This window comes from Cupressus sempervirens, chromosome 1, assembly GCF_028749045.1.
Source record: "Cupressus sempervirens isolate cs-2001-9-10 chromosome 1, ASM2874904v1, whole genome shotgun sequence".
Lineage (NCBI taxonomy): Eukaryota > Viridiplantae > Streptophyta > Pinopsida > Cupressales > Cupressaceae > Cupressus > Cupressus sempervirens.
Genome location: NC_143118.1, coordinates 380,844,553 through 380,916,641, shown reverse-complemented (window position 1 = coordinate 380,916,641; position 72,089 = coordinate 380,844,553). Strand labels below are relative to the sequence as shown.

Sequence of the window (72,089 nt, the reverse complement as noted above, 5' to 3'; positions counted from 1 at the left end):
AGATTTTGAGACTTCACATTAGGAAAATCAACCTAAAGCTATTGTTGCTCCCTTTTCTCTATAAAATGGAATTTAGGGTCATTGGCTTACAAGAATTGTACCATATTAGCTAAATATTGCAAATGAAAACCATTAATAATTATTAATTGTGGAATTGAATCTATGATTCTATCTAATTTTCATGTTTTCCAATTCAATGTATGTTGAATAAATGAATAAAATAGAAAACAAAATTTCATTCAGGAATTTCAAATTCAAATATGAATGATCATTGATGACATGATATAAACTACACTCTACAGTAATAATACTCTTTGTTCTCAAATTTTAATGATGAAACATAATACATTCTAATTTCTTGCTTTTCTAAAATGAACATTGAATGATAGGATATCATATAGTAGTTAATAAGTTCAAAAAATACCTATTGGTTGCCACTGCTAATTTAGCAAAAATTTCCTAAATTTTCCAATTCATCTCTATGTCGTCATCATCATTCAATTCTAGTAGTCCAATTGCTTCATTTTTCTCTTCATTTTTGTTTGTGTCTTCTTCAACTTCAAGTTCACTCTAACCTCCACTTCTATGACTCGGACTCCCAATCCCATGGCTAGTGCCACTGCCAACTGTACTTGTCTCGCTTGGAGTCTCTGTAGGAGATTAGTTAATGGTGTTGCCCAGTCCCACCCTTCTTCTTTTTCATCTTTTCTTCCAGATTTGCATTTCTTTTTTAAAAGGAAAAGTATTGACATTATACCTAGATGTGTATACCCTCAAGCATGATTCCAAATTCTTGTCTAGTTTTTTTCTTAGCTTTGATTTTAGGAAGCCCAAAGCACTAAAAACTCTCTCATCCTCCATTGAACCCAATATTATCATGGTTTGACATAGATCAACAAGCTTGAAGTACTCTAAAATTTCTTCACGCAACAATGTGCTCTATTTTAGTTATATCCTAAGCTTTGTTGTCGAACCCTCTTTATGTGGTTTATGCATTAATTGATATTGATGCTTCATGGTCCTTGCAAAAGGGGCCTGATTGTTATCTAAGAAGACCCTCCTCTAATATTCTATTGATAGTCACTCCATTGAATTCTATAGATTTGCAAAATTCCTTTATCAAAATCAATAGCCTTCTACGATAATCTTCCTTATTGTTGAAGGACCAATATTGAGGAAACACAATTGCCATGGCCTCAAGCAGTTGATCATATGGGAATCCTGATATTATTTCAGAGGAAACTCTATAGGCTATATCCCTTTCAGTAGATGCTATAGACTCGACGATCTTGGTAAACTCTTCCCTTGTAACTCTTGTAGCTCGCTTCTTTGGGGCACTGTAGTACATTGGTATCTGAAATCCCCTTACATAAACACATAAATCTCCATTTTTAGCGATCTTTAAATAATTATTAGGATCATCCAAATTTGTTAGTTTCTACCAGTGATTAAATCTATCATCAGATAAATTTAAGTTAGTATGATAGAGACTATCGAGGGCTCGGCATGACATTTTACACAACTGAGCATATTCTACAATATATATGGCTCTTTGCTGGGCTTTTTTCATAATTAACCTCATTTCTTCTAGCATGGGAAGAAGAGATGCCAAAGTCTAAAGTGTATCTTTATTGCTTAACCTCCGAAGCAGGTCGCCACATCTCTAATTTTCTACATTGTCCCAATTTTCGTACATCAGTCCAATCAAAGATTGATATTTGGAAAATACTCGATGCACTGGTCCATCCAAAGAGATCCATCTGGTATCAACATCTTTTAGAAGCTTTTTTCCATGGTTAATTCCATCAACAAAGTGTTGAAATTCCCTAAAACTTTTGGGACTTTGACAAAAATATGCATACAACTCTCTTACTAAATCTTCAACCTTGTTTACTGAAGGAAACTTCTTCACAACTCTAAAAGCAAGATTCATCCTATGGGCCATATAGTGAATGGCAACAACATATGGTGAACAAGAAGCCTGCATCTTTGTGCAAAGACCATTCCTTTGACCTTGCATTACTGAAGCTCCATCCGCTCCAACACATACCAGCTTCTTCGCTATTTTTGATTCATCCATAGCTCCATATTCTATTAAATCTCTCTTTACTAAGTGAAATAAAGTTTCTGTTGTCGCATTGTCACTCAATTTAGCAACAGATAGTAGATGTGGTTGGTGGACATTATTCTATATAGTATGAACATGCATGCATACCCATGACGTATTATCTATCGCTGTAACTTTGTCTAAGGACAATGCAATACAGCTTGACTCTTTTATTTTTCTTTGTAGATCCTCTATTTCAACCTGCGCAATACAACTTGCCCATTCCCATCCACTGCTTATTGACCAATGACTGACAGGATAGTTAGAAACTTTCAAAAAGTGTAAAAAATCACTCATTTCTAGATAGTCTTTCATTGGACGCCCTCTGCTCAAAATATAGAAAACATTACTTAATTGAACAGCTTTTCCATATTCTTCTACTTCACTTGCTTTTGGAAAAATAGCATTAATAGAACCTTGAACTTCACCAGGCTTCGTCTGAAATTTCTGAAACATATAATATTCTTCAGCATTCCTTTTATGTTGGCATTGCTCCTTTATTTTATATATTTCCACTTTTATTTCCTTACCATCTACAGTTGAGGTTTCATAAATCTTACCAGCATGTTTCTCTATGGTGTCTAGGTTAAGCTGCAACTGCTTTTCCTTTTTATACTTCCAACTACAAATTGCACATCTGCATTCTACTAGTGGCTCACCTATAATTGGATTGTCCATGGGCTCAATGAATGGATACTTTTATGCCCAATCAAATTTAAATCTCCTGGTCATCTCCCACTGATGATCAATTTTTTCTTTTGATTTTCCTCTCCCTTTAGTGTCATTATTACTATTAATTGCACCATCATCATCACCAAATTTGATTGATTCATCCTGGTACTAGTTATTTTCTGGATATTCTTCTTCAAGGTCATCTTCATTGGAGATATTAGGTTCTGCAACTCCATCACCAGATTTATTAGGCTCCCCAATTTGTTGAATGGACTCCTATTTAGGTTGAGATTGTACAGGCTCCTCTGATGATGTACCTTCCTTACTTTGACCAACATTATTTCATCTACCCCCGCCAAAGTATGAAGATATATTTTTGCATTTCGTTGGCCTCTCTTGGAAATCTCCACCTACATTAGTCCTACTCGTCTTCTGACTGTGACATCTCCATCAAATTAAGGCTACAATAAAATACTATGGACTCATAGTCATAGTCATTTTGGTTCTCTACTGATCACAATACTATAAAAAAGGCTCCTTCTTTCGGCATGTTTCAATAATGAAACTCATGTCTTAAATAGACAACTACAAATAAACTATTTTCATTTTGGCAAATGGGTTGACTGTTACATAAGATAAGAACTAATATTTGGCGAAGCTCGCGTAATTTCAAGTAATTGAGTGGTCGAATAGAGCAGGAATTTGGGACCCCATTGTGTGCGATGCATGGCGAATTGGGTCCTAGGACAAATAAAAATTTCACATAGGAAAATGAGAATTTGGCGAATGATGATTGTCAAAAGAGACACTCAATTAATTTTGTGGCGAATAAGAGTAAACATTAAAGAGAGATATGGGAAAAGAACCCGACTACCAAACTGAAATTATGTAATAATAGTGGTGAACGTTCTGACCACTATATAAGTATTTTATAAAATCTGGGCGAACCGGTCAACTAGTATACAATGTTTTTTTTGCCAATTTCTATAGCCCGATTGGGACATATTCACCAATTGGTGACTAATCACCACTAAAAAAATCCTTGACTGCCAAGCCATTGCCTCAAATAAAATGGCTTCTCCAAAAAGGACAATATCATCTACAAACTGCTCATAAGTTGTGGGAGGAATATTAGAGACAAATTTAACACCATGAATAAAGATGGAGATCTTGAGTCTATTCAAGTTCCTACTTAGGACATCCACCACAATTATGAATAGATGGGAAGAGAGAGAGAGGGTTTCCTTTCCTAAGGCCAATTCCGATAGTAAAGACCCCAAAGGAGCTCCATTGAAAAGAACAACATAACTCATAGAGGTTACATAATTCATAATCATCTTGTGGAACATTCTAAAAAAACCAAATTTAGTTAGCACTTTTTCATGGAAGGACCATTTCACCCTATCATAGGATTTAGAAATGTTGGGCTTGAGAACCATGACCATTTTATCATTATCATTCATAAAATGTAATATCTCATAAGTTTAAATAACCACATCCATAATATTCCTCCCACCAACAAAGACTTTTTTATTTATTGAGATGATTTTCTCTAGGATTAGCTTCATTATGTTCACTAAGACCTTGGCTATAATTTTGTAAATAGTATTGTAGATACTGATAGGACAAAATTATTCCATACAAATGTGGTTTTTTTTTTTTCGGAATGAACACAATGTAGGTTTGTTTTATCTTATTCGCAATGATTCCTATTTTGAAGAAGTGACAAACTACTTTGAAAACATCATCTCCCACAATATCCCAATATTCTTGGAAGAACAATGGAGGGAACCCATCAGGACCTAGAGATTTGAAACCCTAGGAGGAGAAGGAAACACGTCTAACTTCATATCTAACAACCTTTTTAGAAATAACAATATTGTCCTTTGGGGGGGTAAGCTTAGGAATGCAACCTAACAAGTAAAAAGTGTCATCAGCTCCATCATCGATTGCTTCCCTTTGATGAAAATAGTTGATAGCTTCAGTGTTAATGTCATCTTCCTCTAAAACCATAATATCATTGACAACTTTAAGAGATATAAATTTTTTTGTACTCTTGGCCCAAGATAGTGTTTCAGAGTAGTAAGATGGAAGAATTTAGTATTCCTCTCACTGTGTCTGAGATATTGGATCTTAGATTTTTGTTTCCAAAAGGTTTCTTCCTAAGAAGAGATGGTTAGCCATTGGTCCCTATAAGATCTTAATAATTTTTGAGAGTCCATATGATTTGGATTATCTTCAAGTTTCTTTTGAGAATCCACTAGTTTACCTTCTAAATCCTTTTTCTTATCAAAGATGTTACCAAAGGACACTTTGTTTCATTTCTTAACCTTGTCTCTAATCACTCCTAGGTTAAAGTTTAAATTGATCAAAGGATAAGACTTAGCTAGAGTTTTCCACCATTCATATATCAAGTCTCTTAATTTTATATTGGATTTCTACATAATTTCAAATCTAAAAGGGCTAGAAATTATTTTTCCTAATTTCCATTCAAGGAGGATAGAACTATGGTTTGACCTTGTTCGAGGTTTAGCTTCCAAGTTGAAGTCATCAATATTACTCTAGTTAGAAGAAAGACAAAACCTATCCAATATAACTTGGATAAGGCTTTTTCCTTGTCTCCTATTGGACCAAGTAAACCTTACCCCTTTAAAGTCCAAATCTATCAACCCAGTAGACTAGAAGAAATCTCCAAAGTACACCATACTATCAGAGATTTTTTTAGAGCCGCCCAATTTCTTTGAATGATGTAGAGGAGTGCTAAAATCTCCAGCTAGCATCCATCTAATGTTCTAACTATTACTCATCATATTTTCAAGGAATCCCATTGTTTCTATCTGTTCCATCTTGAGTTCAAAGCACAGATGTTTAGCACATTCCACTACCATATAGTAATAATATCACAACAATCTAAAATGATGGAGTTCTCATTAGAGTGTAAAAGAGTACCTATTATTTTGTTCACATTACACACAATCACCACCCTACTAGAAGCACCATTGGATTCGTGTGAGATCAAAGAGGAACTGAGCCAAGCGTGGGATATTTCCTTGTCCAAGTTATCTTTACTCATCTTTATTTCTTGAATGTGAACCATATCAACTTTAGATTCAAGTAAAGAACACTTTAGCATATGTTACTTAAGGTGGCTATTCAATCCTCTAACATTTCAATAAAGGATTCTAACCATAGAAAACTAAGGGGATGCCACTCTAGTTTCAGACACACCAAAACCCATAAATAAGAAAACCAAATTAAAACCCTAGGGGGGGGGGGGGGGGGAGGGTGCATTTCTTTAGTTCCTCCTAAAACCCCAAGGAGACTACCCATTTTTCTATCTCTACCAAAATTTATTTTATTCTTTTTCTCTTTTTTCTTGTCTACCAATGTCCATTCTACCTCTTTGATCATATTTGAATAATAATCCCCTTTTAAACCCAATCCTATCTTTGGGGAAGCAAGTTTACTAGAAGCCATTTTTTAGGGGTTAGGTCCCCTAGTGGATCCACCAAAAGAGCAAGTTGGCCAAGGATAACCACTAAAATATATATTTTTTCTCTAATAGTCTGGTTTGGGGATGAGTGCTTAATAATCCCTATAATCTAGAAGAAGAAGCTTGTGAAGCCCTCATTGAATTTTCAAGGATTTTTTTTTGCGTTGGGGTCATTGGAGGACCATTAACCCTCTTAGCAATCTTTAGAGTACCAAGACCCTTAGGCTCAAAATTTGAATAATTTGAAGGCCTTTCAGAAGGAAGGACAACCTCTTGAACCTTGGAAGCTAGGCCATGGGAGTTATCCATCCCCAATTCCACTAAAGGACCACTAGAATGGATTTTCTTTTGATTAAAAGGGATTAGTTCTTGATTTCTAGCCCTATTTTCTATGAACTTAGGTGGACCCCCAAACTTAGTCGGTTGGGTAGCATAGGCCACAATATAAATGCCCAAACCATTTACATCTTATGTACAATTTTTTTAATTTTTAATAGTACAAGGGTTAGACCTACGATCCCAAATTGGATTCAATAGTAACCACCAATGGAAGAACTTAATTCAATGTCACACTTACACAAATCCTAAGAAACATGATGTGGGATTTTGTTTATGTGACCTTATCAACTACCAACAACAATCCAAAGGAGTGAGCAATACCTTTAAAGACCTCATTATTTTAGAACTCTAGAGGTGGCCCTAGCAATCTAACCCATATAGGAGCATGAGCTCCCAAGTCAATAGCCAAATCTAGCTTAGGTGTCCACTTACAAATAATAAGTACATTATTCAAGTTCAGACCCAATGACCAAGGTCTATTCATAAGAACATTGGAGAGATACTCATGGAAGGAAAATGAGAACAAAAACAAGTCATTAACTAGGGCATTGATTTTAATTCTACTTTTTAAGGACTAGGTTAAAGCCACCCATTTCCTAAGATGTTTGACCAAAGGTCCAAATAGTGGGAATTTTCCCAGAAGATTGAGCCCTAAATCATTTACTATTTCATCAATGATCTCATCAAGAACAAGGATCATATGACTCGAGATCAAGCATGAGCTTTTAAACTTGGGAGGAGGGAGTGAGGAAATTCCCATAAATTTATCTTCAAATGGGCCACCTGAAGTGGTGGAAACAATGGTATTAGCTCCACAAGGTTGAGGAGCCAAGCCAAGAAAGACATGGCCCCTTGGGTTTACAAAAAATAATGGGGAACTTGGAAAACTACCGTTACCAACTTTGGATGAGCATAAATATTATTCTTCATATGGAAGTAATATTTAGTTCTTATGAAGGTGTATCATTTTAATTTATCCTTAATATGATAACCCTATAGCATATATAGATCGGATGCAAGCAATGTTTAGTGATGTGGATTACATCAAAGATCTAAAGTGTTTGTAAATATGATAATAACATAATTTAGATTTAAGTAGACTTATTTTATATTAACATGATGAGAGTAGGCCTACAAGTTCCACATGTTTTGGAGGCATAGCTACCTTTATCACTACTAGGGAATAGTGTAAAAAGTTGTCCTTCCTCCATGTTCAGTTCTAGAGCTGGATGCTTACATGGTTCTCCATATCTTCCATAGTATGTTTCCATGTGATTTATGTTATTTTAGTTCATACAGATAGTTTATTTATGCACATTTATGTTCATTGTGATGTTTCTTTCCACATGATTACATTAGATTCTTGGATTAGATTTTATGGTTGAGATGTTAGTTTTATGCGATCCTCCTTATGCCTTCAATTGTTTACTCTTCAATTATTGTTGATCTGATACTCCTTGGTGTGGAAGTTCTAACTCTTTTTCCCTTTTAATTGTTTCTCAAGCTATTTATTTGTAATCCTAGGCAACAAAAGTTCAACATTGGGTGATACTCAAAAATTATTGTATGCCTTAGAAAGAAATATTGTGCGATACTAGAAAGTATTGATCAATAGTAATAAATTCTATCATGTGACACTAGTAAATTATTGCATGGTAGTAGTAAGGTATATCATGCAAAACTAGAAAGTATGGCACAATAGTTATAAGAAGTATTGCACAATACTACAAAAGTATCACCTAGTACTATTATATAGTTGTGTATGATACTGGAAAAATATAGCTTGAATTTTATGCAAAAACCTACTTGGAGAAACAACAAGTATTTCCAAACTTGTTGGTTGAGATTCAAAGGGTGTTTTGGATACCCTATTGGATTGTGCCCCTTCCTAATTTTTGATAGGCCAAATTTTATTGGCTCCTTTGCTTGCATAAACTTTCATAATTGGTTTTGGATGCATTGTAAGCAATGATGCTTTGGAGATTTTTTGGGTTTCTGGATTGTTTGGTTAAGTCTTCCATTGTGATCTTTCGATTGATTGCATGTTGATGTTATTTGAATCCATGCTTATTACTTTAAAAAAAATGTATTGGCTTTTATTTATCCTTGTTCCAAGGATTTTTGGGCATGGAAATATATCTAGTATCAGAGCACATGTTGCAACATTAGGATCTTATGTTATGCTCCCACTATGATATTGTTTCTATTACATGTTATAGTATCTTATTTTAGCTTATGCTTGTGATATGTATGGTTGTTGTGTACAACTATGACCCTTATCTTGTTGCTCCTATAGTGATGCCTCCTACACGTAGGCTTGGTGGTCAAAGGAATAACCAATAGAATAATGAGGAAGAAGACCACCATAAGGAAGAACATCAAGAAGTTTGGGAAGGACAAGATGATAAAAATTGGGGTGATGTCAGGGCATTGTTACCTATGTTATAGGAAATTATAGCTTAGTTGGGATCTCAAATTGAGGAGAATCAACAAGACCGTGGTTGGGAAGAGGAATCTCGCCATTGAAACTCCCATGTGTTAGAGCATGGAAATGAATGTGAGCATTCTTGCACACCACTTGGTGGTGAAGGTAACCTTAAGAGAGGCCATGGTCAGGATGATGGAGGTTCCATCTGAATGGACATGATGAGAGACCTTCAGAGGTCTAAACCACCACTATTTGATGGCCTAAGAGGAGGTCTCAGAGCTAGGACACGGTTACTAGATATGGGATGTTCCTTCTCCTTGTATCCATATGAATGTAATGTGAAGGCCCATTGTGTCATTACACAGCTGAGAGAACATGGGTCCATGTATTCGGATATGGAGAGTGAGATGCTCTAGATCAATATAGTGGATCTCACCAAGGAGATCTTTGAGGAGAGATTTAGGGAGAAAATTATATCTCCATAATACCGAGAGGTTCATGCTGATGAGTCCATAAAGCTCACAAAGAAACATGATAGTGGATCGGTACGAGATTCAATTCTTTAGGTTGAGATAGAACTCTAGTTATCATTACAATGAGGTACTCCTCAAACAACATTTTTTAGGGATCTTAAAGACTCTATCATTGGGGATGCTCATCTTCATTGGCCTACGACACTTGCACTCACCACTTATAAGGAAAGGATTACTAAGAGAAATGTGGATAGGGGGCTTAGTGTTAGATTAGACTCTTAGAGCTATAGTACATGATCCATAGGATAGAGTATACCACCCCCTCAGACACAGGTCATAGGGCAAGGTCAAGCCTAGTCAGCACCCTCACCAAGTGGTCATAGTCTTTAGGATCAATGACACCAACGTTATCTATAGAAAGGTGGATAGATTTTAGGTACCATAGGAAGGAAGGGTAGTGACTAGAGTCAAAGTTAGTAGTCCCAATACAACTATCCATCTTAGGGTGATCAACATAACTCTAGAAGAGGGAGTGCACCATATTCTAGCACTTGCCAGGGTGGGCATGGATCTGGTTCCAATTTTGAAGGAGCATGTTTTTCTTGTGGCAAGCTCAGCCATAGATTGGTGGAGTGTCCTATAAAGACATCTTTAGGACCTAGTAGAGGTGCAACCATGTTTGAACATACCATGGGTGACATAGGAAAATCCCACAAATTTTTGCGGTGGTGGAAATTTGTCAAGCTAAGAATAGGGTATTGTAGTCAAGGCTATAGGTACATTATATGGTAATTATTTTATAGTATTAGTGGATTCTAGTGCATCAGATTCTTTTATTTCACCATCCCTTGTTTGATAGTATGGGCTAGTGGCTACACAATAGGTTGATAGGTCGTAGGTTGAGTTAGCTATAGGTTCCAAGGTGACTGTGGATTCCATAGTTAGTGGTCATGTATTGGACTTGGCTACCTTCACCACCACAGTTGATCTTCGTATGCTATCCTTAGGGTCTTATGACATTCTATTGGGTATGACCTTAGATAGTTGTACTTTTGGGTAGGGATGAGGTGTGATGTTGCTGATTTTGTAGCTCAATGTCTTGAGTGCTAGAGAGTGAAGGAAAAGCATCAACACCTGATGGGCCTTTTTCAGCTACATGCCATTCTAGATTGGGAGTGGGACACTATATCCATTAATTTTATCACAAGGTTTCCTATGTCATCACGATAACATGATTGTATCATGGTTACAATGGACAAATTGTCCGAGGTAGCACATTTTTCTCCCATGAGAGCATCCTACACAACTTCTTTTGTAGTGCATGTTTTCTTAGAGGATATTATTTTCTTGCATGGATTCCTTGACAGATTATATCAGATAGACATTTAGTATTTTCTTCATCACTTTGGACATCTCTCTAGGATGCTTTGTGTGCACAAATCAATTTCAGTTCAACTTACCACCCAAAGTCTCATGGTTAGATAGAGAGAATGAACTAGGTTCTAGAAGACATGCTTCGTATGTATGTGATGGATAGGTAGATGAAGTGGGAAGACTATCTGTACCTTGGCAAGTTTGCTTATAATAATGGGTAATATAGTTCTCTTGGCATGTCATTTTTTTAGGCCGTGTATTGTAGACCGTGTCATACCCCTTTGAGTTGAGATCATTCAGAGGACCAAGTGATTTTAGGTCCAGAGATGCTTCAAGATATTGAGTAGAAAATTGTTTGTATTAGACAACATTTGGTTACTGCTCAAAATAGGCAAAAGAAGTATGTAGATTCTCATAGGTTGAATCATCACTTTTTAGTTGGTGACTAGGATTTTTTGAGAGTGCATCCGAGGAAGAGCCCCATCTATTTTAGGAAAGGCTTTAAGTTGGCACCACATTTTTTCAAACCATTTGAGATCCTTGAGAGGATTGTTCTTGTTGTTTATCAACTAGTGTTTCCACCTAGCATATCATGCATCCATGATGTTTTCCATGTTTTTGTTTTGAGGCAGTATATTCCAAATGTGACCCATGTACTTGATTGGGATGCTTTGTAGGTGGAGTATGGACAACTTTCTTTGGAGCTCATTTGTATCCTTTAGCATCAGAGGCTGACCCTCAGAGATTGAGACATAAAGAAGGTAAGGGTCCACTAGGACCCAAGTGATGAGACTTCTACTTCTTGGGAAGATGCTACATGACCTAGGGTCAAATAGATATCCCTACGGATATTTTGGATCAATGTCCAACTATACTGCCAAGAAAACTTGAGAAAGTTCAGTGGTGCACAAATCAAGGCAAAAACCAAAAAATGGACAAAAACCTTGAAATTAAAACCCATTATGTCATTGGGTACAAAAGTGGATTATAATACTAGGAAATTAACTGGCCCACTAAACCAACCCTTTCTAAACCCATAAAAAATTGGGTGATTTCGATTAAATGGAATTCAGCTACAAAAAAGTTGTCAATAATTAAAATAATTCAATTAAATATAAAATTCCCAAAACTATTAAATCATAATATTCTGTAATAACTTTTGCAACAAATGTGAACCTCTAAATGCATAGAGACACTCACTCATCTAATCACATAATGCAAACGAGTCTAGATTTATTAAATCACTGGAGGGTTTAATTAATCAATTAAATTGGATACATAAACCATATAAGGATGACATTGGCTAGATAAGAACAATCGAATAACTAACTCCATGTGTCACTGCTAGGGATATAGATCCTACACACTACACAATAGGATCAAGTGCAATTGAATATAATAATATGGCCAAAGTGATAAATTTATTAAATCAAATTAATAACTATTTATTTAATCACATTAAAATAGTCTATTTAAATCAATCACTACATCATAAAACACCCAAAAGCAAGAATGAAGTAAATAACCATAGCATCAAATCAAAGTATACATAATCATGTCACATTAATAAGTATCATCTTGTAGATATGATCAAACTAAACAAAATACCATCTAACATCTATGATATTGGTAAATAAAAATATAGTATTTGACCATCATGTCATCTCGAATGTCCTCAAACATGAGCATCAAAGTATCTCTTGAAACCAAAATATAACAAGGTAAAACATGCAAACATGGGAGGAAATATAAGATATGTGTACCTCAAGCGAAACTTGATGTCGCCCTATGTCTCATCATCATAATAACATCAACTCTCTTGAGCAAGGAAAAATTGTATGTATTTATTGATTTTTCTTGTAATCTTTTGAGCTCTAGTCTGTCACTCTTTTGTAGGCATACTACATGTCTCACTATCCTCAAATATTCTTGAATTTCCCTCACTCAAGGAAGATAAATCTGATAGATACCTATTTGGTGGTAGCTATAGCCCATCAAATAAGAGATATAGTTGAAGGAGAAAAATATTTTTCTATAAAATGAGGCTAATATTAATAAAGTTTTCCTAAAGTTAATGCTGAAGGAAAAGAGAAAGCAAACCTGTAATAAACTTATACCTATTTATCCATGTCACTGTGTACGATCCTCATCAAAGGGGTATAATTTCCTACATATGTAAATCATTTGTCTTAAGCTAGTTACAAATTACATGCTAATTATGCTACAAATTACATAGAATATAACATGAACAATATGCATACATTATAATCATTAGATACTATTTAATTCTTTACCTCTACAAAAAAACATATTATAAGTAATCAACACCAAGAATTATGCATCATAACAAATATTTCAACCTAATCATCACCTAATACATTTCCATTGATCATGTCACTGATCATCTTCTTTTTCCATCTCATCATCATGAATATCATCATCAGAATGACCATCATCATCATCATGATCATCACTATGACCATCGTCATCATAGTCGTTGTTGTCATCATCATCACCATCACCATAACCATCACCATCACCATCACCATCATCACCACCATCATCATTGTCACCACCATCATCTACTTCATCTTCTACTTCTTTGGTATCTTCTTTTCCAATCACATTATATTTTACCGATCTTCCTCTTGGATCGTGTCTACTGACAAATGACCAACACGGTTTATGTGGAACACCAAAGTAAAACACTTTCTCACATTGTCTTGGAAGAACATAGGGATCCTTTCAAACTAGCTCAAATGACCTTATATTAATCATTGCAAATCCATTATCATATTCAATAATAGTTCTATTAGGATTTTTTTGATTCAGTTGTAGCCTATACCATTTGACAACAAATACAACTAGTTTGAAGGAATTAAAGTCACACTCAATTATATCATCCAAAATTTTGTAGTATCTATTTTCATATTGTTGAGGATGCATGTCATTTCTAGACAAAATATTACTAACGTCAAAGGCTGCAATTATCCTAGAATCACAAGTTCTCTTAGTATCGTTCACCTTTTTTATGCAAAATTTACAACCATTGTAGGGCATGGCTTTATGGTGCAAAATTTATAGAAATTTACTTATACATACCTTTCCACCTCTTAAACCATTTTCTAGATCAATTACCATTGGCGTAACATTGGGATCTCCATTAGGATGAGCTTCTTTAACCAATGAAGCAACACCTTCCCATGTTAATGAGTGACCATTTTATTGAGTTTCAATCCATATCATCATCCAATCAAGATTGTTTGAAGTGCACCCCACTCACGAGAAAATTTATAAAATAAATAGATCTATTAGAAATAACTTATATTGATTATGGATAAAAATTAATTAACTACAATAACATCTTAAATAATTATCTCTCACTTTCCTCAATCTACCTTTCCCCATCAAGTACTCTTCCTTTGAATCTGTTAATAGAGTTGGGATCCCAAATGTGATCTACATGGATCTTTGATGCATACTTGGGAAGACATTCACTAATGTACACCATGGTCTAGTATACCATATATCCCTTGATCATGGAACACTTAGGACGTGCTCTTTGTCAAACCAAGCCCTTCAAAAATTTCAAGTGCCTCTCAACCATCCATATTGACCTAGTTGGTATAGGTCCACACAATTCAATCTCATCAACTAGATGTATGAGGCAGTGTTCTTGTGCATTGAAAAAAGTGGAAGGTAGACACTTTTCCATCTCACACAAAAGCTGAGAATTTTTTCTCTTCCAATGCTTTATGTCTTTTCTATCAGTTTATTTAGATGAAAACCACCAATAAGATTTTCGTCACACAAAAAAATATTAATGAGACTGAAAAAAAATTTACAATATATTATAGAAAAAATAAGAGAAAGACAGAATAATATCTATACAAAAAATCTAAAAAATAACACTTCTAACCTCATGTATTTCCCAAGATCATATATAACTCGTTTGAAACTCATGTTGTCAAAGTTGTGTGGGAGAGATAGAGGTTGAACATACTACAATAATAATAAAATGATCATTTCAATATATTATAAAATATAACAAAAAAAAGTACATGATGTTTTACAAACTTATTGTAAATAGAGAAGAACATGACCTATCTTGATGAAGGTATGCCAATCATGCATTTTCAACCCTGGCCCAAAATTATCTTTCTTTGATATGAGACTACTTATGTTTGCAAAAAATCCTATGGGAAATTTAGTTTTTTTTTTTATGGCTTCAAATATGGAATCAATTTGTTGTTGTGTTAATAACCAAGTAATGACACTCACATTAATCTAGTTTCCATTGCTATTTGATTAAAGGAAAAAATTCAATGTATGATTGGATTCATCAATGTCATTAAAAATTTTGACCATTTTTTCTTTTTCACACCTTCCATCCAATATTTTTCGTAATGTCTCCATTACATTCTTTCCACTATTCATAGCATCAAACAAACACACAATTGGGAGGTTCTCATAGTACGACAACCTACTAAATTGTCTAGGATAGATTTTAATTCCTTTTGGAAGTTTCTCATCAATGCCTTGATGACCTTCAGGAACATCAATTACATCATTTCTAAATAAAATACAATATCCAATTTTCAATTTTATACAAAAACCTGGATTAGATGGAATGACATTACCTCGATGACTCATTCTATCGTATTCCAGCTTCCACATCTGAGGTATCATTCTTCTTGGATTTGATGCCATCTCTTCTTTCCTATTGAAAAGATGTTTTTGGGTAATTTAACACTTAAGATTATTGTGGAGAAAGTGTCCATGCTCATCGAACACCTGGTTTCCTAAAAAGTTTAAACAACAAGATTTCATCATTGGACCACAAAATGGAGATACAAATTTTTCCTTTGTTTGAAGACCTACAAGATCGTGTATGATTGGATGACATGTGTACTAAAATATTTATATTTACAATTATCACATGTAACTTAAACATACAATGAAAATGTGTTAGCACTATTACTTACCAAAATCATGCATTAACAGTTTTACATACCATAGAAATGTGTTATCCAGGGGCATCATGTATTGTCCATACAAGAATTGCACAAAATTGAAATTTTCTTTCACTAATCGATCTAGAGATGTCATACATAGTGACCCAATTTCATAACTCCAACAACTCATCAATCAATGGCTCAATATATACATTCATATTTTTAACTTGGTACTTACCTAGTAGAATGAACATAAAAAAAAAACATAATTATTATGGTCATTTTGATACTATGTTTATAAATAAATTTAGATGACTATTAAATGGAAAAATACCTAGTACAATAATTACCAACATTATGTGCTCCCTCTTTACAGACGTCCAAATAGGAATGTTTTTGTTAATAACAAAAATAGGTCAAACCAAGTAAACAAATCTCATCTCCCCAAATGGATTGACATCATTTGCTACCAATGAAAGCTTCAAATTATGAGGTTCTTCTTTATTTAATGGCCACCTATCTTCTATGTCCTTAAATGAAAAATCATCCATAGGAATTCACGTAATGTCACATTGACTTCTATTGTGTGCATGGTAATCCATAAATTTTGCCAAGCTAGTGCACCTGAATAATTGTTGTAGATGTGCAATGGTGGGAATGTACCAAAGAACCTTGTGAGTCACCTTTTTGGTCATTTGATCTAATTGATATCTAGTAATGTGATAATTAGGTCATTGTGTTGAAAATTTATTTTTTTAATAATATATAATATGATCATTAGGACATGCATGTATTGTTTGATACTAGATTCTAATATCTTTCATAATGGCTGATAATTCTCGGTAAGAGCGAGGTGGAATTTTTGATGGTGGTAACAAAAAATCACCTATCAACCTATGGAAAATTTGTTAATATAAAGAAAATTAATGGTACACTAACATAGAAGATGACAAAAATAACACTATACCTTAGCATATGTAAGATTTCTACATTGGATATACCATTCATAACCTTGAAGTTTACTAGAAACAATACAATGGAGAGAAGAATTTTTTGGGAGACTTTTTATAGGGGCTCGTATACCTTTTCAATTAAAGGTATATCAAGGTTTTTTTTGTCATCATCATTAGATGTGCTACTATTATCCTCTTCATCATCTTCATCAGTTGCACCAGTAATATCTTCTTCAATCCTGTTCATTGGCACATTATCAGTTACATCAATACCAACATCTTCAATTGTGTTCTCTACCTCAAGATCATCTTCTTCCATGGGAGCATTACCTTCTACTTTGATATTCACACCTCCATGTTCCACCAGTTTGAAATCCACATTCATCAAAAGACGAAAATCCTTTCCCCCTTCAATGTGGCCATGTTGCCTACAATGTCTCTGAGTCGTTGTGATTAGAACTATTTGATTCTATAAGCCCTTGCATTTTTTGTAAGGATAGTTACATTTTCCATCACCTTTTCTTTTGAACTGAGACCGTGGTCTAGCAATTGCCACCTTATTTTGTTCTCAGTTCATATTGTTAGATGTGAACTTTCTTCATAAGAAAATATTTAGGCTATAAAATTATATCAAATATAAAAATACAAGCAATAGTCTAGTGTATTTTATACAATAAAAAATAATTAAATATTACTATCTTTTCAGTAAGGGTGTCATCTAAAAACATTAAATGAATTATACAATATAAATATATATAATACTAAGAAAATATTTCATTAAAAAAATATCACTATACAGATGTAGATATTCCACTTTACATAACAACATGTACGTTGTGTCTTCATGGAAAATCATTGGTGCACATAGACTTCATATGTTTTCTTTATAGTAAATACCATTAGATGTGAGTCTTTATTATGTCTAGACTAGGTGTTATTCTCATTATTACATATTGAGATCTATGTGTACCGAGCTAAAAACAATCTATGGATGGATCTTCATATTATCTGTGATGCATATTTTCCTAACTAATACATGAATTTTATGGGACAACCAATGGGGAATAGAGATTATAGACTCAAAGCAACATTATTTTTTTGCAAATTCAATAACTAGAAAACAAAGTTGTTCTATTCATCATGTTTGGAATGCACAAATAATTGATGGTGCCTGAAAAGATATGATCCCTTTTGTTTTTACCTTTGATTAAGAATATATGGAAAGTAATCCATAACGAACCTACAACTAGTTTGATTTAATCCATAAGAAATGAACATACCATAGTAACATGTGAAATTCTTGTACATACAAATGAGAATGAAATAGATATCTACAAAGGCAACAATCACTAAACATTCAATAGAGTCCATAGATAGCGAATAGCTCTTAATCACAAGTACATTGTGCTAAGGATACAATTAAAGCCTTTGACATTCACAATTGTGTTACCTTTGTAGGCTGAATATTTAGATCGATTGTACAATATCATTAAGAATGTCTTTAGATGATGGAAATATGCATCTAAACTTTCTTATTATATGCATGTTTTCTTGAAAACTTTCTTAATATATGCTTCTCTTGTTTGATTAAGAGAACATAAATGGCTTTTATTGAAATGTGTTTAAACTTTAAAGAACACATTAATATACCAAGAATGTTAACTACAAATGAAGGAGAATGAAAGTAGAATTCAATAGTTATGATGTCTCAATGGAGTATACAAACATTTTTGTGTGTAGTTGGACACTTGAAGTCTAATTAAAAAAATTTAGCAAGGATGTGAGGACTTGAAAGTGGAGGAAAAATCCAGAGCATTATATTTTTTATTGTAAAGATATGCATTAAACTTTTTAATTGTAAAAACAAAGCCAAATAGTGTGCTTAACATTTGATCTTAACAAAGGTGAGCTTGTCATCTTAATCAATTGAAGAGCCACCTTTGAAATCAAATGTTACTAGCATAAGATTGGTCCAAACTATGTTTAATGCATCTAAATTGAAATAACAAAAATAGAATTACAATTTTTATTATCAACTCTTTTAACCTAGAAAGTGGACCTAATTTACCTGAAATAATAATTGAGTGAATAGAAAGTGGAAATATTTTGGTGTAGTGAAGCATATATTTGTAGACAAGTAAGATCTTGTTCTAAATGATTACTCTTATGATCCTACAATGATTATTCCATTTTGGTAGCCATTTGCTAGATGATATTATTTTTTTTTTGCTAGTTTCCCATAACTAGCTGAGTTCCAAAACTAGTGCACTTACCTTTACATAATTTTTTTTTAAGTTGTTGTTATTATCTTACATTTGGTCTTGAGGGCATATTTTTGTGTGGCAAGTATATTACTAGTCATGTATACTTATGTTTTGATAGTGCAACATCTATAGTTGATGCATAGCATGCTCTCCATGGTAGATGGTTTGTTGGCAAAATGATTATGACAACATTCATGGTATGTTATTTGAGTTTTACAAAGCTGCAATTTTTTTTGTAAGCTAATTTATTATACCACGATTTAATTATTTGATTTGTGATATTTCCCGTGCAACCTCCCTATAACTATGAGGAAAAATTTCGTGATAGAAAATGATTGGGGTGGATCAAATATTCAAAATTATAAAGCATTTTGGTTTAGTTTTCAATGATGTGAAAGGTGATTTGAAATCATCTTCCCATGATTACACAAGGCATTGACCATGATATTACTTGATTTGGAAGAAAACAAACAAGAAACAAGAAACATTGTTTGAAAGAAAGCCCTAGAGCTTTAATATATGTAAATCATGCACCTATACTAAACTAGCCTCGTGCTTCTCCCATTGGGCCTAAATGTGTAGGTTGTATGTAAGCTACCTATATTACATTGTATATACAAAACCCTTTCCTTTCCTTTTGATTTTTTACCTTCTTCATTCAAAAAGTCACAACAAATATAAGGTCGATAAGAAGGGGAGGATCAGTACCACGTTATAACATAATCAATAAAAATTTAATGAATTTTAGTTATCTTCAAAAAAATTAAGAAGTGGTTCTTCTTCAACCCTCCCACGCCGCTGCACTTTGCCACATGAAAATAAAATGAAGTTTCACTTTTATTTTTCTCTTTATATCCTAACAATGTCAAAATTTTGACAAAAGTACTTATATATTGTCAAATTTTCAAGAGAAACTTAAATCTCGTCGAAATTTTGACACGATACTTAAGAATTGTCAAATTTCAATTTTTTCGTGATCATATTAAAAAAAAGAGAAATTGATCAACCAAATTGGCATTTCATCAAAAATTTAGGTCAAAAGTGGGACTCAAATGTACTAGTGCTAGATCTACTTTATTTGTATTTGTGGTACTTAGATATCCTTGAATTTACATATAGAATGCATTTCATATATTCACATTGTGAAAATACAAAAAAGTATAATTGCATCTAGTCATTCCATTTCCTTTTAAGGAGATTTTTTAATCTTTATTTCCCAATGTTTTTTAGATATTTTATTTGATGCATATGATGATGATTTTATGTATTACTTCATTGAGGCTCATCTTTTTAAAGATGATGTTAATCAACATTTAGTGATTCATGATGTTCCTAACCTTGATAATGGAACTATTTGAGATGAACCTTTAGATGATAATATTGATTACTCCTTTCCTCATGAAAATATGGCATGGTTAATACCTTTTCTTTTCAACATGACCTCTATTTTAGGTATATTTTTCCTCCTAGTAGAGATGAAGCATTAATGAACATTCAAAATCCTTATCGTCTCTCTTCTAGCCATAACCTTATGAACAATCAAGAGCTTTATCAAATTAACATTGTTCATATTAATCAACATTTTAATAAATCTTTCATGATTATTAAGGGTTGTCCTCAAATAAATATTAAGGGAAAATCTAGTGATCCATTGGATTATCCTTTAGTGCCTCACACCTATCATACACAGCATAATTCTCAACCTACTACCTCTCTTCCACCTTCTCAATATTTTCTTCCTCCTCCACCTCATCTTCCTTGTTGGATTATGACTTGGTCTCAGAGATGCGTAATGCCCCTGCCAAGATTTCTCTTTGGGAAATTCTTCAAACATATCTTTTGTATCATGAAGCTTTGAGAACAACTTTACCCAATCTCTCAATTCTACCTCCTAATTAAGATAACATCAATGCCTTTTGTACAATAGATGAATACCACTCTTGTCCCACCTAAAATTGTGTTTACTCATGAGTATTTTCCCTCTAAATAGCTTCAATATTTTCACAACCTTATTATGGTATTTTTTTCTATTAATAAATCTATTGTACGATGAACTCTGATTAATAATTGATTGGGTTTGAATATTTATAGTGTGGATATGCTAAAGTCTATGGATGTTGATCTTTTTATCATTCAACTTGATAACATTCCTATTCATGGATTTGATAACATTGATAAAAACACTTTGGGTATTATAATTCTATCTATGAAAGTTGACTTGGTGACATTGGATACTCCTATAAATGTTATGCCTAGATCTCTCAATTATAACATTCTCTTAGGAAGACCTTTGTTGCATTCTATGCATGTTGTTCTTTCTACTCTTCATCACAAGGTTAAGTTTGTTTATAAAAACTTTATGTATACCCTCCATTTCTATGATGTACCTAATATGTGTTTAAATATACAATATGCTATGGTTTCTCCTCCTACATAGGAAGTGAAGAAACCCAAACCTAAATATAACCCTTCTTCTTCTACTCTTTCTAAAGATGATTGGGGTACATTATATTTTAATGCTACTTTTATTGGAGAGTATAGAGTTAATGATCTTTCATTGATGAGAAATCAAGTGCCTCCTCTCTTTACAAATGTTAATTCTACTTGCAGTCATAAGTTATCTATCAAACCTACTCTGTCTTTAGGCAATGGTTGGAAAAAAAAAATTTCTTTCAACACCATTTTTTCTCATACATTAGGATATGTGCAACAAAGTAGTTCTCTGTCTACAACCTCTCCTTTATCATCTTCAACTAATAAAGAACATTTTTTTCCTATGCTTTGTCATGCTAGGGTGATTTCTAGACCTAAACATAGTCAACAACTCGTGAATCTTTCATTTTGCATGTATGATCATTATCATGATCGCTCTACTATTGATTGTAAAGCTTTAAAATAAAAGATTCAACAACTTATTGATAATACATATTTATTTTCATATCTTCTTATGGTGAGATCTATGTTTATCTACATTTTTGTAAATAATATCTAGGTCCCTATCATGTATCTCCACACCTTGTAAAATTGTCAGGTTCTCTCTTAGGGGTTCATTAGCCTTCATGGTTCACTCTGTGAGCAGAATAATAGGCCATATTTTCCCTTTTTTCCTATACTTGGGGAGAAGCTAACTATATCCATAATCCTCATTCTTTCAAGGATTCACTATTTCCTTTGGTTAGGTGTTATTCATTCACCATATCACATCTAATCTTATATTATTAGCGAGTGCAATTTCATGGTAGATAGATCACTTGCCTTGGAGACTCATAATAGTGTGTTGTCCTTTTCACGGACTTACTTTTTCACTTCATGCATGTTGTCTTATTTTACTCTACCCTTCCATGGCCTCATAGGAGTTGTGACCTCTTTGGTTTAGACTAGGTGTTGCTAATGGATACTATCTTGACGTCGAAACTACTTTATCCTTCTTCATCACTTCCTTAAGATAAAAACATAAGAAATTATTTTCCCATTTTGGGGGGTGGTAGGGTGGGGGGTGTGTACATGGTCCCCTTATTTTCATGTCTTGGATCTGGTTTAGTAACATGATGCACACACTTGCTAGACCATTTGACCTATCCTTGCAAATTCTCAAATAATTCTCATCAAGTAAATTATGAATTTTGAGTATGGCTTAGGGTATTTTGGTTAAATTAATTAGATATTTTCTAATTAACTCTAGTCTACTTAAGCTACACTTTAGGCATATAATATTTAATTCTTTCATTAATTATTATTATGATACCTAGGTTAGTTACCTGTTAGGGTTTTGATCTCATTTATAAGGATGACCTCTCTTTGTAATTATACATTCATTCACTTTTGATAATAGATATCTCTTTTTTCTCATTAAGAATTTTTCATCTATGGATCTGGGAATTCCAGCCTCCATAGCTTTTTCTTCTCTCTTTTTGTGACAAGTGTTTGCATGCAGGTGATTCTTGGGAGTTGCAGGGTTGATCTTTCATCAACTTTAACAACTTTTTCCTTGGATGCTTTGTATACTTCTTAAGTTAGCCTCAAATATATGCATTGATACTTCATCCCTCCTTTATGAACATCTTTTCTCTTTATGGAATAAGCATAGTCATAAAGAATGGATTCCTTGTGGGAAGAAAATATCCTTGACATTGGCTCTCTCTCTCTCTCTCTCTCTCTCTCTCTCTCTCTCTCTCTCTCTCTCTCTCCAACTCTCCCCCCTTTGCACATACATGCTAGATCTTATATATGGGTAACACATTCAAGAACAATATGCTAAATCCCATACACGAGTAACACATTTTTATAATTTTATATGATTCAAAATGAGAAGCACATTTATCATTGGAGAATTAACTACACCCCTTATCTCTCTTCTTTCAATCAATGATTTATTATAATCTTGAGGTTAACAAAGACTAAATCTCTAGTGGGCTTGATGGATTATTTGTCTCCTTAATTGTGATAATATTATCATATGTATTGTGCTCTACTTTACCAAGAGTTTGGATTGAGTCAATAGCCAGTAAAGTTGGGGGCTAAATGTACTATCTTAAATTGAAGGAAATACAATTTAATGCTCATTGAGCACCTATTTTAATGTGAGATCACCATTTCCTTGTATTTATCTTCCTTTCTTCCCATTTCTTCTCCTTCTCCTAGGTGTAATTGGTGTACGATCTAATTGATTCTCTTGAAAGATCATATTTTCATGGTCTAAAGATTGATGTAGGACCTAACCACTTAGGTCCACCCTTTTCCTCATACAATCACTTAGAATCTATCTTCCACAAAAAAATGGATTTTTTTCAATAATTGTACCCAATTTATGAGAATTAAGACCTATTTTGGGATCCCACAAGAATTCTAGAGATTGTGGGTCATGTTTGACAGGGATGTAAGCTAAATGATGTAATGTATCCGTAATTTGGTCCTAGTTTGGGTCTTTTCTTGGGTTCTAATTTTGAGGTTATTTTAGGGTACAAATCTCTAGGAAAGCCAAACTATCGGAGAAATCTTTTCTGAGCCCTTTATAAACCCCTCCTCTTTCTCCATTTATCATCTCATCTCATATTAAGCATTGACAAGATCAAGTACTCATTTTAAAGTTTTCAAGCATTCAAATCATCAAGCATCCCTCAAGAAATTCATTCATTGAAGATCAAGGATTCAAGAATCAGTCCATTGAAGGAGTTTATCTAGAAAGATCCATTTTTTCATCTTCTACATCCATTCATCTTCATATTCTTGATCTAAATCAATTGGTGAAGTAAGCACACTACATGTGATTTGAGATCCTACTATTGTAAGGTGAATCTACACATTTACTTTACATTTCTTCAATTCAATTATTTTAATTCAAAGTTATGTCCTAAATTGGGGGTTGAATAAGGAAAACCCCCCATCAACAACAAAAATTCTTATTTTATTTTAGGTTGAAGATCTCATATTGGTAAATAGGTTATAGATTTAGATACCCTTTTTAGCTTTTTTTGGAATTGTGAAATTAGAAATAGTCTCACACTCATTCTAGTAAGGTCATCTGGGTCACCCTTGATGCCTAAGCTTGATCGATTCACCCCTAATCATCTAGTTCAACTCTGATAGATCGCCGAACAATTTCTAAGTTTCATCTATCTCTCTATTTTCTTTCTAAGTAACAAGAATAAACCCTTTTGGAGGTCATTTAACAACCTATTTCTTTCACTTTTACTCTTAAACTGAAGATCTACTTAATTTCTCTTCATATCTCTTTCTACATTAGGGCTTTAAGGATATATATGTACTCTTTCTCCAACTCTATAACAATTAAATATTTGTTTGCATTAGTGCTCCTTTATCACTTGGTTGACACTAATCTTCCTAGATCTAGTTACCTTAGAATCTAAATGATTAGTCTCATAAAGTTCCATCAACCATCCCTTGAAGTGTGAAGTAGTTGAGACATATTCCAGTTACTTCACATTTCACCTTTATACACATCCCAACTCTAACAAGTCATTCTAACTAGAGCAGAGGAAAGTAAGTCATTTAGAGCTAGAAATAGTTCATTCCTTTGAGAGGCACTTGAGATCCTTATTCAATTAATCAACATCGTCATTCTTTGGTCCCTTCTAATTTTTCTCATCCTATTCCCCCATCTTGAAAATTTTCATCATTCTACTATTTCTTGTAGGCACTCTAAACAGAGCTTCAAAATTAAGCTATTTATCAACATATATAAAGAAAATATAGAATCATTGAATTTATTTTATAAATAGTATGAGGGATTAAATATAATAAAATCTATTTTGGAGATCCTTAACCTAATTCATCATATTATTATCCTTTTCACACTCTATATTGTGAGCCATGGACCATTTTTCCATAAATACTTCCTCTTGAATAACAAGGAATGCACTATCCAAGTTCAACATCTCTTCAACATTCTATAAATTAGCAATGATGTCCAAGGATTTCTCTTCTTTGGTATCTCATTCTCCTCATCATAGTCTTCATCATTTGAGGTATCTATGTCTTCACTCCTTCAGGTTCAAACTCCTAGTTAGTTTGAGAGATCACTTCCTCCATCATTTTCTCTTTAATATCTTTGTTGTTCCTCAACCTAGTAGATATAAAATCCAAATAGATGATATCAAACACTTTATCTCTTGATCTATTTAATTTGTGGCCTTCTTGAGTCAATTTATTCTTTTTCAAAATCCTATGATAGTTGAGGAAGAAGTTTCACAAAGGATAATTGGAATTCTATGATACCCTTTTTTTTCCAAGGTTTCCTCCATGTTCAACCCTTCCAATTGCCTTTATTTGTAATAATTCCATGGAGATTAGGCAGGGGAAATTGTACAATTTGGGATTATTTTATTTGTCTTTACATATAAAATATATGACCAATCATCGTCTCTAACTCCATGCAATAGATTTGAAATTGAGAATTGAAGCTTGTACCATGCTTATCAAAGCACTCCATTTGATGACCTTATCAATCCATTAGTAGCTAATTTCCTTAACATACTTTGAGGTCTATTCTTGTGTTTGTTTGAAATTGGGTGCTTTGAAAATATTTTCTAGCTTTCTAAATAAGAACTATTATCTAACATTTTTTTGATAATCTGCACTTCAATCTTCAGAGCACTTTTGAGAAGGATCTTTAAAGTCTTGATCTCTTATGAGAATCACATGCTCACTCCACAATTCTTCTTAGAATATAGAATTTTGTTTTGTAAATTACAATAAAAAGATGAAATAAAAAATAAAATAAAAATTCTATAAAATTATACTTCTTGGATCCCTAAGGAGGATTAGAAACTACGCCTTATGTATATTTTATTTTTAAAACCATTTTAAATAATAATAATAAAAAGCAATATCTGATTTTATTATTTCAAATAAATAAAATAACACTACTTTTAGATACATATATTAATTTGATGATATGAAGGTTTGTCACATGAAATTATTATTAATATGGCATTTAGAAGACAAAGAAAGTTCAAACAAATTCTGATTTCAGAGTATGTGGAATGCCAGCAATGATATTTATTATATTTATCAAATAGAAAATTCTGGTAGAGTGAAACATTAGTCTACTGATTTTTAGAAGGTCCAAGACCCAAATGAAGATCCAAACTAAGCTCAGCTTCCTGCATTTGCGAACCTACATTATTATTACCATTACTGTTACTAGTATTCTCTTTGTGTTTTTGTTCTGCATCTGCAACGACTTCCTGCTGTTGAATCTCGAGCAAGTTACTTAGGTATATTGGTTGGAAGGGCAAGGGCAGTGCTGAGAAGCTTCCTAAATCATTTGATGGAGACTCCAAAAAGTACTTGTTTGGAGAAGATGACGTGATTGAGGAAAACCCAGAGCCAAATTCTTTGCATTGTGGAGTGGCATAACTCAATGGATTGCTAGCAGGAAGGCTGGTTGCAGAGCTTTTATTAATCGCACAAGATGGGTATTCTACATTGTAGCCAAAAACATCAGGAATGGGTTGAATAATGGGAATAACTGTGTTAGAAGGCCAGGGACTATGAAGATCGGAGCCAGGAAAAGGTTGCAGGCCATATAAATTAGGTTTACTGCCGTAAAAGTCAGGGTTACTCCAAGACAAATACGTGTTACTGCCATATAAATTAGGGTTATTACCACATCTCCTGCTGCTTCTGCTGGCCTTAATGAGAGCTCTCTTTGCCTTCCGTCTCTCCTCCTTATGAGCTTTCTGGTGCCCTCCCAAGGCCTGTGAATTCACAAACTCTCTGCAACAGTATTGGCATTCGTACTTTCGGCTCTCTGTAGTCAATCCATAGGAGTTGCCGCCAATAGAAGCCTTCATAAAGTCCTTACTTTTCTTACTATGATCCATGGATGTCTCTTTCTCTGCACCGCATTTACAGATGTTCTTCAATTCATAGCCAAACAGTTTGAGAGGAGGCTTAAACTTAGGCCCAAAGGCTGATCTCAACCCTTCATTCACCCTGTTGCTTCTCTGATCTAATTTCTTGACCCTTGATTCTCCATGCTCAGCTATCTCCTTCCCCATGGAGGTTTTTTTTTATACTATTCAATATTGTTGCTTTTTACTAGTATCACGATATACGAATTTCCTCTCACACATTGAAATGATTGCCAAGGGAAGTATACTAGTATTTGTACTGGTCATTCATTCGCTGCCCTTGTTTTGCAGTGATTCTTCTTTGCATGCAGTACAGAAACTAAAATCCATAATAAAATGTATTTATCAAAGAAGAGTGGTGGACTGACTGCATGCTGCTTGGATGGTAGGCCATATAAACCCGAGTTGGGTAAGCGTTCTGCAATCTTCACCACGCATCTTCTCAAACATTAAATTCTCGAACCTCATCTCGCCTTGCTTAATAATGCTTGCATTTCAGACACAAATACAATGACATGCACTGGTTTGGTCAAAGATATTTCTGGCGTGCTTTGACTGCAGTGTCATTGGAAAAGAATTCAATTGCCTGACGGGGCACTAAAAATAATAAGAGTTAAATGCTCAATGACATGCATCTGGTTTGGTCAAAGATATTTCTGGCGTGCTTTGACTGCAGTGTGATTGGAAAAAAATCAATTGCCTGACGGGGCACTAAAAATAATAAGAGTTAAATGCTCAATGACATGCATCTAGTTTGGTCAAAGATATTTCTGGCGTGCTTTGACTGCAGTGTGATTGGAAAAAAATTCAATTGCCTAACGGGGCACTAAAAATAATAAGAGTTAAATGCTCTTTAGATTCGTTCTACGTTTTTCCAAAGTTAACGAAGAGTTAAATGCTCTTTAGATTCATTCTACGTTTTTCCAAAGTTAACAAAGAGTTAAATGCTCTTTAGATTCGTTCTACGTTTTTCCAAAGTTAACGAGGGGTTCACTTAGAAGAAGCTAAATTCTAGGTCATCGGACAGAAGCCTTTATTTTAAAAAATAAATTCAATTTTCATATGACATATGATTTATACTTCTCCGTGTTCTGAACTCTTAATTTCGTATCCATGATTGTGAATAATACTTCTTAATCATTCTGAAAATGTTTGCTTTTATTTCAGTGTTCTCCTTTTGTTCATAATTGTGACTCTGACAGTCTTGTTGTTTAACGCTGCATGTTCAGTCATTTGGGAGCGGTTTTGCAGCCGATGGGTTTTGTCCGGAAAGACAAGTTTAATGGTATATGTTAATTAAATCTAATAACAAATGTTTTATGGTTTTTTATTTTTTATTTTAAATAAAAATTGGACGAGGTCATTGAAAGTTAATAATAATAATTAGTTTGATAACACTATACAGAAAGAGCTAGTAAGAAAATCCTATTTCCTTGTTACAAATAGAGATTATAAGATTAGTCAGATATGAAAGAGGAACAACTAGGCATCATTGTTGATTACTACCAATAACCAAAAAGCATCTCAAAATATACTATAATTTGTCAATACTATGAGTTGGCAAACTACCCTCTTGCCCCACTTCAAGGCCCAAACACATACTTGAATCATCCATGTGATCACTATTAATAATCCCTCCCAATAGCTTGTTGAATGCATCATGCTTGTATGAGTTGATAATTATATAGTTTTTAATTGAATTTACTAATCAAAATAGAATATTATTGGAATTTCAACTTGATAAATGAAATTATCGAAATAGTGACTGAAAGATTTTTATTATACCAAAAATCCTTAGAACGTTGGTAATAAAAGTGAATCTAATGATGTCAATGAAGTACAAAATACTCAAATGCAGTGAAAGGATATTTCTAATCATTAAGACTATTGAATCACTCATGATTAAGATACATTAAATGAACGTGCTTTATACTTCGCCATGATTTATACTTCTCCATGGATGATAAACTTCTAACTATCTGAGATAATACTAAAAGAGATGGAAACAATGAATCTCAAGGCCCGAAACTCTATGATAGTAAAAGAGAGATTGAACAAATGAAATCAAGAAATTACTAATAAAAATTTAAAACTTTACATATGTAGTATATATGTATATGTTATATGTATGTACATGGATACATATATATTTATTTATGTGAATAAATGTTTTTATTAATTTTAAAAAGTTTTACATAATTATTAATTAATTTTTTTAAAATATAGTAGATATACATTTAAAGTAAATAATTCAATGAGTGCTAAACTTAGGTTCAATGAGTGCTAAGTGTGTCATTCATTCTTATGAGAGATGGGTTCATATGAAACACTACTCATGAAACATAGGTCAGTGAGGTTGACTAAAAAACTACACAGTCAAATCTCGATAGCAATATTACAAAATAATTCAAAATTAATATTTCTTAAGTTTTTAGATAAATTTATTTAAGATATCTACAATATCGATAAGTTGTTTAATATTTTATCTAAAAATTCAAATATACCTAAAATACATAACTATTTAAAATTGATATTTATTTTAAATTTAAATATTTAACAATTATTAGAACCTAGTTAGAAATTTGCCAAAGATGCGAATGGTAAACTAGTTAAAGGGGAGTGGGACCTATTTATGTTGTTTCATCTATTAAGTTGATTTGGAGGTGTGTTCTTACTACTGTAATGGAATATACTTGGCTTGACAACGGATATGATAGAGCTCATACCAATCACTTTGTGCTTCTTAATCACTTTAGATACATAAAAAAATGAGTGTTTTCCCTTCTATCTGTTGTGTTCAATGTCTCATAGTATTAATGCTTTAAGATTCAATCCCAACAAACCCATCTTGCATAAGGATTTGATGAGGATGATCCATAGTTATGTGAAAAAAAAAATTCCTGGCCTTATTCTGAGGAAGATTGAGAAACATAGTGGTAAAATGGCTAGTTCAAGAGAAAAGGTGGGTAAAGGTATTTAAGGATTTTAGGGTAATTAGGTATGGGTTCCACTGGTTTAACTAAAAGAAAGAAGAATAAGGTCAATTATTCATATCTTGTGTTAGAATCTAAAGAAGAAAGTAAATATGAAGAGAACAAAGAAGCAATGGAAAGGAAGGACAAAGAGGAGACAGACACGCAAAATTTAAGGGAAGTTGAAAATTGTGAATTAGTGGAAATATTGTTTGGGGGTTTTAATTTCATGGCTTCCCCTCCTTTGTGTTCAGGTCAAAATGAAATGAGTTCTCATGTGGTAGTAAAGGAATAATGAATTCAAGCTAATCATGATGATATGATCTCTCCTATTGTGGTCAAAGAAAAAGAAATTTAGATCTACCATCATAGTGTTGAGGATGAGGAGCCAAGACAAGTCATTAGGCTTTTTGACTTTGAAAAGTCAATTAGGCATGACTTGTTCATCTCTCTAAAAGATGTTGAAGGTATCGATACTGAAGGTATGTCTCATGGCCTAAAACAAAATGATAAAAGGGACAAGTCTTTCTAGGAGGAAAAAGAGAAGAGACAAGTGAGGATTCCAATGCTACAAGTGGTTGATGGGGAGTTCAATGCCAAGCTAATAAAGGAAGACATAAATTATTTGGTCATTGATCCTTGTCATGGTGTTTTACAAACTGCTAAAGTTTTTTCCCTCTGCTCATTTAGTCTAGATAAATGGGCATTTCATTCCCTCAAAATATTGAATTTAAAATGTAGAGATCTTGAAGGGAAAATTTAGGAGATTCAACATAAAGAGGAAGAACATGGGAAAAAGGAGGAAGTAGAGAAGAAGGGGAAATAGGGGATGATCAATGAAACAAAGAGTAAAATTGAAATAATGCAAAACTTGACAAGAGATGCACTAGCTAGATGTCAAGGTTTGCTAGAAGCTATTGTAGAGTGCATGAATAGGGTGTTGGGTATCTTGGAGTAGGATAAGAAGGTGAAGCTATTTCTTGACCTAGAGGAAGCTAAGAGGGAAGATGTGAATGATGGTCTTGGAAAATGTACCTAATCCAACACCAAGAACAAGCAAAATAAAGAGACTCAAATTTACAAAAAAGACATCAAAGAGGTCACAAAGAAGATCAAAAGTGTTCACTAAGAGCTGAAAGATAACATGGAAGAATTAGTCTACCTTCTTCTACTTTAATGTTGTCTCTTTCTTTTCTTTTTTTTCTCTAGTTAGACTATTTTTCCTCTATATGTATTGGTTTAAGTGCTTACTATAGCCAAGTTTTGTTGTAAGTGGATGTGGGTGTGTTTGTTGGTCAAAACACCATTTCATTTTAGTACTTTTCAAATTAAATTATTTTGTTACAATATAGTTGGGGTTTCGGGTCCCATGTAAAAAATCTATTTTATCCTTAAGAAAAAAATTATTATTATAACCCTTCCATTTAAACATATTAGTAAATTAGGATATGTATCTTAAGTATGTCTTTCTACCAAATTATTAGAGATATTGATATAGGATCCGATTTTCCTTATTATTTATTATACCTACATTTTTTACTTTTATTAATTTTTATAACACACTTATTTTAATTTTAAATGGGACTTTTTTAAGTTTATCTTGGTGGATAAGTCAGTTGAAAGAAATGATCTAGAGTCCAACATAAATATAGCATATTTCATAGGACACTAAAATCCAACCCATGTGCTAGGGTATTTCCTCAAGAATGTCAATATTCCAATAGAACTTCCCAACCATAATAGTGAAGACCTTAGGTATGAGAAAAATGAAATCAATCTATGTTATTTTTATAATGAAGAAATGGATGTTGAATTAGAAATCATAGAGCTCAAATGCATCACTTAGTTGGCATAAAAATACATGAACTTGTCATATAAAGAAAGAAGGGTGGTAGAAAATCAATAACTATAAATGGACTAAAATAAAATTACAAATCATTTAATATTTAATAAATTTAAATGAAGGGGAAAAATCTCTTGCAAAAGAATTAGGATCACTATATAGAAGAAATGCATGATCAAACACCAGCTCTAGATACTTTTTCCCCAAAATTCCTCCTAGTAGCTTTCCTTCTAGGTCTAGAGGGCCATTTTTCTTTCTCAATTATTAGTGGACTAAGAATTGTCATGTCTTTCCTTACCAAGGGTAGCCAAGGGTTTTTTTTCTCTATATTTTACTCCACCTACTACTTGTTAGAAACAATAGTCCACCAAGATAATTGAGAGGGGGGAGGGGGGTGGGGGGTGAATTGGTTAAATTTTTTATCAAACTTAATTAATCTTAGCTATTAAATCAAAGTAAACATCAACCATAATAAGATGCACATACACAATTACACCAAATTTGTTAACTAGGGAAACCTTTCATCAAAAGGAAAACCCTGGTGGGAATGATTCCCACAAAGATATATTGACATAAATATTCCTTGTTAGAGGATGGACCCTGTTAGGAGTTTATAAACACATTCAGTACATAAGAGTCCTTGTTAGGAGAATTTGAATCCTTGTTAGGAGATTCCAACCCCATTAGGAATTTTCCAACCTTTTTAGGAGTTGTAGAAGATAGAAGGACCCACTATCCAAATAGCTTCTAGGGCAAGACCACTAAAAGCATTGTCCAACTAATCTCTCAACTATTCCTTGTAGAATAGTTTTTCATATTGTGCTTTAACCTCTTTCTTCTATCCTATCAACTAGACCAATCACTGTCAGACTTTTTAGACAAGGTCACAAACCTCAGATCTAAATATCAAACCTTAGACCTCATAATCAAACCTTGGCAACAAAGTTCTCTCCAACTTCATTCTATTCTTCTTATCCTCACATATCAACTTGTTTCTCTTCTATTTCGCTCTTTGTGCTTCTTGAAATTATTTATACATTCATACATAACAAAGGAAAATTTCCTTCCTTTATAACAAATCAATAAAACAATTCCCTAAGTTGGATATTACACCTTCCCAATTAATTACTATAGGACCTCATTAAGAACATGTTATACTTAGCGATAACATTAATCTATTGCCTTGTAACTTGAATAACTTTTTGTATGTGTAATATTATGATGATAAAAATTAGCCACGTCATAAAGAACATGTCTTCTACATTCTTTTAACCTTGCTTCTTAGAATAAAAACTCTGCTAAGAGATATAACATGTTTACCAGAGCATACTTCTATAACCTCTATCCCAAAATAGTCTTCACCAAAACTTGCATAACTTCTTCAAAATTAATATCTTATAATTTTGAGATTAGATTAATATACTAGAGACTTATTAGTATCTATCTTAAACCTCACTTAGTGAAAATTCTCACCAATCTATTAGTACCTACTTGATCTTTATCGTTGTTCTTCTGTTAGATACCACAAAAAACTACTACGTTTCAACATCAATGACAAATACAATCATAAATGTAACATATCATCATGATAGTGATCTAATCATGTTTTTATAATACTTCCCCATAGAATTATCATTAAAATTCACGTTTCCAATGATTCGCCCTTTGGCATTAATGGCAACATACATGAAAAACATCTAGTTCCAAGAATATCAACATTAAAGACTATTATTCTTTCTTTTCAAATCCTCTTCACTAGTCATTCTCACCCATTAACATCAATGTCAAAGGTTTCAACAACCCTCTATCTTTGCAACAACTATCTCTGACTTACTCAAGTGTCCAAAGTCACTATTCAAAACAATATCTATCAAGAGTCCTAGATGACTCTATCCATCACAGATACCCCCCCGTATAGGAATCATCAATATTCAGTCCAAAAAAGCAATAGTGCTCTAGATCACTAGACTGATGCACTCTTGCATCATCTACTCTTATGTAGGTAGGGGCATAACTTCTAGCATACACCACAAATACGCAAAATTCTCTTTGGGAAGAGGCTTGGTGGAAATATCTACAATATGCTCTTTGGTGCTTACATACTCCAATCTGACTTCCTTTTCTACAACTTTCTCTCTCAACATGTGATATTTGATAGAAATGTACTTAGTTTTAGAATGAAACACTGGATTTTTAGATATATTCACTATGCTTGTGTTATCACAATGTATGACAATAGGTTCACTGAACTCTATCCTTATATCCTTCAATATTTGCTTCATCCAAACAACTTGATTACAATTGTTTGTTGCTGCAACATATTCTATCTCTGATGTATTCTATGAGGTAGAGTCCTACCTCTTTCTTAATCAAGAAACCAATCTTCCTCCAAGAAAGAAAGCTCCACCACTAGTGCTCTTTCTATCATCCATATTTCCTGCCCAATCAACATCAATATAAGCATATAAAGTGAAATCATTAGATTTTTCATACCAAAATCAAAACTTTGATGTTCCCTTCAGATATCTAAATAATGTGCTTCTCTTGGATCAAGTTAAAATCTTCCAAAAATTCTAGTTGTATTTTCTATATTCGGCCTTTCGTGAGTCAGATATTACAATCATCTAATCATAGATCTATACTTCTTCTACTCAACATTAGGTGTCTCATCTTTTGTAGATAACTTATGTCTAGTTACCATAGGTGTTCCAACTGGTTTACATGTTTCCAAACCAAACCTCTTCAATAGATCTTTCAAATACTTAGTCTAAGAAATAAAGATTCCTTCTTTATCGTACACAATCTATAATCCTAGGAAGTATTTCATCTCTCCTATTATACTCATTTCAAATTCCTTCTTCATTTCTTCTGTAAACTTATCACTCTCATTATCATCTCCTCCAAATATGATATCATCAACAAATATTACCTAAATCATCAATCCATTATCTATTTCTTTCTAGTATATATTATTTTTTGCCATACCTTTGCCAAATCCAAGTTTTGTCAAATTCTTGTCCAAGCTTGCATACCAAGTTCTGGGTGCTTGTTTAAGCCATACAATACTTTCTTTAATCTGTATACCATGTCCTTGTCATCTGTTAAAGGAAGAACTTCATGTTGTTCTATGTATACCTCTTCTTCAAGTTCTCCATTAAGAAATGTTAACTTGACATCCATCTTATACTCTTTGAATTTCTTATGTGCTGCATAGGCTAAGAATAACCTCACTACTTCTATTTGTGACACAAGAACATAGGTTTCATCATAGTCTATTCATTCTTTCTATGAGTAACCTTTACATATCAATCTTTCGTTGTTCCTTACAACTTCACCTTGTTCATTCATCTTATTCTTGAATACCCATTTTGTTTCTATCACATTCTTGTCTACTAGTCTGGGGACCAATTCCCATGCCTCACTATATGATCCAATTCTTCTTTCATAGCTTGCTTCCAATAGTCATATTTGCATGCCTCATCTACATTCTTCTTTGTCGTATTCTTACTAGAAGTAGGAGTTATTATCTCAGCTCTTAGCTCTGTTCTAGGTTCTAAACTTTGTTCCTACCTTATCTCTCCTTTATTCTATAAATTTATTGTTAGTTTCAAAGAATACTTCATCATTCCTTGGTTTAGTAATAACAACATTCTCATTATTAGAATTGTAGTCAACTACTCTTTCTTATATCCTAAATTTCTCATCAACTCTTACATTTGCACTTTCAACAATAGTCTTAGTTCTCATATTATAACATCTATAAGATCTACTTTTGAATGAATAGCCAAGAAACATACCGTCATCATTTCTAGCATCAAATTCACCAACATCATCATCTCTTTTGATATAACATTTGTTGCCAAAATTTTTGAAATACTTAACTATAGGTGAGTGACCAAACCACAGTTCATAAGGGGTCTTGTTTGTGTCTTTCCTAAATTATACTCTAATTATAGTGTATACTATTGTATTCACAGCTTCACTCCAAAAAATATTGGATACATCATTCTCAGCTAACATAGCTCTTGTTGCTTCTATTACTGACCTAATTTTTCTTTCTACAATGCCATTTTGTTCAGGTATTCTAGGAGCTCAAAACTACTTCTTGATTACATTAGCTTCAAAAAAGATATTAAACACATTTGAACTAAAATCTCCTCCTCTATTTGATCTTAAATATTTAATCTTCATACCTAATTCATTCTCAACTCTATTCTTGAATATCTTGAACTTATCAAATGCCTCAAATTTTTCTTTAAGAAATGCAACCCACATCATTCTAAAAAATTCATCAGCAATAATCATGAATTACCTTTCACCATGGAATCCTTTAGTCCTTGTATGACCACTAAGATCTATATACACAATCTCCAAATTTGTTTTAGTAGTAAAATTCTTGCTAGGAAAAGAAGTTCTAGTATGTTTTTCCAATACACACTCCTTGCAAATTGTGTTAGTAGGTTTTACAATCTTAGGAAAATCCCTAGTTGCAAACATACTACTAGTTTTCACAATGTTTCCATCATTTATATGACAAAATATCTTGTGCCATAACCAACTGTCATCTACCTTTGTAACCAAACATGTCATTTCAGTGGGATTCACCTGAAATACATTACCTCTAGATTTGGTTCTTGTTCTAATTACCTTTCCATCTTTGTCTCTAATCATACATGTCTTCTCTATAAACTATAGCTAATAACCTTTATCTACTAGTTGTCCAACACTCAAAAGATTGTGTTTCAAACCATCAACAAAATATACATTCTTAGTGTTAGTCTTACCTTCAAGAGTTATAGATCCAATACCTTTAACATGTCAAGCTGAATTGTTTCCAACTCTGACAATGCCTCCATCAAAACTTTTGAAGTCAACAAACTTGTTCATATCACCAGTCATATGATGTGAAAAACCACGGCTAATTATCCAATCAGATTTCTTTTCAGCTTGTGATACCAAGGCCATTTTCTCTGGACTTTCTTCTTTAATAGCTACAAATCATATTTCATCATCACTAGCACTTACTACTTTTTCATTAGAATCATCTTCTTCATTGGCACACAAACAATCTCTATCTCTTCTAGGTTTGAACTTTCCTTTATACTTTTTCTCTATTTTAGAACACTTAGATGAATAATGAACAAACTCATTACAAGTCCAACAGTTAAAGATTTTCTTACCATCTTTTTCTCTTCTTACCAGAAGGGCTACTCTTTCTATCTTTCTTTCCTCATCAAATCTTCTACTGCTAGCAAAATCTCCTTGAGCACTTTTTCTTCTTCATAAACTAGGTTGAATGTTTAGGGCACTAAAAGTTGTCTCTATTCTAGATAGTTTTTTGGACTAGCTAAGCTCATTCTCAACTACTTTAATCTCCCAAGGAAAGTTTTCTTTGTGAAATATTTGGTACAAGAGATCAAGAACTATATCATTTAAAATTCTTACTTAAATGATGGCATTAAGCTCTTCAATGTCTTCCAGATCACCTCATCATCTTCCTTGGTTCCTCGTTGAGATTTGATACCTGCAGTAATTTATGATATTTTGCCTACATATGTTCTTATAGATTCATCTTCCATCATTTTAGCATCTTGAAATGTACAAATCCAGCTTTGTAGCCTCAATTTCTTAGAATGTTTATCACCTTCAAAACTATTTTCCAAAGCTTTCCAAATCTTATCAGAAGTATCAAGTGTTTTTACCTGGTTGTACTCAATTTCAAGAAGTGCGGGCAATAATGCTTATCTATCTCTCATTTCACACATGAAAAGTTCTCTCTCATCCTTGATACAAGTTTCCAAAGCACTTTCAACAATAATTATCTTTTTTGATTTTGACAAGATCCAATATCTTGGACCCATACATAGCAGATGTGTCTTCATCTTTTCCTTCCAGCTATCATAATTTTTCTATCAAACTTTAGACTAACCTTTCTAAATATGTTTGTCATGGATCTCCCAAAGTTGTTAAACTTTATCATCAAGGACCCGATGCTCTAATACGAATTGTCAGAAATGGTAGTCCACCAAGATAACTAGGGGGGGTGAATCAAATATCCAACCTTAATTAACTTAACCATTCAATCAAAGTAAACAACAACCATAACAAGATGCATATACACAATTACACTAGATTGGTTAACTAGGGTAACCCTTGATCAGAGAGAAAACCCTAATGGGAATGATGCACACAAAGATGTATTGATATATTTATTCCTTGTTAGAGGATGGACCCTATTAGGAGTCGATAAACACATTTAGTATATAAGAGTCTCTATAGAAAATTGAGCTTCTTAGCGTCTAAGAGGGCTCTCATTTCTAAGATTTCAAGTAAAATCATTCACGCTATAGCTAAGGAGAAACCCTTTTCCTTAGTTTCTTTCAAGGAAGCCATGCTTGATCGAACTCATCCCAAAAGAAAAGCCCCAATCAAGAAGCCTCCTTTCTAAATTGTGAAAAAATAACTAGGACAAGGAGAGCTCCTTCATTGATGTCGTTAAAGATAATTCAAGGGAGGATAGTAACACTTAGAAAGGAAGAAAAGAGGATAATTCAAATGAAAATAAGACTACTTCAAGAAAGAGATCAAATGTCTCACCAACAATTGGAAGGCTATTGATAAAGATAAATGAGTTTCCTGGTATATAGGTTTTGAAACATTCTTACTATTTTTTCCTATTTCTTTTGTAAAGCTAAACTCTTCGATGGTTTTATGAGTTCTTATGATGTTTATCTTTGGATCTTTTCCCTTTCTACTTTAAGGCATAAGATTTTAGTAATTATTATTGGTAGGTTTGTTTTTAATAGTGATGGCTTTAACAGTATAGTGGTGACTTTAATAGTATGGTAAAATTAGTGTGTGATCAAATCACTAGTTAGATGATTTTTTAAGTATTATTTTGCTAGGTGATAATATTTGTTTCTTCTAGATGTAATGAGCTGAAATTGTTCTCTTTTATTTCTATTATTATATAATTGTTGTATTTGAATTGAGGGAGCTCTGCCAAGATTCAATGTGAGCTCTTTTGTAGGGAATAAAAGACTTTACGACTATCCTTTGCCGATGCTGAAAAACTGAGGGCTTTCTGTGCTTGCTATTGTAGGGATCGGGCTTGGAAGCGGTTTTCTCCGCCTGGTTGTGATTTTTACAATCGTTTGCATTTCAGTAGATTTTAACAATTCTGTCATTTTTTTGTTTGTTTTTGATTGGTTATAGAGGAATGTATTCTTCATTTATTTTTAGATCATGTTCTTGCAAACCCATTTTTTTAGGAGAACCCGCAATTGTTTTAAAAATATAGAGCTCACATTTATCTCAACATTCTGTTTGAGTTCTTCATAGGCGAATTGTAGAACCTGCATGGGAAATGTTTCATCGCACTTAGTTCGCTGATGGATAAAAGCACTCCAGTTGAGATGAAGACATCAATATTTGATTTGAGGGAGCTCTCCCTACCATCTATTAAAAAAAGTAATTTAATGATCATGTTCATTTTTTTTTTGTTATTGCAAAGAAAGTGGGGGCTTTTGTTGTTGCACAATTGTCTTGAATTGTTATGCTCATACTATTCATTAGTTATGTCTAATAATAGTATAATTAAATACTTCACCAGTAAATAATTTGGCGACCTATAGTAAAAAAAATCATCTTTATAAGTTCCATCTACACATTTGTGAGCTGCGTATGCGATTAAACATGAATTGAAGACATAGAATCAATAAACTTTTCAATCCTGATCGATGAGGAATCTTGTACTTGATTAGACAGTTTCACAAACGTTTCTAGCAAGCATCTGAAAACAAAGAATCAATAGATGTGGAAATTTTTCATACAGAATCCGGCAGCTTTGTGGGAGTGTTTGAATGAATAAATATTGTATGAAATGAATTATAACCATAGTAGATAATAGCAGATGTCATAACAATTGCTCGAGAGCTTTGGGAAGCTGTGTTTTTGCGACAAGATAGTTCATTCTGTCTGATGGATGGAAACTGTCCCAAAATACATACTTTGAAGCGTCTGCACATGTGCCAATACTCAATTCATTACACAAGATCGACGCTTCCAGAAGCCCTGTTCCACAACATCCTCTCTGCCCTTCTAAAAACCCTGTACCATTTCAACAACAATAGAAAATATATATTAATGCTCACTGATTATTTTAAGAAGATTCTTATCGTATTTCATGATCCATATTTCTTTACAGCTCTCTTTCATTCGATAGATTATGGAATGATGGATTTATTGATATAAACAATTGAACATTATTTTATATCTATCTATTTACACAAAAAATCAGAGTTGAACACGACAAGATATGTAGTTAGAACAAAAGAAGTCCTAAGTAAAGATGACGTTCACATATCTCACCATACTTCGCTGGGAATCTTGCAGCGTCATAGAGCTGGGAGAAAATGTCTAAATAGGCAATCTTTATGCCATCTGTTCCATTAAATATCTGCAATAGTTTCAGCATTTCCGAATTAAAAATCATCGCCTCTTCGTTAAGTTTCTCAACACAAGTCTCCTTTCCGAGACCGTACAGTGTTATTTGCGACGGCAAGCAGCCAAACGAACGAAGAGATGCCACCGCCACTCTACGTACGCCCAACTTTCAAAGCTCCTGCATTTCAACACATGACAATAAATACATGATAACTTCATAACGACATTGGAGTACAATTCTACAGCTTAGAAAACATGACAGAAGTCTCTGTTTGAAGAAATTGCCCCTAAGAAACTCGACAAAAGATTGAGCAAATGTTCTCTGTACTGCCTGCGATTATATTCAATCTGAAGAATTACGTTCACGTAGTAGTTGTTAAGATAGTCACTGCTCCCGATGCTTATCAGATAAATAGCGCCCGATAGAATTCTCGAGGCGTTTGCAGCGCCCACTACGCCGGCTAAATCCTCTCTGTATTGTCTGTAGAGCTTTAACTGATCTTCTAGACTTAAGACACTCTGTAGATGGACTAAGTTCAATCAGTTTCTAAGTAATATGATTTCTCATAGTAATGAAACACGTGAATTACTGACATAAAGTTTGGCAGTGCCATGGTATAAACCAGATCCTCCAGAAGCAAATGAAACTCCTCTAACAATGTTAACTCCTTTAGCATCCGGGTCCAAATAAGCGACCGTTGCAGAGCCCAGTCCAAGCATGGATGCTACGAAGGACAACACAAAATTAAGGCGAAGAAAATATAATTGAAATTACTTTTAAGTCATTGAATTACAAGAAGAGGAAAATCCCAATATGAATCAGATAGCCATACTGACGTAATCTATCGCTATGAATCCATTGGAAAATCGACCAGTTGGCTTTTTCCCAGGGAAATCTTGTCCGTAGGGAGGATGGTTGCTCTTTGCTAATGTGAGGAGATAATTGTTATTTCCTGCGTCAACTGTAGAATCTCCGAACGATATTAAAGTAGGGATTACTGCAAAATATACAGATGGGCCTGCAATCAATACAAGAATTGCCGCTATCAATAAATTATCCATCTCTTTCCAGCGATATACGGTCTAACGTCTGATATATAAGTAAGTGACATGAAGTCCGTTTTGTCAAAAAATAATAAGCATGTAAATGGCAGTGATTTCTCCTCAATATTTACATTACAATGCTCGTTTACTGCCTTGCAAAGTACGGTAATTGTCGTACACTCTCAAAAAACTTTATAAACTCGATTAATTCGTCTTTTACTGGACTTCTACACAATGCCTTTGTCCATATTCTTACCAAGAAAAAATTGATGTCTATTTAGGTCGGTAGGAAGTGGGATGATTCTCTAACCTAAGCCTTGACTTTAAAGCCAGGTTAGTTTTTAACTGCAAAAGGAATTGTACAATATATATTATCATTTATTTCCCGTGGAGGTTGAGTTACTTCTTTGTTTGACCTTTAGAGGAGGGTGATGACGTACAATTGTTACTTTGATGTATAGGAATAATTAATTTTCAACCTTTTTTTATCTAAATATATAGATGTTTCTATAAATTGTAATTCTGCTACTTCGTTATTGGCTGTTGGAAAAAAGAGTAAGGAATAAATTTAAATTTGTTAACAAAAAAATAGTTAAAAATAAAAGTTGTTATTACTCCTTGGTACTTGAAGTTTTATACATCCAACGAGCATAAGCACAACAATGGTCACACAATTCTACCAAAAACTATCTTTTTTTAATTTAATGCACTCCTTAATCATATGATCTCAATCTACAATGTCACTGCAAGGGTTTCCACAATACGACGTTCAACGGGAAGTTTTGTGGGCTACAACCCTTTTTATTATTCCTTGGATCTGAGATCTTGTCAACACAAGTAGAATCACTAGAAATTTAAGAGTAGCATATAAATGTCAAAGAGGAGAAATATTTTTAGATTCGGTACTAGAAAATTCTTGCAAGAAACTCGAGTTTTCCCAATGAAACTCTCACTCTATGCCAAGTAATCTGACTCATAAAATATAGAATAATATCAAATTTCTAAGGACTTGAATAGTAGATTAGATACAAACTTCAAATTCCTTATCCAAATGCAAGTCTTGTAACTATCCTCAGAGTTACACATAACTAAATCCCTTAAGATGTCTATTCCTCTTGACATGGATATAGATTTGCTTGTACTCGATAGAGAAAACCCTTATGCACATCCACTAATGGTACAATTGTTTTTTCACTACCTATGTTATGGTTTTCTCCATTATCAAGTCCCCCATTTTTTATTAATGAGTGATTTCTAATTATCATCCATTAGAAACCTAACCATTTTATTGTTATTCATTATATTTTTGCAATTGTATAAGTAGGTAGAAGCAAGAAGTTGGGTCTCAATTCTACAAAAGTCCACAGATTGAGATCATGATCTTTCAGAAATGGGCACCCATTTTTTAAAGAACAGGCACCCGTATTAGGCTTGGGTGCCCAATCTAAAATTCAAAAAATGGGCACCCATTTTTTTAAAAATTTGGTGCCCATTTTTTATTTTCAAAAAGTAGGTACATTTAAAAAAAAAAAAAAAAAAATTTAATTTTTTAAAAATGGGCATCCATTTAAAAAAAAAAAAATGAGTAGATGTTTTTCGAAAATTAGGTGCCCAGTTTTTAAATATTCAATTTTTTTACCAATTTAACTTTTTTCAAAACGGACACCTAGTTTTTGAATTTCAAATAATGGGTGCTTGTTTCTTACAACATGGGACGGGATTTTTTTTCTCTTGCCTCAGATTTTGGTTCGGTATAGGCTTGGTGAGACCAAGCCTATGACTTGACCTCTCAAGTTTTGGCTAAGGCATTGAACTGACAAATTCACGCTTTGCCATAACTTTTAGAGGATCTTCCCGATCAAATTATTTTTACAAAACAAAAACTCATTAGAGTTCTCACTTTCCTGATTTCATAAATATAAATTTTATAGTGTTATAATTTTATTTACTATTTTTGCATTATTTTTTAATCAAAGATTATACCTAAATGTAAACTAGCGAGGTTCACTAAAACTTTAATAACTTTTTTATTTTATGTCAACCTACATGCAAATATTTTTTTATGAAAGAAGTGAAATTTTGATCAAATTATGGTGTCCATACACAAGAGGTTTTAAAATTTACATTTATAGCCAATTAAAAATTAATAACAAAAAAATTATTCAATTAAAAACTAAGGAAAATTATTATCATCAACCTTTGGTGTGTTAGGTAACTTCCATTGAAAGGATTTACAAAAAAATTATTTATTTGTGTCAAATTATATTGTATGTACACAAGTGTGGTATGGTCCTGAAATAGGCATTTTGAAAAAGTGGTTTTTAAAGATCCATACCAAAAAAAACTACCCTATGGGTATACAAATAGGCTACATATTCAAAAAGTAGATTCCAAGCAATATAATTTTTATTTCTAATTTTTTTTAATATTCAATGTCTAAATGTCTCAAGTTTTGACATCAATTCACGAGAAATTTTAAAATAGGAAAAACACTTCCACTTTTTGTCCAAAAGTGAGACCCAACTTCTTGCACTTACCCAAGTTTTGGGTTATAATTTTTCTTCTATACTCTTTTTCAAGATATTTGGTCAAGATTCTTTTTCATCTAAATTAGAGTTCCTTTGAGACAACCTTGTCTCACAAATTATAGTCATGTCTTGTTTTGTAAACCTAGAAAATAATCACACCAATAATTTTGGTGAAATCATAAAAACTATTGCAAATTAGCATGAGTTAGAAAGAGATTGAGAAATTTATGCAGAAAGTTGTTTGAAATCTAGATTGGTTGATTCATTGTGAATATGCTTTCAATTAGACCAACTCAAAAAGAATATCTATATTTGATTTTTCTTTGTTATATATATATATATATATATATAATTTATTATATGTTGTTAAGTGTTTTAGTTAGGCATCTATAATTGTTCACTAATTTAATTTAATTTTCAATCATTTTGTTTCTATTCTTATAGATTTTTATGTATTTTTTTAAAGAAATTTTTGAAATGGTCCAAATATATGTGTACACATAACTGAAATGTCCACATTGGAAAATGCATCCCAAGATTCAAAAAAATTGATATTTTACACAAGTCCTCTTATAATTGAAAGATCATTGGATTAAATTAATTTGTGGAAGTGGCATTGCATTATAGATTGGAGTCCCTAGTATTTTTATTTTCTTTAGTTTTTACTATAAGCATGAGAAGTCATGGAAGGCCTCATTTTAACAATAAAAACACTAAAAAAAAATTCTTTAAAAAAATGTATTTTTAGTGTCGACCAAAGCGTTTCCCATGCCTACTAGTGCAAAGAAAGAAGTCGAGGTGAAAATCCTTTTGGATTTGTATGCATTTTCTAAAGATGGGAATCAAAGGTCGTAAGTGGAAAAAGATGTTTGCTATTGATTTGGAGGATTTATTTGTTGTAGGGGAGCTCTTCTATGGCATCTTGATTCTATTGACTTTGACTAATGTTTAAATAAAATTTTATATTAGAAGTAATGTTTTAAGGTTCATTTCTTAGATCACAAGGAGTTACAAGAAAAAATTATATTATATTATTGACAATACGATATAAAATATTTACCACTTATCACTAATTTGAAATAAAACATGATAAACATTCAAATTAAGAATAATTCTTAATTATTATGAGACTTTAAATAAATCAACATTTAAGATCATACTTTCTTACCCATATTATATCATACAAAGAACATCCATCTAACACAATTCTTCTGTCTACGGTCTTCTTTCCCTATAATTTGTGATTGTTTATTATTAATAATTGATATATACATCTAATATCTATCAATAACCCTCTACAAAAGAACTAGTACTACACCTACCTTTCTCCTAATAAGCTATTGGAGGTTAAAATAATTTGAGGTTCTTCTACAAATTGGTTAGATAGGAAAAAAAAACAATGTTCAAATAAGCATAGAAATTTTGAGCTTATATATATATATATATAATTTTAGAACATGACAGTATAATACAATACAAAACTATTTCATATGTATCACAATAAAGGAGGTAGTAAAGATAATTGAAAAAATGATCTAGATATCTAACTAGAAGTATATTAATTTAGTACAAATACTAGATAAATAATACAGGCTTAAGCTACTAGTAGTGTTTATTATTTAATAAATACATATTATACTTTTAATAAATTTGAATAGAATTCATATAAATTGTCAAAATTTAGGATTTCATCTTTTTATGCCTTGGATTATTTTAGTGCAAGGATTTCATTCATATGTAATTAAATAAGAAAGAGTTATGTTACACATTATTTTGTATTTTTCCCTTAAAAATCTATAGTAGTCTTCAAGTAAAGAATTATAGTTTTGGGGGGTAGGAAAATAAGAAGAGACTTGATTTAAAATTTGAATCATTAACCTAGAGAAATTAATCTACATTTTCAAGAAGGATAGAGGATCAACAAGAGAGGAGTATTTTCTTACTTTGCCATTGAGAAATTTAACAAGAAAAGAAACTCCAATTGAGAGGTTTCATCCACTATGTTTATATTAAACTATCTCATTTCAAATGACAAAAAGTCTTGGAAGGAGGAATGCAAGAAGGGATGTTGGTTCTTTATGTGTGAACCTTGGGCTCTATTTGAAATACCCAATTTTTTTTCGATTCTACAAACTATAAAGGGATTTTACAAACAAAACTCAACATGAATGACAAGATTAAAATATGTCTTTAGTTTACTCATGGAATGTAAGGCCTAAAGTCTATTTTTCCATCCATACTCTAACTTCCCCTTTCTTGAGGTATTTTTCTCACATCCCAATTAGATCCTAGGCTCCAAAAATAGCCTAGAGTATTATTTTACAAATATAATTTTTTTTCCTTTTACTTTCCCTTTTACAAACAAACACTTGAACATTCAACAATCTTTCTTAGTGGGCCCTACATTCCAACATGAACTTTGAACCTTATGTTTTAGTTCCTTGATCCCAATCTCATCATCTATTCAATCTATCTACATATTTGATCATAAGTCCTATAACATGCTTGGAATTAAATACCTTAGACAATAATATCCTATTCCCTTTTAGAGTTTTACCCCTACCAATTATCTAATTCTCATCATTTTTTTATAAAGTTTGTTCCAAGAGGGACATGGCACATAAAACTTGAGGTTTTATTTCAAATTTTTGATCCACCCCTCAACCTTATAACTTAAATTTGATCTTAGATTTCCAAGTGAACATTCTCTCTTATGGCTTAGAACCTACTATTATGGTTTTCAATTATTTAATATTTCAAATATAGTCCTAAGCTTAGCCTATGTATTTTAAAGTTCCTTATTCAACTATGAAAAAATTAAACTATCAAATTTAATTTTAAATATTTTAAACCCGCGTTATTGAAAAATTAAATATTTTAAACTATCAAATGCATTTTACCTATTTAAAGCCAAAATCCTCAAGACACACCCAACATCACAATTTTTGGGTTCCTTTTGAAATGTAACCATTGCAAAAAAACTAGTATTAAACTACATATTTTAAGCATACATTTGACAATAATTTGATATATATCAACGGTATATTTTCTTCCACCTAGCCACACTTACTGTAATTGAGTTCACGTAGGTCCCAATAATGAATGTTTATATTTTCTTCCATCCTTGATGTTTGTTACAAAAAAATTAAGACATGGGCTAGATGCTATTTTTTTGTATAGGTAATTGGTTGAATCCTAGATTATTATTGTTAAGAGTAATTATTATTGTGTTAATTTCAAGTAGATTTTAACCCAAGACCTCCCTGATGAGAGACTCACAATTTACCCATGTGCTGTAAGCTCTTTCCTATGGGCTAGATGTTATTATAATAACACTAGTTAGGGATTTATTTTATAGTTAATAAGGGAATATTATCTTATCATTTTTTAAAATTGGCCCAATGCATTTAATATTTATATTTATATTGATCTGAGTATGAGTATCATAAAAAGGTAGTGAAAGAGAATTGAATTAGATGCAACCAAAAAAAAGAATACAAAAAGGGAAATTTAGCTCAATTTCTTATAAACAATATGATTGAGTTAAATAAAATCTGTATTTGGTATAATGGGAATAATAAGCACTTTTAGGTAACTCGTAGGTTATAGCATATGAATTTTAGAAGCTTTATTGGGAAAAAGGGAACAACTTTGAAGATAATGGCTTATGAAACTCATATTTATTTTCAGCATTTAAAAAATGATATAGAGACTTCCTTAGGTTGTGAATTTGTAACTACAATCCAATTGTAAAAAATATTCTTGAGAACATTTTGAAGAGTTGGGCCAAATGCTACAAAATTCTCTATTAAAGCATGTCTCAATTCTTTTTCAAGATCAAATTATTTCATTTTAGGCTTCAAAATAAGCTTTTAGTGTTTTTTATAAACTTCTTGAATATTGTTTTTGCTTTATTTCAAGCTCTTTTATGTAACTATAATAGTAATTTAATAATTATCTTCACCTTATTTTGTTGAAATAATCAACAATTTGTATGGTCGTGTGGGTTAAATGCATTATTGCCCAATGTAGAGAAAACAAGGAAGCTATCAAAACTAACAAAAAGAGTAATTCTTAGATTAATAGATAGAAGTATATGATCTTATACTCTTTTATAATTCATCCTAGTTGTATTCCTTCTTATTATTTGTTGAACCTTATCAGAGTCATAAAGATAATCATTATAAGTGATTAATGTATAACAAATGAACCTAGTGATCCAAACAAAAGTATTGTGACCTCGTGAAAAAAGAAGAATATTTTTTAATATTTCCAAGACTTCAATATTAGGTAGACAAAGAGAACTAAGGATCAAAGTTATAAAATTTGCTAAAATTGGATCTATAAAACTAGCATTCATGCCAGTGCTAATTTGACATTAACACTGACCAATCAAATCAAAAAATTTAAAAGATTATATGAAATTTCAAATGTTTATATCTTTTTCTAATTTTTCATTATTTTATAAATCACATTTTTTATTCATTCTATTGGTCCATACTATTTTTGGTGGGGGAGAAAATCAATTTTCTTCAACAAAAATACAAATATTTTCTAACAACTTCATCATGCATTAATTACAACTTTATCTTTTCCACATTTGTGACAAGTTGATAAGGTTTTTTTTTTCAATTATTTTATCTTCCACCTCACACAACATGTCTAATCAGTATTAATTATCACAATCTATTTTTCTTAGCAAGTTTAAATATAGAGTTAAATATTTTTAATCTCTTATTTTACATATATTTATTATTAGTTTTACATTGATGTTTATTTTTGACTATTTGATATGACTTGTTTCTAAAACTTCATGTAATATATATATATATATATATATATATATATATTTCAATATGTTATATCTTTATATTTGAATTTCTAATTTTTTAAAAGTTTTCTTTTTTAATAAAAGTAGTTAAATTATTACTATTGTTTTACTTTTATAAAAATTAATTAAACAATGTTATTTTTTAATTATATTTTATAATAGTGTTTGTAATATGTATAATTGATAAGTGTTACAATTTATAAACTATATCATTTAGTTTAAATATATTTAGAACTTAAAAATATATTTTAATATTTAATTAATAATTATATTTTATATTTAAAAAAATACTAAATGAAATAATGATAAAAAAAAAATTCAATTCTAAAATTTATATAAATTTTTATTAAGTTTTTATAAACTATGTATTAAAATTAAATAGTTATATTCTAGTTCTCATTTATAGAAATGTGAATTTTAATATAAAAATTAAATTCTTAGTTTCATTAATTAAAATATAATATATTTTAATTTTTTATTATAACCATGATTTGATTTTAACTATTTGTTTTATTAAGAAAAATAATTATATTCAATTCTCTCTCACACACACACACACAACTTATGTTGATATCACTATATCTTACTATTGTCTCTCTCTTTCTCTTCCTCCTCTATATTATTTATCCTTTTTTCCTTTGCATATAGGTTTATGTTGTTATTGTTCTATACTACTATTTATATCTATCCCAGTTTTTGTCCAGTGCTAATGATTGAAAATAGTGTGCATTTCATTTGATAATCAAGATGAGAATAATACATAGTTGGGGAAGTTTTTCCAACTACTAATCGTTTTCTAGTAGCATGCATGGTATGCTTAAACATATAATGTGATACTCCAAATGCTTCATCACTTCCTCAAGTTCTATAATTCAAATATTGGTATGGATATCTTTCCTCATTGCACATATTTTAAGTTGTCAATGTAGAAGGTGCAAATTTGTCTAAAGCATATGTATTGATCATAGTATGATATTAAGTACTTAGTGCCATGCTGGGGACTTTGGCTTCTTATTCTTGGGCTTAAATGCCCAAAGATATAATAATATAACACAAGAACTTAACAACAAAATATGAGCCATCCTATTAGATCACAAGTGCATTTCTAGGATGAGAATTTAATAACAAAATATGAGCCATCCTATCAGATCACAGGTGCATTTCTAGGAAAAAATTAATGCATTCACAATGTTAATTTAGAACTATTTAACCTTATTCTCACTCATCTACACCTCTACAAGCATTATGCGTTAGGCAGGAACTATGACACATTGTGTCTCTTTTTGAATAGTGATAACAATAATATTTATCTAAATTAGAAATACTAACCTTATCATCATGAAAAAAACCTCATTGGAAACCCTTATTTTGGACAGATAGTCCAAATTATTATTATTATTATTAAATATAGAAGTTAAACACACAACTTTTCAAAACTCTCCACTACATTTTATTTAAATCTGTATATTTTTTATAATGACATAGCTATCTCGGCATGCATATTATGATGTCTAGATCTGCTAAAGGTTACATTAGAAACAGAATATATTTGAGTGGGCCAATTTCTAGGATGATTTTAGTACAGACAAGAAAGTCCTGCCAACGGCGATTTGTATGCCACAATTTGCTTCCTTACAAGCAAGCCAAACGTCATATAAAACTAAAACTAATCAGGAGTCTTCACATCCACAGAAAGATTAACTATTCCCTCAAAAAACCCTATTCACCTCCTTGCACTTAACTAGAATATTTCCCACCAGTGTAAGTAATCGATGTTGTTGTTATTATTATTATTATGAAATACTACTCACCATGTTGAAAGCTACACTATAATGTAGTGTTTCATTTTCAAGACATATACATATCGCCCAGTTAGTTTCACATTTACTAGCTCTGCTAATTTGTTAAAGGTGAATCACTACAATAAAGCTAGTTTGCTAAAGTGATGCATTTAACTGTTAATAACGTCGACGTCGTTTATACATGCAACCGCTATTGCATGGGCGTTTCACTTTAGATGTAAGCATCCCCCTCTTAGTATAAATTCAGGCTTGCTTAATCAAAGATATATTAATAATATAAATTATACAAAATTAATTATCGTACGTTTAAAAAGTTAGAATATTTTAAATAATCATCAAGAATATTACTATTTTAAATTATAAATAAAAATTCTAATAATTCATTTAAATTTAATCATAATGTAAAAAAATTAGTGATGGAAAATTAAAATGGCAAGATTGTTTCATATGTATGATTAAGTTTTTTGAATTGTGATTGATACAAGAATATAAGACTGAAATAATATTTTTACATCAACCATAATCCTAAAAATTTAATCATAACCAAACCTATGGAATAACCTTATCATTTTAATTTTTTAATCAAGTTCATTAGTTTGATCTATTGAAAATGAAAAGTAATGATGCTAACCTTAACATGTAAGAAACTTCTATAATTATTATCATAATTGCGAGTTATTATAAATAGAAAAATGATTGTACTTCTATTTATACACATCATTCTAAATTTATCTTATTCAAACAAAATTAAAGGATAGACAATTGGTGAAATTTAAAATGATTGATGTTGATATTGGATAACCTCTAGACTAACAATTAACAAAAATTATAAATTCAAAATCTCACATCTAACTTTCAAACAAAAACTTGATGTATGCCAATTTAAGAACAAACAAATAATAATTAAAACAATAATTCAATGATAAGATAAGAGATATCATATCAATTCTAATATCTAACAAAATTTAGCATCGCTTTCAAATTTTTAGAAATTATTACAAATATAAAATAATAATTAAAACAATAATTCAATGATAAGATAAGAAATAACATATCAATTCTAATATCTAACAAAATTTAGCATCGCTTTCAAATTTTTGAAAATTATCACAAATATAAAATAATAATTCTCATTGATCTTTTAATATGAAAAATGATGATAAATTGACATTTAAAAAATACAAAATAATGACTTGTTGACTAAATATAGGTAGTGATCATTTTAGAAATTGTCCTTAAAGATAAGAGCACTCAAAGTAAGGAGCACTAAGAAATATCACAAATATAAAATAATAATTAAAACAATAATTCAATGATAAGATAAGAGATAACATATCAATTCTAATATCTAAGAAAATTTAGCATTGCTTTCAATTTTTTAGAAATTATCACAAATATAAAATAATAATTCTCATTGATCTTTTAATATGAAAAATGATGATAAATTGCATTTAAAAAATACAAAATAATGACTTGTTGACTAAATATAGGTAGTGATCATTTTAGAAATTGTCCTTAAAGAAAGGAGCACTCAAAGTAAGGAGCACTAAGAAATATCACACATACAGATTTAAGGGATACTGTTTTCCCTCCACAATAAGTAAATTCAACATTGGCATCATCTGATCTCAATAGAACCCGGGGACAATTAAACATGAAAATCGGTGTCAATACTTATCATCCTTCACAAGGATTGAGAACCAGTATAAGTGGTCAGAATATTGTGTATCATGTCATCAACATCACGCATGGACGAGCCTTTGTCGATTCCATCTCCACGGTCCATTACTGCTCTTCTGGCAGCATCTCTCATGGCCGCTGCTCTTTCTCTCAGTCACCCGCCTCTCTCTTTCAACATCAACATCTTCACCGTCCTCTCCACCTTCTCCTTCCCCAATTCTCCCTCACTTCCTCTGCACAACTCCACACACACGCCGACCTCCTCTAGAAGCTTCGAATTGAAGTATTGCTCGGCTGCGATGGGCCATCCAATCATGGGAACTCCCTGGCTCAGACTCTCCAATGTCGAATTCCACCCATAGTGACTCAAAAATCCTCCCGTCGAAGGATGGGACAAAATCACACGCTGGGGCGCCCATTTCTTAATAACCAGTCCCTGATTCTTGGCCCCCATTCGCTCTTCGAATCCATCCGGAAGAAACTCTGAGGAAAACTCTGTAGTCAATGGCACCCCAAGCGGGGGCCGTGATGTAGAGGCTAGTGGAATGTTACGATTCCTTCATAGTTTAATAACTTCTTTCCTTTTTTGTTTGATAGAAACTTTCCCCTTCTCCAATCACTGATCACTGTTGGACCCATTTCGCTCTATAGACCTATCAAAGGTCAACTCCAAACACTTTAGACTCCACTAGACTCCACATACTAATGTCTATACTGTTGGAAATCTTCCTCTCATGCAACAATGCATATTTGATCATATGTATTATGACTGTCCTCGGAATACTATTGCTTCAACTTCTTCCAAAGACCTATCCACTAGAGTCAATATCAATGGACCCACTATTCCTTATCACAAATTAGGATTCTCTAAAGATCCCCGTACAACATCTAATCCTTTCACAAAACTCCCTTAACACATTCATGAGAAAATTCATCACAAACTGCCATGTCACTGCCCCTTAGATAGACCCGACAATAGTCATTCATAACTTTTGTACCAAACTTTATTTGCTCAATCCAACCATTGATATTTGGTACAATTTGTCTCTCTCCAACATATCCAAAATTTGGCAAGATCCAACAGTTAACTTTGGAGAAATGACCCCCGCACTGAACTGCAATTTACTGAGACAAGTATTCCTTCCTCCTGCGACTATCCAGTCACTTCTCTACCCTCCAACATGACCAACCTCTCTTATTCTCCTGAAAATGGGGTTCATTCCTTCATAATCATTGTTAGAAAAATATATTACAAGTGTGGATCCATCCCCAAGAAACAATATGTACAAAAGGGGATGGATCTCATGAATCCATGACTGGCATTAAAACAAAAATTAGAGAGTTCTACAGAACAGTCAATCTTAATGATTGAATCTGGTATTAAAAATCACTTGGAACTAGATCTAATGGAATTAAAAAAAATCATTACACATCTATCTCCAAATCAATAGGTCAATACAGCATCAAAAGACTTCAAATTTGTAAGAAAGCAACTATTATTAATTCCAATATGGACACAGTCCGTACAATCTAAAACTCCAACTTCCACCACTGTACCCTCATGCCTTTTGAGGCTTACATATACTTAAAATAACTCCCTTAACCGATCCAAAGTAGTTGGATCCTCTAACAAAGCAACTAATCCTTATTTGACCATTACTTTTCAAATATTTAAATTTTAAAACTTATTTAAATAACTTTCTAGACTTTAGGACTTCAAAGTTTTTCCATGACTTTGTCAGGGTGCCCTGCACCATACTCCCAAGGATCAAATCAATCCAAGTCCCTTGGATTGGGAGTTTCTTCCATTTCCTCCAATCTCTGTCCACTTCTTTTTAAGGACCTACAACAAAAGAGTATCCCATGTTCATGTGTTCCATGCCCCTGAAATCAAACATTATGTGCTCATGCCAAGCATTAAATCTGTTAGTCTTCATGTTTATATTCCCATAGATGTGTGCAAAAGCAGAACTTGCATGGTAAACACTATCAAACTCCGACAATTCTATCACAATATTGTTAGAAACAAAAATAAACAAGGTTTTCTTATGCACCAAAACATATGTTTGGCAAATTGCTCCCTCCATTAGATTCACTACTTCATCCTTCTCCTCATGCACTCCTTGTGAGATTTTTTTCCTTGTAGAGAAATATGATTCCAAGGTCTCTCCATGACCATCCTCATGCCCCTGTCCTAGGCACTCTTCCACTACACCATCCTTCATTTTCCATTCTTCAACTATGGCATCCAACTCATCCCAAAAATTTGTCTTTTTATCAAGTACTTGTAGACTTGCTACTCCACCACCTTCAACACAATGGTTTACCTCACAATCATCCTCTAGAACCTTTATCCAAGTAGGTTCCCTTAGCAACTTCCTCTTCTCAATCAGCCTCTTAATGGGCCAAACAATCTTTCTTGTCATCTTCATGTGCCAACTTGTGGCATTCTTCACCATCTCTATTTCCAAGAGTCTAAACTCTTCATCCCTTAAGGTCCCTGTCATCCTTGAGACCTTCTTCAATTCATCTTCCCTATGCCATCCTTCTTGGTACTCAAACATGTCATCTATGGCTTGTTTAATAGCCCTATCTTCTCTATTTTTAACAGCAGCATATAAGGGACACATGACTATCCCAACTTGGATATCTCCACCCATACATTCACTCATTACCCTGGCATCTTCTACAATCTTCACCTCTATCCCTATCTTTTCGTCTTTTTGAGCCTCTCCTGTTTGTGGCTCACCTATCACCATTTTCACTGTCCTATCATCTTCATACCCTGATTGCTCTTGGTTCACCTTCATAGGCTTCTCTGCTTGCTTTCTTGGCTCTTCACATGAACCTTGCTCATCCACTACTCTCTCCTCCAGGATCTTTATTGGATCTACAACTCCTTGTGCCTTATCATGGGCCTGATGTACCAAATAAATTGCTATCTTGTTGTCCACCTTGTATTCTTCTTGTTCCCTTTGTCCTAGGAACCCCACTCTTTCAAACAAAAAATTTGTTGGCATCCTCCATGATGCTGCTTCTTCTTCCAAAGATCTCAGTATAACTTGACTTTCACCATGCTTGAAGGTGTAACTATTCAATGCCCCATCATATAATGTATGCTTCTCTGCTTGACATGACCTCCCAAGGATCAAATGGCATCCTACCAATGGAATAACATCACATAAAACAGAATCCTCATAGGTTCCAATGCTGAATGGAACATATACTTGCCTTCTAACCTCAACTTGGTGTCTATCATGCAATCCTTGTACCATGTAAGGTCTTCTATGCACTAGTTGTTGTAGGTTCAACTTCTCAACCATCTCAATTGAAACAAAATTGAAAAATGAGCCACTGGAAATGACCATTTTGCAAACCTTACCCATACATCTGCATTGTGTTCTAAATTGTGAGTATCCATGAGTCTCAAAATCTGTAGTCATGATGGCTTCAACTTATTTTACCCTTCAATCTGACTTCCTCTACAAACTAAGATCCATCCAACTTTCAATCACCACCTTGGAAAACTCTTAAAGGATAATTCAACTTCAAGGTTCAACAAAGGATTCTAAGTCTTCAAAACCTTAGTTTTCCTTTTGCTCTTCTCCCAAAGAATCTTCTGTACTCTGATACCAATCTGATGCAGAGGCTAGTGGAATGTTATGATTCCTTCATAGTTTAATAACTTCTTTCCTTCTTTGTTTGATAGAAACTTTCCCCTTCTCAAATTACTAATCACTCTTGGACCCACTCCGCTCTATAGACCCATCAAAGGTCAACTCCGAACACTTTAGACTCCACTAGACTCCACATACTAATGTCTATACTGTTGGAAATCTTCCTCTCATGCAACAATGCATATTTGATCATATGTATTGTGACTGTCCTCGGAATACTATTGCTTCAACTTCTTCCAAAGACCTATCCACTAGAGTCAATATCAATGGACCCACTATTCCTTATCACAAATTAGGATTCTCTAAAAATCCCCGTACAACATCTAATCCTTTCACAAAACTCCCTTAACACATTCATGAGAAAATTCATCACAAACCGCCATGTCACTGCCCCTTAGATAGACCCGACAATAGTCATTCATAACTTTTGAACGAGACTTTATTTGCTCAATCAAACCGTTGATATTTGGTACAATTTGTCTCTCTCCAACATATCCAAAATTTGGCAAGATCCAACAGTTAACTTTGGAGAAATGACCCCCGCACTAAACTGCAATTTACTGAGACAAGTATTCCTTTCTCCTGTGACTGTCCAGTCACTTCTCTACCCTCCAACATGACCAACCTCTCTTATTCTCCTACAAATGGGGTTCATTCCTTCATAATCATTGTTAGGAAATTATATTACAAGTGTGGATCCATCCCCAAGAAACAATATGTACAAAAGGGGATGGATCTCATGAATCCATGACTGGCACTAAAACAAAAATTAGAGATTTCTACAGAACAGTCAATCTTAATGATTGAATTAGTATTAAAAATCACTTGGAACTAGATCTAATGGAATTAAAAAAAATCATTACACATCTATCTCCAAATCAATAGGTCAATACAGCATCAAAAGACTTCAAATTTGTAAGAAAGCAACTATTATTAATTCCAATATGGACACAGTTTGTACAATCTAAAATTCCAACTTCACCACTGTACCCTCATGCCTTTTGAGACTTACATATACTTAAAATAACTCCCTTAACCGATCCAAAGTAGTTGGATCCTCTAACAAAACAACTAATCCTTATTTGACCATTACTTTTTAAATATTTAAATTTTAAAACTTATTTAAATAACTTTAGTTGGATCCTCTAACAAAACAACTAATCCTTATTTGACCATTACTTTTTAAATATTTAAATTTTAAAACTTATTTAAATAACTTTCTAGACTTTAGGACTTAATGTTTTTCCATGACTTTGTCAGGGTGCCCTGCACCAGGCCGGACTACCCAGATGAAGGGCTGCCCGCTTGATTCCAAACCAAGTGCCAACTCTTTCATATTCGACGCAGAGATCGTGTTCTGCGAGCCGAAGGAAACGTAGATCACACTACGAACTTTCTGAGAATTGAGCCACCGCAAGCAGGAAACCGCATGGGTGGTTGCATCCTTACCTTGCAATAACTCATCAGACATAACATGGGATTCAGTGGAAGAGAGAAACTCTTAAGGAAGGAGAGGGCCAACCGCCCAGACAGGCCTGCCGGTGGATATTCTGAGATGTTCCAAATATCCGTTCTCGAGCTGTTGGAAGGAGTTGCATATAAATCCCCAGCTGCGCATATTGCGGGGTAACTGGCGAGCCTCAAACAAGCTCCAGGGATCCGTTCCTGTCGCCATTTTTATATTAGTGGGAAGCTGAGATCGGTGCAGCGAAACGTGAGGCAGATCTGGGAGGGCGAACTCTTCCGAGTGGGTCTTTGTGTGGGGCAGATGATTCCACATAGAGTAGTAAAGCAAGGTGCCATAGACGCCGCAGGTGAGGAAGAAGATTCTGGGTATTCCAAACGTGTCGGCGACGTCTTGGGTCCAGCCGAGGAACATGTCGCTGATGATGCAAGAGGGGCGCAGCCATCTTCTTCCGAGATCTTACGGATCAGATCTTCGAAATGGGGCTACAAATGCTCTGCGGCTTCCATGAAAGTGACGAACTGCGAATAAGGCAGCGAATCTCAGTTCTCAGTACGCGGTGGTAAGCCATGATCGGCACTGGAGAAAGGGAGCTCCGCCAGGTGAATGTCAAGAGAGGGGTCAGATTGAATGGTGGGTGCTAAGGCCTGAATGTTGAGTGGGGTGTTGACGATGGTGATGGTGAATCCGGTTCGAGAGGCGAGGAGTTTGGAGAGGTGAAGGAAGGGAATGATATGGCCCTGCGCCATGAATGGAAACATCACCACATGACGCCTTTGGATGTTCTCGCCCCATGGAATTCTGGAATCAGATGCAGATGGAGGGGCCATTGTAGATTGGATTGCACTGAGCGGCTGAAAGGTGATTACTCTGCTTTGCGAATCCTTTCCGGGCACAGAATCAAACGGCACTGGTAATGTGGTCCTCGTTTCGTCAAGGATGAACTTTTTGTGGCATTGAATGTATACAATTAATCATTTTGGGTCGGCACATGACGCACCCAAGTACGTGAGTAAAAATATTCCTACAGGACAACTGTCAACATTTTATATGTCGGCCAAAAGCCTTTATGGATTAAATTCGTTGCAAATGCGACAAATATGACGTTCTAGATGATGGTTAAAGTTATAGTTAGGTTGGGGGTTACGGTTGTGAATATATTTTAGCTAGGATATTTATTTCGTCCATCTTATTTTTCCCATTTGTCTCTTTTTCTATTCTTATTAGTTCCATAAATATATGCTTAAAAAAAATCTTTATTTGACTTTAAATATGTCTTCAGCGTATCCATTGCACCCTAAGATGCGATTGTTAGCTTTGTTTTGTTCAAAATAATATCTTAATAACTAGGTAAGAACCTACAATACAATGGTAAATTGTGAGCTTCTTATTAGGGAGGTCAAGGAATTGAATCTACATGAACTTAATAATTAATAACAATTAATCGCAATACATAATGATAATTAATCTTAACTTCAACCACTTACCAATTAAAAAAATGAATCCCTTTATAACTTAGATATTTTTATTTTAATAAATTTAATAAATTGATATAAGTATTGTTTTCTTCTACTTTTATCCATCAACATACACTTTACAAATATTTTAAAATTCAAAAAATTAATATTTTATAGTATTATTGGCTGATAGGCTTTTCCTATGAGGTTGCTTGCAACTAGAATTTGATTCATGCTGAAAAATCATTATCGGTAAATGGTTTCAGACTATACAATCTTAATTATGTTGAATGATTAAAAGTATATTTCTTTTTTACCACAATCTATCATCATGGAATGATTTGAATAAAGATTTAGTTTACTAAATCTTTCATCATTTATGTTAAAACTTGTTATCATGTTCAATTTGAATTATAATGCCCCTAGAATGATTTGAACTAAATCTTTCCTATCATTTATGGTCCATTTTTTACGTCTGCCGATAGACTTTCCCTTTAGAGTTAGCTCCAGCCAGAAATCGACTCACATCGAAAAACTTTTGATTGAAATGATTTCAGATTAATATATTTTTGTCTAATCTCGTGGATTTGATCAAATATTAAAAAGTGTATTATATTTTACAACTCCTTTGATAAAGAGTTGGTGATTAATGACAGGGAGGGCTCGAGGTGAAAAGCTGGGAAATTGATTGAAAGGAACATGCCAATAAAGTGACAGAGAGCGACATGAAATATCGACGCATTCGATGATCTACAGAAGAGATATCTTGCGCATTGCAGATCGTCATAATCAATTCATTTCGTCGGTAAGATAGTTTTTCACCACAGTTCAAATTGCATATTTAGAGTTTCATAGGCGCTTGGGTTGGATATTAATTGAGACCATGACTTGCGTTTAGATGAGAATTAAAGGCCGCACGCTGGAGTATTTGGCCATGAATCGCTCTATATTGTGGATTCTCCTCTCTCACAAATCAAAAAGTGTACATTTGCTGGTATATTGTGGATTCTCCTTTCAAATATTTTTATTTTTCTTGACATGCCAACTCCACGTTCAAGCACTCTTCAGAGCTTCAATGAAGTTTTCTCAATTGGTGTGGGTTTTTTGGTATGTTGCATCTGTGCCCACTGCGCACCATGAACATCGCACATTTTTACAGATTTTGAATTGGACTCTCCAAACTTATTCATCACAGTGGGTTTTTTGTGTCCTATGTATACACAACACCATTGTAAGACCAGTTCCTCTGTGAAGACTATATGTGCACTCGTTTTATCTCTTGAAATAGTTCCTCTATGAGGACTATAATGTGCTACAAATTTTCTCACCCTGTGGGCAGGTAAGTTTATGGTAATTTTCTTGTTGTTTGTACATTTCTGAAAATTCTTCAATACTTCCAAACTCTTTTCGTCCCCAATTATATTGATTTGATCTTTGGAGATGAGAAAATTCCCTATCTTGTGAATAGAGGTCTTCAAATGTTCATTACTTGCCTTATTCTGATTTACAGTTCCTGATTTTATGTGTGTGGTTGAGGTCAAATTGAGAATTAAACTCTGTATTTTTTGACCATTATGATTCATGTCGTTAAAACTATGTATGCCAAAATGTGATTGTTACTATTAATCCCATGGAATAGCTTACCAGTTGTTTATTATTACTATATCGGTAATGGAATTTAGTGCTCTTCCTATAGAAAGAGAATTTTATCCAGACTAAAAATGTTCATTACTTGCCTCATTCTTGATTTATAACTCCCAATTTCATGTTCATTTTCTTATTTGGAATGTGTATGAACTGATGTAGTATTTTAGTGCTTCTTTGAATGAATTCTATCAGGCGAAAAATGAAGATAAATTTTTATTTTCTATCCTTGGCGATAAAATTTAACATGCTGACTTTATTTTCAACTTGTTAGTAGATAGGTTTCCCCTTTGGAATTTGTCACATCTCACCCTAGAACCTTTTTTTTTCTTGCTTATGTGGCTATGTCGAGTTGGTCAAAATTAAGACTTAATTAAAAGTTAAATGAAAGTTAATGTTTTAAATTTCTAATTGAAATGAATTATGATGATGGATACGTATGAAATATTACATTCAATGATGATGTTATTTGATGTAATCATGATGTGATGTTCATAGTTCTGATTCAATTAATGTTATTCTTAAAAGATGATGCAAACGAGTTGTTAATAATGATCGATACTGACTCCTTGTTATGGTTGTGAGTGTTTGAGTGGATGCAAGATTGTTACGATGGAAGTGTGGTCGAGGTAGAGAAGGTTAGCCTCCTAGAAGGGGATGTGTCGGATGACCATGCGACCACACAGTTCACTTAGGGTTTATATGATGTTAGAATATTGTTACTATGCATTACTATGTTAATTTTTAGATATTAGAATGAATGTGGAAATAACATTTTATTTAAATAAGAGATTTTGAAATAGGTAAATATAAATCTAATGACGAAAAAATTTGATCTAATGTTAATTGAACATATTGTGGATAGCATTAAGACTCTTTTTAGGAGCATTCTTTACTACCATTTTTTATAACAAAAGTGACTATATATGCTTTCTTGTGAAACCAATTGTTAAAAAAAAAAATGTTGAGATGTTCTCATAAAAAGACATTTTGTTAAAAAAAGAAAAAAGAGGATATATTTTACCTTTTTCGCATGAGTGCTAAAGGGGCAGTTAGGTCAGTGACCATCGAATGGTAAATGGAATGTGTTAATATAGGTTTCTTTTGGGAAAAGAGAGGGGGCAGCACGAAGCAAAAATGCAAGGGACGAAGAAGAAGGTTGAAAGTGGCAGATTGGAGGCCACGGATTCAGGGCAATAGTCAAGAACCAAACTGTAAGAGCAACGTTTCAGACAAGCATAAAACTGTTTAGGTTCTTCCTTACATCTTTCCTTGCCTACGACTTACAATTTTAGGTGTATTCATACGAAATGAACTGCTTTATGTTTGAAAATACGTAAATATAAACTCTGTTTTCACATTCTTGATGATCTTCTAAAAAATGCAATCTTTAGTGTCATATTTTACTGAATAAAAAGAAAGGAGGTATTAAAAATCTCTTAAATTGTACCAGTAAATTAAAAACTAAATTGGGGTTTTAGAGCAACCATTTGAGTCATAACAATGGCAGCGAATCTGAGAAAAGAACCAAAATACCTTAAAATTCTATATTGCTTCTTGTTCTTTTTCTGTGTGTTTTTCTTTTATACATTAGATCAAACCAATGGTATGATGGCACCACCCAGACTGAACTAGAAACCTTCAATGTGTTAGATTGATGTGATAACCAACTACACTATGTGATACATTTAGATCAAATCTTTCCTTAATTATGGAAGTTTTTGTTAAGAATGGATTGACCCCTGATGTTTGTTGTACCTTCCAAAAACATTATACTGGAACTAGAATGTTAGGAGTAGACGCGTTTTACATTTTGCTATGAGTACATTGTTATTGACTGGAAAATGTTAGTACCCCTCTAAACATTACTTAATAGGATAAACCGAAGGTATTAATCCATAAATCAAGAAGTCATGATGTCAGCAACTCTGTAGGGTCTCCTCAATATCCACATAGCTAGGTTATGTTTTATTTTAATATGCTGAACTTCCTTTTATTCGGTTGCATTACTGAGGCACAACACAACTTGAAAGCTAGAGGATTAATCTTACACCAGTGAATGCGTGTTTGAAACTTGTTTGTTTTTCTCAGATCATTACCACATTTAGGGTAAGTGATAAAGTTGGAATCTTTATAACCTTTGAACATTACTCCCACCATTACAGTTTAGACTATCCTTGGTCTATGAGTAACTAGAATTTTATGTAAAACATCAACCAACTTACTAATAGCATGAGCCTACTAATTCCTAATTCCTTAAACAATGCACTTGGAAATGTTGTTTTCAACTCTTACATATTGAATAGATGAATAATCAGTATAACATAGTATTTTGAATGAATCAGTACTTTTAAATTGACTGAACCATGTAACCACAAAAGTCTGAAGTGTATAGAGTTTTCCAGTAGTATTGTGAATGGCTAACATTGAGCGATAATTTTCAATTTATATGTAAACTTGATGGTAGTATTAACAAGTATATCCCCTCATGTCGGGTGTAATGTAGTGATTTATGGGACAAATAGGTGGATATCTTCATGTTTAGTTTCCCTATCTGCCAGTATTGTAGAATGGTTGCATTCTATTTTTGTTTCTTCTACAGGTAAATCTGGGTTGAAAGTGCTTGGCCAAGCCATTTTATTATTCCAAATATTGCATATGTGACACATGGTTATGCCTATTTGGTATTCTTTTACTGCATATGTGTAGATATGTAGTTATTTATTTCCCAAATACATTCCGTGTTTAGACTACTAGGCACATGGATGCAATGTAGAAATGTTACATGGTCGCACTAGATACATCTGATCCATCTTGTTCCCAGAAGCTAGGCTTCTCGTGCCAGTGTCAAGGAACTCTTCGTGTCAGGAAGAGTCCCGAGGGAGTACTTCACTCCATGGTTGGCGAGGTTAAAGCACCTGGGCCACACTTCCGTCTCAGGAAGCAAGTGGGAGACGTCCTACAACTTTTGGAGACTGGAACCACTGGAGAACTCATTGGAAAGTCATCTCAGTTTGATTACCCAGCTCGTCATTTGAGATGTACTTATTATCAACATTGTAACTCATTTATGTTCAGCTGTTAAGTTGATGCTCATTTTAAAGAGAAACTTGTAACTATGTATGTAGATCAGCAAGTTGTAATTACTTGTATCTGTTTAAATGTTGTAAGCTGGATCAACAGAACTATATTGATATATGACTTGATATGAATAAATGTAACAAAATTTATGATGATCAAATTAATGATTATTATTATCTTTGTAACGAATAGTTTGACCTTTTACCTTTTTCATGTTATTAATTTCTTTTCTGCACTTTTCGGTTGAAGATGATGATGTGGCATAGTTAGTCTAAATTGTTTCTTTACATATGGTATCAGAGAATGGTTTAAATCTAGGCCCTTTGGGCTACTATGCTAATTGTGCCTATGTTTTGACAGGTGTTTTGAGATATTACCATGGCCACAAGATCTAAACAGAAAGTTGGGTCGAGCAGTAGTGCACGGGTTGAAGAACCTAACGAGAGGTTGGATCAAATTATGGAACTATTAACCCAACAAAGGGCTTTGTTACAACAAAAAAGTCAGCAGATGGACAACCTAGAGCAAGGGGCTCGAGGTAGACAAGCCGAAGAAGAGGCCAGGAAGCGTGAAGAGGATCAACACTCTGAAGCCTTAAGTAAGAAAGAAGAGGAGCTAAGGAAGAAACGTGAAGATGAGCAGATGGCTGAAGCTCTTAGGAGGTCTAAAATAGAGCAGAAAGCGTAAGCTAACCGTCAAAGTTCTCTCCTTAATTCGGATAGGATTCAGATAGTTGCTGATTTGAGCAAAGATCTCAAGAAGGTAACTCCACCCACGTTCCATGGAAGAGCTTCTGGAGAAGATGCAAAGGCTTGGATTACTAGCACGGAGAAATACTTTCTAGTGCGAAACTACATTGGGAAATCTAGAGCAGTATGGGCCACCTATCAGCTAATGGGTGAAGCAGTCAACTGGTAGGAGAATGTTATGGCTAAAAATAAATTCCAACATGGAGAGGTAACTTGGGAGGAATTCTTGCAGTTGTTTCACAAATGATGGTTACCTCAACTTTATTATGACAAGAAAACAACAGACTTCTATAAGTTAGTACAAGGGAACATGAATGTTACTCAATATCATGAGCGATTTTTCCATTTGGTGAAATATGTTCCACAGTATCGGCACGATGAACTCTTTAGAACGCAAAAGTTTGTAATGGGCTTGCGACCTAAAATTTATAGTGAGGTTGAGATGTAGGAGCCTGAAACCATGGACTTTGCATTGCATAAAGCCCTTAAGCAAGAGCAGAGGTTGAAGGATGCTTCATCCTATAAATCCTTCAACCAAAACTATAAGAGGAAGTTTCAGGATAGCAAGACATATCAGGATAACAAAGGGTATCGAGATGATGGAGCAAAAGGAAAGGAAAAGAAACAACAAATCAGGAACATGAAAGACAAAGGACACGGGAATTTTAACAGGAATAAAGAAAATTGGAACAACAATCAAAATTTTAGAAATGGTGGTGGCAGGAATGGAAACAACCGAGGAGGTCAAAATAGAAGAATGCCTAGGGGAGGCTGCTACATATGTGGAGGAAACCATTATGCTGCTAAGTGTTCACAACAAATTTATAAGAAAGACTTTCCTTAGCAACACCGTATCCATGCAGCAATGGATCACTGATAGGCAGATTATCAGGCCACTCCCATTCAGATGACTAATACACTTTTTGGTTACCCTATTTCTATCTTAATAGATACTAGTGCTACTGAATGTTTTTTAGATCCTAAAATATTAACTAAGATACCTGTTAGGGCTAGTTTTATGGTAGAACCATGGATTGTAGAGTATGGTAATAGGGTTGAACGCAGGGTAGAGAAATGCTTATCTTGCAGCAAGTTGGAACTTTCTAGTTTCCAAACTGAGGTCAACTTGAATGTAGTGCCTCTAGGCTCATATGATGTCATCTTAGGTATTAATTGGTTTAGAGAGGATAAGGCCTTGGTGGACTATCAAGATAAGGTAATTAGATGTCTTGATGACTCAGGTCATTCCTTGACACTAAATGGTGTCAAACGACCTTTGGAACTGAGGCAAATTTTAGCCATGCAGCTGAAGAATGCCAAAAGGAAGGGGTGTCAGTTATACATTGCCCATATTAAAAATCTGGATGAGACTCCACCTCAAATAGAGGATCATCCTATTTTACAAGAGTTTAGAGATGTATTTCTAGATGATTTTCCTGAATTACCCCCTAAAAGGGAGTTTGATTTCTCAATAGATCTCATACCAGGAGCAGAACCTCAATCGAAGGTTCCTTACTGCATGACATCTATAGAAATGTATGAATTGAACATTCAGTTACAAGAACTTTTAGATAAAGGATTCATACACCCTAGTGTATCACCGTGGGGAGCTCCTGTAATTTTTTTCAAGAAGAAGGATGGTAACTTAAGGTTGTGCATAGATTATCGTATGTTGAAGAAAGTGACCATAAAGAATCGGTACCCACTACCCAGGATTGATGAACTCTTTGATTAAATGAAAGGGGCAATCATATTCTCCAAGATTGATTTGTGATCTGGGTATCACCAACTCTGAATCCGACAGGAAGACATACCTAAGACTACATTTAGAACAAGATATGGCCATTATGAGTTTTTAGTCTTACCTTTTGGACTAACAAATGCACTAGCTTCTTTTATGAACCTGATGAATAGCATTTTTAGAGATTGTCTTGATAAATTCATGGAGATATTTATTGATGACATATTAATATACTCCAAGAATTTGAAAGAGCATGAAGAACACTTGCAGATAGTGTTGTAGTGATTAAGAGACAAGAAACTTTATGGGAAACTCTCTAAGTGTTCCTTTTATCAAAAGGAGATCCATTATTTGGGACACATTTTGTCAGCCAAAGGCATCGCCGTGGACCCTGCAAATATCAAAGCCATCCTTCAATGGCCAACTCTGCAGAATGTCAGCGAAGTTAGGAGTTTTATGGGACTTGCAGGATATTATAGGAAATTTGTTGAAGGTTTTTCCTACATAGCAGCACCAATTACATCTCTTCAGCGTAAGAGAAAGAGGTTTGTGTGGACGAAAGCATGTGAGAAAGCCTTTCAGTTACTCAAGGAAATACTTACTGTAGTGCCTATTTTGATTATTCGAGACCCAAATGGATATTTTGTTGTCACCACCGATGCCTCAGGGGATGGACTTGGGGGTGTTATGATGCAAGATGGTAAAGTTGTGGCTTACAAATCCAGGAAACTCAAATCTCATGAAGTAAACTATGCTCCTCATGATTTAGAGTTGGCTGCAATAGTTCATGCCTTGCAGATGTGGCGACACTACCTATTGGGAAGGCCATTTGAGCTAAAGACTAATCATATGGGGTTGAGGTACATTTTCACTCAACCAAATCTAAATGCTTGACAAAGACGATGGCTCAAATTCCTCAGTGAATATGATTTCGGCATCGAGTATATAAAGGGTAAAGAAAACAAAGTAGCAGATGCATTTAGCTGTAGAAGACATATTGTTGCTATCTCTACATCTTGAACACACATGAGGGAGTATATCCTCCAATATCTTCTTGGGGATACTCATTATGAATGGGTAAAGTCAGTCTTGGATATGGATGTTGTTGACCCAAGATTTGACAACTATTCTTTGCATGAGGATGGTCTACTTAAATATCAAAACAAGATTTATGTTCTTGATCATGAAGGATTGCGGAAAATTATACTTGAGGAAATGCATAACACTCCATTTTCAGGGCATCCAGGGGTAAATAAGATGATGGCTGACTTAAGGCCTTTGTATTTTTGGCTAGGACTCAAGAGGGATGTGACGGAGTATGTAGCCCAGTGTTTAGAATGCCAGCGTGTTAAGGCTGAGCATGCTCATCTAGCAGGTCTTCTATACCCCCACAAGATTCCACAGTATAAATGGCAGGTTATTAGCATGGATTTTGTATAGGGTTTACCCATGACTCGACAAAGGCATGATGTTATCTTAGTCATAGTTGATAAGTTGACGAAGGTTGCTCATTTTATTCCTGGTAGCCTGAAGGACGAATCTCCAGTATTGGCAAGGAGGTTTGTTCAGGAGATTTTTTGACTGCATGGTATTCCTGAGACTATTATTTCTGATAGAGACACCTAGATGACTTCAAGGTTTTGGACAACCTTGAACGCTTCTTTAGGTACATGTTTGAATTTCAGTACAACATACCACCCTGAGATTGATGGTCAAATGGAGTGGTTGAATCAGATATTGGAAGATTTACTACACATGTACTATATGGATCAGTAGTACAAATGGGAGGAATATCTTGCATTAGTGGAGTTTGCCCATAATAACTCTTATCAATCATCTTTGGGTATGGCCCCATTTGAGGCTCTCTATAGACGAAGATGTTAGACTCCTATCAATTGGGATAAGGTTGAGGACAGGATTATTGTAGGTCCTGAGATGCTAAGAGAAATGGAAGAACAGGTATCTCTAATCCGCATTCAGTTGAAAGAGTTAGCAGATCAATAGAAGAGTTATGCAGACAAGAAATGCTCTTTCTGCCAGTTTTAAATTGGGGATAAGGTGTTTCTCAGGGTTAGGCCACAAAAGAGTTCAATCTCTTTTGGCAAGAGTTCAAAGCTTGGCCCAAGATTTGTTGGTCCGTTCGAGGTTCTAGAAGTCATCAACCCAGTTGCTTATCGGCTTGTTCTGCCGCCTACTTTAGCCTGCATTCATAATATTTTTCATGTATCTTTGCTTAAATCCTATCATCTTGCTATATCTCACATTCTTGACTGGCGTGCATTACAACTATAGGATCCAGGGGTGATGGTAGTTCAGCCCACCCGAATCATTGAGCAACGTACCCTTAGGGTACGAGATAGGGATTTCATCTAGTATAAGGTCCAATGGGACCAGTTTAGGGTGGATAGTGCCACTTGGGAAGATGCTGATGATTTACACAAATCATTTCCCCATTTTTTTAAAACTATTTAAAACTGGATACATAATAGTTTTGGTATGTGTAAAAAAAAAACAATTTTTTCTGTGCAAGACATTGGGACGATGCCTTTTCCTAGTGGGAAAGGATGTCACGTCTCACCCTAGAACCTTTTTTTTTCTTGCTTATGTGGCTATGTCGAGTTGGTCAAAATTAAGACTTAATTAAAAGTTAAATGAAAGTTAATGTTTCAAATTTCTAATTGAAATGAATTATGATGATAGATATGTATGAAATATTACATTCAATGATGATGTTATTTGATGTAATCATGATGTGATGTTCATAGTTCTGATTCAGTTAATGTTATTCTTAAAAGATGATGCAAACAAGTTGTTAATAATGATTGATATTGACTCCTTGTTATGGTTGTGAGTGTTTGAGTGGATGCAGGATTGTAATGTCCCCTTTCTAGCATTCATAGCATGATGTTGTCATTAGCCTATTTCCTCATAGTCCCATAGGCTAACTAGAACATTAAAGGGGCTTAGAGGCCGTTTGGCCTAGACAGTTTCAGTTGCAAGTCTTTCTGAGGGGTTCTGGGGCAACTTTGGGCATACTTACTATTTATAGTAAGTCATCTTGGACATGGCCGGACATTCAGTCATAGTGGTATGTTGATGGTAATTGTTTAAAATCGACAGGAAAACTTATTTATCATTGATAAGATTTGTTTATCATTGATAAAGCCATTTTATAAAGTTAAATTTAAATATTTAACTTTATTAATGCATAGACTATAGTTTGTGGGAATATTTAAATTAAAAGAGTTCCCTTTATTTTTATAACACAGACATAAGGTACATAAAGGGAGTTATGTTTTATCCCACATTGAGAAAACGAAGGATTGAGCTCTTGTGAGAACACTATAAAGAAATGGAAGAGCTTTTTTTTGTATGCTTGGATGAAGATTAATGTTATGTTGCTGGAGATCTGATTATCGGGCTTGGAGGACGGAATCCCTCTTTGCTAGCATTCTCTTCGCTGTTGGAAGACACAGTCAGGAGGATCAATGGTGTTTTCACTTTAGGAAACACACTGGGTTTCATTTGGGGCATTCACATAAAGAAATTTACAAGGGTTTGAGGTGCAGATCTGAAGTTAGTTATTGCTATAGTGCTGCATGAACAATATTTTTGCTACAGTAGGCATGAATAGTATTTTGCTACAGTACGGCGTGAACAGTGTTGGTATCAAGTTTACTTGTTTTTTCAGTTAATTAGAAGTTTGGAAGGCTGTCGACTACATCTGCAAAATACTACGGCAACTAATTCCAGGTTTCTTCTGTCAAATTTTGATACTTTGCATAATAATTATTGAATACAAGTCTGAATAGTTGTTGCAGCCTTTAAGGCTGCTGTAAGTGCACATCTACATTTAAAAATCACCCTTTATCAGCAGATTGAAAGAGTTTCCAGATTTTTCATATATTGTTGAATGTGTGCCAAGTGTTTGTGAAAATGTTATGATGGGTATTATGCATTTTAATGTCACTTCATAGTTCTTCGTAAATCTACTCATTGGAAAGCAATTTATTGAGGAAATCAGCTTTATGAGTTTGCATACAAAGTGTTTGACAATATTCCTTAAGTTAAATTTTTACAAGTCAAAGTTTCAAATCAGGGGAGGATATTACAATGGTATCAGAGCTATAAGTCCTGCCATCCTGTGGAGGTCTTATAGGAAATTTGGAATTGGTGGATAGAGGGGAAAGTGTTTGATGAAATGTCAAAACATTAAAATCAGAGCATTTATGTTTGAGCATGCAACAGGGGCCTTATAATTTCAACAATACCAGAGCAAGACAAAGTAGGAGTTCAGACCTGCAAAGCAAACGGTCTAGTTCATCCGTACAGGGGGGTATGGAATCCAGTCATACAGAGACAACTGAGGTATTCTTCGATCAAGACAGCAATATGGGTGACCAAGATGATAGGAATACAAGATTAGGTGGAGGCGGGAATGCCGGTCCAGAGCCTATAGAGGAAAGATTCTTACAGTTATTAGAGACCTTGGTATAGGGTCAACAAGTAGTAGAACAAAGGACACAGGAACAGAATCAGAGATTGGATCTTATGATGCAGATGATAGCTCGTAAAATGGGGTTGAATGCTAACATCGGTAGAGGAAATAATCAGAATGGTAACAATCAGAATGGAAATGATCAGGATGGGACACATAATGGAGATGAACAAGTTGGGAACAATTTTGGTCATGCACCCCAACGAGCTAGGACAGTGAGTTCAAGGCCCATGATTCCTACATTTCCTCCTAGAGCTCTAAAGTAGCTCGTACCAGAGCCCCAGATTACTAATATACAGGACTAGTTGAGGAGAGATTAGGAAGTTGGAGGGCCAGATTTTACTACTGCAATTACCTTTAGGGAGTATATGGATGTGCAGATGAAACATATGCCATGTGGACATGACAGGAACCAGAGCTATGAGCTACAGAAGAAAATAGGGAGACTTGAGTTACCATATTATGATGGCTCAAGAAAGTCTACAGCAAGAGCTTGGCTTCAAAAGCTTGACACATACTTTCAATTGAACCCTATGCCCGAGGAAGAAGCTATTAAGTACGCAGCAATTCATCTGGATGGGTTAGCACACAAGTAGTGGCATCATGGTATGGTCACTATGGGACATGCACACATTACCTCATATGTGGAGTTTACAGAAAGGCTGATTGAACGTTTTGATAGGAAGGATCTAGAACTCCATTTCAAGGAGTTAGCTCAGCTTAAAAAGTGGGGATCATTGGAAACATACATTTTAGAGTTTCAGAAACTTGCAGTGTTAGTAACAGATGTATCTGAACGGAGGATACTAGTTCTATTTATGGATGGGTTAGCTAATCCGTTGAGAGGGTGGATTAAAGCTCTCAACCCTCCCATTTTGCAGGAAGCCATTAAGAAAGCTCATGACATGGATTCCTCTTCATCTTCAAAAAATAAATTCCAGGCAAAGAGTTTCCCTTCAAGGAAAGATAAGGAGAGGAAACCTTTTCATAAAGAGGTTCAACCAGCTAAGGAGGAAAGTAAGAGGTTGGACAATGAGACACTTAATGATCTCAGGAAGAAGAAGCTTTGTTTTCATTGTAGGGAGCCTTGAGATTTGTCACATAAGTGTCCATTGAAAGCAAAAGCTAAGCAGATGAAGTACTTTTCAGCCAAAGAGTCAGTAGATCTTCAAACAAGATATGTTTCAAGTTTAACTTCA

At 33.6% G+C, this 72,089-nt stretch overlaps 2 pseudogenes; both read right to left on the bottom strand.

The window, feature by feature from the left end:
• Positions 1-40,163: 40,163 nt before the first annotated feature.
• LOC149577855 (GDSL esterase/lipase At5g03810-like) lies at positions 40,164-41,755 on the bottom strand (annotated as a pseudogene).
• Positions 41,756-52,582: 10,827 nt separating this feature from the next.
• On the bottom strand, positions 52,583-58,665 carry LOC149577854 (UDP-glycosyltransferase 92A1-like; annotated as a pseudogene).
• Between the last annotated feature and the right edge of the window lie 13,424 nt (positions 58,666-72,089).